The following is a 72,089-nucleotide window of genomic DNA, read 5'->3' as shown; positions in this document are numbered from 1 at the left end:
AAATGATTATTGCATTTTATTGTTTTATAGTAATTGTGTAGCACTCACTACCGCGGTCTGCGTGGGACTCTGAAGTGCTTGCCTGCACGGTAGCATGCTTTACCATGTGGGTGTGGCTCAAAGTGTATTGCTTTAAGCCCACGTAAAAATACATTTTCATAATGTGCGCAAAGACCAGCGAGTCGTGGCTATCATGCTATTTAATGCAGCCCCATGATGATTTGATATCTGAATAGGTGCAATTAACAATTATCCTAATAGAATATGTACGGCCAATGATTTAGAAATAAGCAAGGCCAATGGTGCAAGGCACGCAAGACTCTGTGAAGTGGATAATGGTATGGGAATGCTTCAGTCACCGTTAAGGGAATGGACGCATTTCTATTTTTATGTAGGGCTTCAGAGCTGAAAGCAGTAAGTGAAAGAATGTTGTGGTTGATGCATGCATGATGACCCCCAGTAAGCTGAAATGAGAAAACTATATATACAGCGCGTCATGCAGATGGAGAGAGGTAAAGAAAGGTAGAAGACCTCAGTGTCTGAAGTGAGACTCCATTACCTCCCCCGCCTGCCAGAAAAATGAGCAGACACTCCCAAAGTATACAGGGTGTTCTCTTGTACAGTGTCAGTGTTGTCCTTTCTCCATTCGCAACATCACTGTAGAAAGGTAGGATCCTTCTGCATGGTTACCCACACTTTTTGCCTGGTGCTAAGCTGTTTTTGACTAGTCTGACTGGGATCCTGCTAATCAGGACACCAGTCTATCTGCTTTCGCCCTTAATTGTTATGTTCAGTACTTAGGTACATCCCGGTTTGGATACAGGGGTACCATTTTCAGTCCTTAGTATATGGTATTAAGGTACCCAGGGCATAGGTACCCCAGAGGTCCCCCATGGGCTGAAGCGTGCATTATGCCACACATGGGACACCATTCGAAATGGAACTACCGGCCTGCCATTGCAGCCTGTGTAAGCTGGTGCTAGCCCTACTTAATAAAGATATAGGTTTCCAATATCTACGGTCACTGCACTTAAAACCTATAAGTCACCCCTAATGCAGGTCTATCAATCCTCAAGGCAGGGTGCTTGGTTCTAAGTGTGGGGGTGCCCCTGTATGAGCAGGACACCCCTACAGCCTTCGGAGTCCATCCTCCCAGGTTGTAAGTGAAGCATCCATATACCATTTAGAGAGGCGCCTCATAATTACGCAATGACCATCTCGAAACTGGCTGCAACAAATCCTATCATGTTCTTTATCAAACATGTTGGAATAATACCCCCACACAATAAACAGTGTGGGAGTTATGATTCCAAGCACTGGAAGAGCCCTCCAGCAGTCTCTCAGTGTTCCAAGTACCAGCCTTCTCGACCAGGACAGCACAAAATGGTTGCTGCGCACCAGAGACATGATTCTGCCCTCCTGCTGCTGAGCCAAGCTCGAGCAGGGGAAGGCAGAACAATAGGCATCCTGTCACAGAGAGGTGTGACCACCTCCCAGACAGGATTTAGTGTATTGGGGCAATGTGGGTGCACTTGCCAGCGCCACTCAGTCTGCATGAGGGGCACATTCCGCGTCCCCATGCATAGTCCACTTCAAACCAGCTCTGGAAACCGTTGGCTCCCGCTCTGGCAAGAAACTGAACAAAGGACATGGAAGTAACCTCCCCACTGTCCAGACCCTCCCCTGGGACGGTCCCCTGAATCAGCACAACCCTTTCCTTCAGGTTCTTAAGGGCTTACCTGTGGGTGGATCACTAGATTCATCGTGGGACAAGATTCAGATCAGACACCACTTCCTCTTCCACTGTCTGGGAACTCTGGACTTTGCTGGACTTCATTTGGGCCTGACTTTGTCTCCCTTTCAGTATGCTGCATCGTCTGTGCCTGTGGACCATACAAGAACCTTCCAAGGCCTGGGGGCATCAAAGACAACTGAAGGAATCTCCCTTACTGTGAAAGAGTCGCTTCCCTGCATTCGCAAGCATCTCAACTAAGTCGACTGGTCTGCTGATCCTGAGCTCCTACAGACTCCGAATCATCACATCTCTCGAGGTCTGCCCTGCTCGCTTACCAAGTTTGAGGCCAGTATCCCTCGTGGGTGCTGCAATAACCAAACCCCTGTTCACCTTGAAAACTTACAGTTGCAAAGGTTTGTTGGCTTCCTTCCAAGAAGATCTTCAGGCTCCAAGTAGTCCCAACCTCGCGCATCTCTAGTGACCAGAATCTTTGACCACACCACATTGCTTGCACCGCAAGTTGCATCTTTTGGTAAGCTGCTCGGCATCCTCTTGCGACTCCAGTGCCTACCGCCTGTGGGTCCATTCAAGAGTCACCTTTGTTTCTTTGGGCTCCCCTGTTTGCTCTGGGCCTGCCGTAACTTCCCTGCTTGAGGTGAGTTCCCTGGACCTTGCAGGTCCTGACATTGCACCTTCTTTGATTGCTGCATTGGTTGCATTAGCCAAGGCTTGTTGGTGCTCCTGCCAGGCACCGACCTCTCAGCACTCGACATCCAACATGGGACAGCTCATGCAGGGCTCTTGGTTTTCCACAGCATCTCCTGATCCTCAGAGCTGCAGAGTCAAGGTCCTTGTCAACTCTCCAGCAACTCTCCACGTTGGTGGGCATTCGTCTTCCATATCTCTGGTTCACTTCTGAGTGACATAGACTCTGTTCCCTCTGCTTGCAGGTACCTCTCAACTAGAATCCACCTTCAGATTCCACAGGACACTTTCCCCTTCTTCAGCAGCAGCCCTTTCCTGAAGTCCTCTATTGTGATTGATGGCGATTTCCGACACCACTTTACGTGGCTTTGAATGGCTTCACAAATATGGAGTAATGCAAAGCAACCCAAATCACTGCGTTGCCTTACTCTGCACAAGGGAGGCATTCCATGAGAGTTGAGGTGGATGTTCCCACACAAGTACCCTGGTTTCTGATGCATTCCTAGATTTACCAGGACTCGTAAACCTGGTAATGCGTCAAACCTTACGCCTCCTGAGATGAGGCTTAACAAGGAGAACATTTTTTATTTTCCCTCCTTATTTAGCTCTTTCTATGTGTGCTGCATTCTATGGATTGTTTGTGTGCCCCTTCCTGCACAAAAAGCATCCTGCCTACAACACAGGCACCCATGGATGGTGGTTGCATTGGTGCTAGGCTGATGAAATGGCACCAGCACAGTGAGAAAGGACAGGAATGTGTCATATTAAATAAATATTGTGAATTCCTGCCCTTTCCGTGTGACTCAGGGCAGAACAGCAAGGTAACTTGCTGCGCTTCCCTGTGCCACCATTCCAGTAAATATACCCCTAAGTTAGTATCCTCATATTGATTAACGGAAACAGTGCTGTGTAGGAGAGTAGGATCTGCTTCTTATAGTTACCCCCCCTTTTTGCTGATGTATCACTGTTTTTGAGATAGATTGACTGGGATCCTGCTATCCAGGACCCCAGTCTAGCTGCTTTCAACTCTAAATTGATTGCATGTACTTTATGTACACTCCAGATTGGATTCTGGGGTACCCTTATCAGTCCCTAGTATATGGTATACTATGTACCCAGAGCATAGGTACCCCAGAGGCCTCCCAGGGGCTGCAGCATGTATTATGCCACCCCTGAGAGACCATTCAACCTGACACCACAGATCTGTGTAAGGTGGTGCATGCACCCTTACTTAGATATAGTTTCACTATATCTATTCTAAATCACTGCACATATAAATCTATTAGTCACCCCTATGGCAGGCCTTATCAATCCTGTAGGAAGGGTGCTGGGTTTTATGTGGGAGGGTGCACCTGCATGAGCAGAGCCCCTCTGCAGCCTTCGGAACCTATTTTCCGGGGTTGTTTGTGATGCAGCCAACCATATATATTTAAGTTCATTATAACCTTGTGGTAAATGCTAACTTTAAAATGGCTGCTGGTGTGGGAGGTATGATACCACCCTTCTAGAGGGACTTATGTGACACGCCGGTACACCCGGTACCAGCTTTCTCGACCTGGGCATCACAAAATGGATGCTGCTAGCCACAGACGCGAGTCTGTCCTCCTGCTGCTGAGCCTAGCTCGAGCAGGGGAAGGCTTGACAATAGGTATCCTGTCACAGGGAGGTGTGGCCACCTCCCAGACAGGATTTAGTGTATTGGGGCTGGGTGGGTGCACTCTGAGAGTGTTTGAAGTCTGCACTGGGGGCACATTTGGTGTCCCTGCGCATAGTCCAATTCAAACCGGTTGCAGGAGCCATTTGCTCCTGCTCTGGCGAGAAACTGGACAAAGGACATGGGTGTATCTACCCCTCTGTCCTGGCCCTCCCATAGGTGGGTCCCCAGAGTTTGTCCCACCCCTTCCTTGGGTATAACGTAGGAACCCCTGACTACAGGACTTTAGATTTTACCTGGACTAAACTCTGCTACAGAAACCAAGTACTGTGACGATCTACACTACGCTGGATGACAGAAGAATCTCCTTTGGAGTATAGAAGTTACTCCCCTGCAAGGCAGGCACCTTTAACGCATCTGATCGGTTTGCATCTCCCAAGCTCCTGTGGACTACGAAGATTTCTGCAACACAGGAGGTGGGTTCTTGAGAGTCCCTGATGTCGATCAGTTCTCTCAGCAATCCTGAGACCCGTATCCCTCGCGGGGACCGTGCAATCTGAACCCCTTTGCACCATGTACTTTCGCAGCAGCATATGCTTTTTGGCGGTCCCTGAGGCTGTGCTTTGGGCTACTTGTAGTCCTGACCCTGAGCAGTAATTCCACTGAAGATTTCCGGCCTACAATCCATGAGTGTACCGTGCGCTGGTATTTTGTGATTCAGCTCAAGGTCCCTTTGTGATCCCTGGTTCTTTGGCCTGTGGGTCCCTCTGAAGGTAACTTTGACTTTCAGTGGGCTTTCCTGGTTGCTCCAGACGTGCCCTGACTCTCCATTGCTTGGAGAGTCCCCAGGACCCTACTGGTCCTCACCGAAGCCTATTTACTCTGCCCCCGTGGGTTGCAGTTGCCAAGGCTTGTTGGTGTTCCATCCGGACACTGACCCCCCAGCACTCGACAACCTTTGTGGGACAGCTCACCTCTGGACTTTGGTCATCGTCGATGTCTCCTGGTCCCTCTGGCTGCAGAGTCAAGCATCGCATCATCTCACCTGAAACACCCAACATCGGTGGGCATTCGTCTATCTTGCCCCTGGTCACTCTGAGGTGACCCGGACTCTGTCCCCTCTGCTTTCAGGTTCTTCTCACCTCAGAGCCAGGCTTGGATCCCACCAGACACTTTTCATCTTCCCGGCAGCTGCACTTTTCCTCATCACACTTGACCCCTATGCACCCGGCTCCTCTGGGATAGGCAACACAGGTATCTCGGTACTCGGCCTTAGAACCTTCAATGTTTGAAAAGGTTTCCTTAAAGTCCTCTCCGAAATGTCCTTAATCTTTAAAATTCCAACCGAGACTTTCCCATAGGATTGTACGGAGCTTGCGCCTCTGTTCACACACTGCACCCGTCCTCCGTGGATCCCCTGTGTCACAACTTTGGGTGGTTCCTTGGGTCCCAGCAATTCTACGCGCTCTAGGCACTGTGTCTAGTGAAGTCTTGGTTGTTATACCACTTTCCTAGTATAAGATTCGGTCTCCCCCTGGAGCCCGCTGTGTATTGTGCTATTAACTGTTGTTCTAGTGATTCAATATTGTGTGCTTTGTGCTCTAATCTCATAAAGAGGTTAGTAGAGAGTGTTTAGTAATAAATACATATATTTTATATATCTCTTGTGTGGTTCTCCTTTCATTTGATCACTCCGGAGGTTCTGATCTGGTAAAACAAGCTGCTTTACATTCCTTTGAGACTTAGCCTGAAGGCTGCTCTCCATAGCTACCACTAGGAAAGCTTTCAATAAAGGTTGTCTTTAACCTAATCATCAATAAGGGTTGTTTGGACTGGTACAAGGTGCCCATTTTAATTAGTGGTCAGCATATACCAGGCCAACTTCTTACATGCAAACAGGATATAGTATGGATGATGAGTGGCCTTAAATGAACTTAGAAATGAAAGAACCTTTAGATCACAATTACACATTTTTTTATTCATGTGCAAATTAATAACATATTTAATCATTTAAAAAAATGCTGATTAATTCTTGTTTCTGTTTATTATGTGTTTTGTTTACGTTTCAAATGATTGAAAATGCTGTAGCTGTGCTATATGGCTTCCAGTAATCATTCCGTGGGGGCCCTCAGATTCCAATAATTATTCAGTGAGTGTGCCTGGGTTCCAGTAAAGATTAAGTGGAAGTGAAAAAGTTAGGAATCGCTGTCTTGTGGTATTGAAAACACCCTGATTCAGGAAGTTTTTGAGACAGATCAATGACTGAAATCTCCACTGTTGGGACCCTGGCAGATAAGCAGAGGCTTCTAGAGTTAAATGACATCTAGCAGACATAGATGGAAGTCCTCTGATGTCCGAACTACAAAGATTCCAGGGTCGGCTAAATGTTTCATTCCCCCTGCGGAATTATTAGAATTTGGCAACTCGGCATTACTCTTGTAACACAGAGTTCTGGACGAATTCCGCCAATCGCTGCATGGAGGAATTTCTTTCCCATGTGGCTCCAGAAGTGTGAATCTGTGAGCGAGATTTGGCAGCCCCTAGTGCAATTTTCTAATTCAGGCTATCAGAGGGATGCCTTTTGAGGAGATTTGCTGCCACTCAAGTAGATGTACTACTTGAACATCAGCAAAATCAACTTGAATGCTCTGATGCACCGCATGGTTTCCGTTCAAGCTGATTAAATTGCAGCACAAGTAGTGCAAAATGCATTTTTTCTACCTGTTGCTGGAACTCAGTGAGCTCTTGCAGAGATTTTTATGTAACTCAGCAAAATCCTGTGGAGTAAAACTCTGCGAGTTCCCCCAACCCCTTCAAAGAATAGTTGATACAACAGCATGGAGATGGTGATAGGGTAGGTTGATTACTGGATTGGCTGGTGAGAATAGAAACCCCTCAAAAAACAATCTGTGCAGTGAGGATGGATGGTGGATACTCACTACGACACACAAGTACATACATTTGGTGTTTCTTGGTTACTATTGGGCCCTGTATGTTGCTGCAGAGGTTTCTTACTCCACAGGCACTGCACTTTTCTGTGTGCCATCATCGCACTGAGACTTACATCTGCCCTCAATGGAGACAGAGATATCCAGGAGATTAAGGCTGCTGTTGAGAAATATCCTTGGGGGAAGACTCCGGGAGTTAATGGGTTACTTTCTGAGTTCTATACCACCAAGATATCAGCCTGGTGCTTGTCTCCACACTATGTACACTGTGTCTTATCGGCTGAGGGTGTTGCTGGAATCAAACAGGGAAACCATTATTGTGGCATTACCTAAGCAGGGAAAGTACCAACAGGATATCTGGTCTTACAGGCCGCTGTGGCTACTCACCACATAGAATAATTTCAGCAAAGTCACCAGCAACTGAATGTTATCTTACAAACCCGGCTTGATGCGTTCAGAACAATGAGGGTTGTTCTCAGGGTGGAATAAACACTAATGTGTGCCGGTTATTTCTTATTATGAATTACACTATTTTCATACCTGGCTCCCTGCATGTGATCTCTCTTGATATTGAGAAGCTTCTGATACACTGATATGGCCTTATTCCTTCAAGGTGTTATGCATCCCGGGGATTAATGGTAACATTTTTAAATGAATCCAATTGCTATATGTGGGCCTGTTCGCCAGCATGTGGCCAGGCAAATTAATTTCTTGTGACATTTTTATGTAACTCAGCAGAACTCCGTGGAGTCAAACTTTGCAATTTTAACCCCTTTGATGCACATGACGGAATGGCTCCGTCATGAGCATCGGTGCCCCTGTGCTCATGATGGAGCCATTCCTTCATGAGGCCAGGGGCACAAAATCCCTCTGCTGCAGACAGCAGAGGGATTTCTATTTCACCCCTGTGACCTTGGGAGCTGGGGAAGAGCTTCCCCAGCTCCCGAGGCCCCCTCCCTGGTTTCTGTGCCATGAAGATCAGCGTGCACGTTGCGCTGTCTTCATTGCACATAAACCAAAACTGAAATGAGCCTTTAGGCTCATATCAGTTTCACTTTCTATGTGCTCAGGGTGCTATCTCAGCCCCCCAGGCCCGTAGAAAGATGGGAGAGGTATCATTGGAAAGGGGAGAATATCCCCTTTCCAATGTACCCCTCCCCAGTGGATCCCTGCTTGGGGATCACCCCAGGAGGGCAATCCCCAAGCAGGGGGGGATCGGCCCCTTGGGCAAGGGCCTTCGCTCCCCCCATAAACAAATGGGCTAAATTCAGTCTTTCTGCCCCCCTTGGGGTGCAGATGGGGCAATAGCCCCCAATCTGCCCCCCCGGGAGGCAGAAAGCCCACTAAATGCTAGGGATTTTTTTGGGTGCATTTTTTTTAGGGTGGGGCTGCTCGGAATGGGCATGCCAATGCCCCCACCCCCCACCACCATTACAGCCTTTCTGCCCCTCCCTAGGGGCAGACGAGGGCAGTAGCCCCCAATATGCCCCCCAGGGAGGCAGAAAGCCCACTAAACACCAGGGATTTTTTGCACCATTTTTTTAGGGTGGGTGCTGCCCAAAATGGGCACGCCAATGCCCCCAACCCCCACCACCATTACAGCCTTTCTGCCCCCCTGGGGGGCAGAAAGCTCACTTGACGTCAGGGATTATTTTTGCGCAATTTTTTTTAGGGTGGGGCTGCCCGAAACTGGCATGCCAATTCCCCCACCACCATTACAGCCTTTCTGCCCCCCTGGGGGGTAGAAGTGGGCAGTAGCCCCCAACCTGCCCACCCGGGGGGCAAAAAGCCCACTAGACACCAGGGATATTTTGGGGCAAATCTGAATTAGAGTGGGGGCATTGGCATGCCCATTTAGGGCAGCCCCCACCCTAATTGAAATTGCCAAAAAACTCCCTGGCGTCTTGTGGAATTTCAGCCCCCGCTGGCATTAGCCCCCAATATGCCCCGCGGGGGGGCAAAAAGCCCATTAGAAGCCAGGGTTTTTTTGGGGGTAAATTTGAGTTAGGGTGGGGCTGCCCAAAACGGGCATGCCCATTCCCCCACCCCCCCGCAAAAATTACTGCCTTCCTGTCCCCTCTGGGGGCAGATGGTGCAGCAGCCCCCAATCTGCCCCGGGGGGGCAAAAAGCCCACTAGACGCCAGGGATTTTTTGGGCACATTTTTATTAGGATGGGAGCATTGGCATGCCCGTTTTTGGCAACCCCCTCCCCAATTAAAATTGCTCAAAAAAATCCCTGGCGTCTAATAGGCTTTTTGCCCCCCTAGCTAAAATTGAGGTTTGCAGGGGATTCTGGGTAAGGAAACGTTGGGGAATCCACGCAAGTCATACCTCCCTGGAATCCCCCGCGTGTCTAGTTTTTAGAAATGTGTGAGTTTGGTAGGTTTCCCTAGATGGCCGCCGAGCACGGGGCCAAAAACCCAGGTGACCCCCCTTGCAAAACCCGGTTGTTTTGTGATAGGCAACTTTGATGTCGCCTCACTATGTTTTGGGCCCTTGTCTGTCGCGGGTGCTTGGGCTTCCCACACAAGACCCGGGGGAATGTTGGGTGGTAGGAAATTTGTGTCAGCCCGGTGATGTCACAACTTTCCCACACAAAAATGTGCGAAAAAAGTGATTTTTTTCAGCTAAATTTGAGGTTTGCAGGGGATTCTGGGTATGGAAACCTTAGGGCATCCACGCAATCCATACCTCCCTGGAATCCCCCGTGTGTCTAGTTTTCAGAAATGTGTGGGTTTGGTATGTTTCCCTAGGTTCCGGCAGAGATAGGGTTCAAAAACTACATCTAGGCACTTTTCCAAAAAAAGGTCATTTTTCACTGTGAAATTGTGTTGGGTCCATGTTGTGTTTTGCGCCATTTCCTGTCACGGGCACTATGCCTACCCACACAAGTGAAGTACCATTTTTCTTGGAAGACTTTGGGGAATGCGGAGCTGGTGGAAATTTGTGGATCCATGCAAATTCCAAATTCCAATTGAAACCCATGTTAGATGTGAAGGACATCTAACATGGGCTTCAATTGGAATTCCATAGAGCATATTATCAAGCCCATTATCGCCGTTTTAGCTGCAGTTTCTGCCGCTAAAGCGGCGATAATTTTAACGCCTGTCTTGATAATATGCCCCATGTTTTGTAAATACTAATATTGCATTATACACAACATACTGTATCTAGGGGAAGCTTTCCTATGTGTGTTACTAACAAGTAACCCAAGTGTCTTAAAATGGCCGCCAAAAACGCTGGAACTTCATTGTGCATGTATCTACTGCATCTACATAGTATGACGCCTTCTATGCTTGAGGGGAAACTTTGCAGCTGCGCAGTAGCTTTATAATGGCCGCTTGAAACTCACATGGTATTGCACATGCTATTGCTTAAATTAAACCCTATAAGTTCTACTAAAAACTAATGCGAAAGATTAAAATAAGTAAATGGTGATAGAGTAGAGATAAGTGGTATACTGTGAAATCATTTATTTCCGCATTCTAGCATGTCTTTTTCTGACTTTATTATTAGTTCATATTTGGGCCTCGGAGGGTGACTGAAATCGCTACCCACCTGTCCAGCGCGCAGGCGCATAGAAACTTGCCGGAAACCATGATGGCATAATTTGAAACACAGCCAAGGCCACACTGGACAGAGACACCTGAGAACTCAACCTATTGACCCGGACAAAAAAAGAAAACTAAAAAAATCTTTAAAAATGTATTTATCATAACGTGAAATGCAGGTGGGAATAAAGCTTTGGGAAAGTAAATTAAGGGGCGGAAACATAGAACAATGGTCCAAAGAGAAAATATTACTTTTAGTATGGTGCGATGAGCTCACCTCCTTGCCCTGTCCAATCAGAATAGGGGAAAACACGAATATTAAAATGTTTGGGGGTGGTACACGAACACAGAATAGTATAATTGAAGTAAAGTTAGTTAGTTAACGGGCGCTCTCTCTTTTGAGTCAGACCTGTCTTTCCGACTCGTCACCGACCCGACACGTATGCTGCCTCAGTCTCTGTCCGCGACGCTGTCTCAGACCCTGCAGATGCAAGAGACCCTGCTCGAGAGACCAAGATACTGATCGATAATCTAATCATCTAGAAGGGGAATTTTGGAAGAGGAGATTGAGGAGAGTAGTACCAGAGAGGGGTGTGACGCTGGCGTTGCACTTTGAAGAGGTCACCTTCCCAGATCTGAACCTGTCCTGATCCTCAGTCTACCACCTGTCCCGGTGGACTTCATTCTGGCCCATCTTCAAGGAGTTGGGTTAATGTATCACCCTAGGTAAATATAATTGTGTGAAACCTGTCTTTGTATCTGCTCTCTTTTCCTCCCTTTTACAGGTACTGACATCATTGATCTTTTATTGTGAATAGTTTTTATTGAATTTTAATTTCTTCTTGAAGGAAGAAGGTGTTGACTGTTATTGATTATGACTCACAAAATTATTGATTATATAAATATTTTAAAACATTTGAGTTTGTGGTCATTTCGAACGAAGGTAAATGTCATTTCTATCTTAAACTAACTCAGCAACCTGATTCATTGAGTAAAGGAAATTTATTGACAGGAAAATCGAGTTGGTAAGACTTGGTAAAAGTGGATATAAAATTACAGGTACATTTCTTAAAATTGATGACAGCGGGATTTTACTAGCTTATCTGTATGAATGTTATGGGCCCAGGTGAGTATTTGGTATGTGTGTGTAACACGAGCTGGTAACCCGCTCCATCACAATAACAAATGTGAGATGAGGTGGTCAAGGGAAAGTGGGTATGAAAACTGGTGTTGGATTAATGGATCTAGCTTGCCTTCAGGAATTTAAGACTTGCAGACCATAAAGTTATACAGACGGTGATGTGGGAAAATATTCTTAGCAGGAAAGATAAAGAAATTATGATCTTGTTATGGTTATACAGTTGTTACAAACAAGAAAAATGCTTGTCTCATGGTATTCAATGCTATGGTAAATCTACAAAACCTGAATATGCTGAACATATTATTGATACAAAGTTACAACAACACACCCATGTTTAAACAAAAATCCAATATAGTGATATATAAAAAACATTGAAATATAGACGTTTGTTCAGCGTTGATGCAAAGAATACTCCATCACAAAAGTGGCAGATGTACTGTGCGCTGTATTACATGTGCACGTTAGCCTATGGCACATGTAAGATGATGGACAGTATATACTCCACAATTTGACAGAGTATACCACCATTCAAACTCTAAATAAGGTCAATATTTTCCCCAAAATGTTTTCCGAAAGCATTCAATACGTTGAAGTGCTGGAGCGGGTACTACAACATTTTGTATACCCCCCCCTTTCTGCATGTTTATATTAATCTGAATAATTAACTAATAGTAATCCTATTAATTGGTTTGCAGTGAAATACTTATCAATCATATTAACAAAAGAATTACACGTGGGAGTTGCATTTGCATGGCTATATTAATTGTAAATTAACTTGTGTACGCATACTAAGAGTAGAAAATTAGAATATTACATGATATATTTTGCTTTGGTGATGTATTTGTGATTTGTGCTTTATTAAGTGAGTATAAACCGCTTTGAGTGTTGCTTTCTGCTAGATAATTACACACACATATGGGTATTAGCGAAGGGATAACATTTTATTAGCCATTTCTATGTTTTAATTACGGTTTTGTGTTTCTTTTGCTTAAGTTGCCCATTTCAGCCTAGACAAGATGGCTGAACGAGACGTTGAACGTGACTGCCCCTGACAACACGAGGTTCTGGGTGAAGTGCGCAGGCGTCACTGCCAGCAGCAGTGGCCTGGACCTGACCCCGGGAGAACATGTACCCTTCAAGGTCTTTCCGGGAACGTCGCCAGCAGCAAAGACAATGGACAATTTAAAAACCGGAACTAGCAAGTGCGATGAGTTCATCACACGGACACCCTGAGAACTTTACCCCGCGACCCTAAGTCGACCAATCAGGACTTTCTAAACCCCGATCTTGATACTTTTTGACATTATTTTCATTATAAAAGTAGGTAGGGAATTGAACTAAAAAACCCGCTCTTCTCTGAAGAACTCGATTTCCTGACGTTATGCTGACGGAGAGGACGGTGACACTGCTGGACAGCTGTTATCCTGAATCTTTGAGAGACTGAATTGCGGCCTAACTTTGCTGAATAAAGAAATTTTCCCCGACCTGACTGACTTAGAGGACGACTTTTAGCCAGATTAGGTAAATATGATGCTCTGAAATGCTGATGATGATTTCTAACGATTTTTGCAATATTTCTTAGATAAAGAATATTCGATTAATTGACAAATGTGTTGTGTCGATTATTTGTAGAAGAGAATTAGGATAAAGAAGTAGTGTGTAGATAGATGAGTTTAATCACTAAAATCATAGATAACAACTAAATGATTCATCTCCTTATGAGAGGAATATCTTAGGGTTGAGGTCAATGTATTTAGAGTACGGTAAAGGTATTCCTTTCATATCAGCGTTTGGAAGCTTATTGCTCTAGGGAAGCAGATCAACGGAGTGTGAGTATTGGTGTTATGGGCCCCACCAATGAATGTACATGAGTGAATTTGCTGTTGAGGTATTTGGTCTGTGACAAAAGAGGAATTTGATGTTCCACGCTGCAACAGTTTTTCTGGTAGCAGAGTTATGGTTTTTATTGTTTTGGTTTGGTGAATATTGCTTGTAAATAGCTTATTGATTATTGGTTATTGATATTGGTTTATGTACTAACATTTTATGTGAGTCGTGTTGAGTTTTATGTTGTTTGCACGGCTTCTGGTATGTAGGAAGTCAGAAGTTTGTACCGGTTCCATAGTAGAGCAGAGGTAAGCGCTGTTCTCGGGAAAGACGGAATTGTTGTTATCCTGTAGGTACACAGGAGAAGCGTGTGACGATTGAAGTTGCACGACGCATTGTCTGGGTTCGATTCGTTGACATCACCGTGTGTTGCCATTAGAGACATTTTCTGTGTGAGAGAAGTGTGTATGATAGCGAAGGTTATCTGTGAAATTCAGGTCTTAGGTACCAGGTATCCAAATGGCATTCCGATAACGCTTATCACTGGAAAGGTAATAGGTATTCTCCGAGCTTGTTAGAAGGACAAGGGAGAGGGAAGCGCTGCTTTGTTAATGTATGTTATAATTCTGTAGTAGGACAGACTGCTCGCTCTTCTCGGGAAAGACAGGATTCTGTGTGAATGTACTACTTATTCTTGTGTGAAAGTGCGTGAATGAAAAGGCATTCGGGTTAATTGTGAAACTCTAGTTTTATTTCTCAGGAGCTTTGGGTCTCCAACTGTGTGTCTTAATTCTGGAGAAACAGTTAGCTAATGCTTGTCAGAAGGGTAAGGTAGAGGGATGTGCTACTTTATCAACGGAATTAACGATTCCGTAGTATGGCAGAGGTAAGCGCTGCTCTCGGCAAAGATGGAATTCTCATGAGAAAGGTCTATTGCTATTCCTTGGTTAGCGAAGCAGACAATGGTGGCATTTTTATGTTGTTACTAACAGAATTGTAGAAATTGAAACAAAAACTTACTGAGCGGATTTGTGAAGGAGGGGTAGACAGGAACAGGAGCTGCCGCAGCGGCTGCTGACGTCAGAACAACCGCGTTGGGATTGGACAGTCGGTCAGAACCGTAAAACGCTCCGGATTGGTGCGTTAGTGTGCGCCGCGCTAGGAGTGGAGAAATACAGGGTGATGTAAACGCTCCCTATTGGTGCGTTAGGGAGAGTCGCGCTGGGATTGGAGAATTGTAAAAGTGACCTAAACGCTCCGGATTGGTGCGTTAGTGTGAGTCGCGCTACGATTGGACAGAAAAGCGGTACAGTTGTAAAGGGATTAGTGAGACACGAAAGAAGGGAAAATGTATTACGATCCACCAGAAAAGGAGAACAAGTCATGGTTTGGTAGAATTAAGAAGTGGTTTAAGAAGGACAAACCGATCGCAACTAGGGAAGGACAGTTACTTCCTCCACCGAAAACCCCTGAATCCTTTATGGTTGCAAAATATGGATATCACACTTGTATTTGGTTAGATAATTGGGTCAAGTATACCGAGAAGGTCTGAGTGTTGGCTTTTCCAGAAAATGGTTCATTTAATTTGGCTGTTCTGAGAAATTTGAGAGAGAAAATGATGAATTTAGAACCGAGACCTAGACCAATACAATTTGAGGCTTTGACGGAATGGCAAGACGAGATTCATGACTGAGAAAGATAGAGAAACGGTAGAGGATATAGGTACCTGTTTTGCAGATCATACGGACATGAGACGCATGATGATCGAATGAGAAGGTGGCAGAATGCGAGTATGACTGAGGGTTTGTTTCCCGTAAGAACTGCAGGAGAGAATGAAGGAAGAAAGTGTGTAGAAAAAAGGCATAATGTGGAATCGAGAGGGTATGGAGTGAATGAATCAGAGCATGATGTTCTTGATGATATGTTCTATAAGAATCCACCTCCATATCGGCCAGAACCAGAAATATTAACCCCAAGTGCCCCAATGAAAGAAACATTACGAATCATAAAATCGGAACCAGAGTTCCAAGATTTGGGAAGAAACAATTCCATTAGAGAGGTAGAAAAGAAGTCTGGAGGAAAATTGGATGGAGGTAACCGTTCCAGTAATGATAGGTCCAGTAATGCTTATTTTTGATAAGCAGAAAGATAGCGATAGTTTGACAGTCCCTTATAAAAGTAGTAAACCGGTTGAACAACCAAGAATGAGTCAGAGTGAGAATCCATGGAGACAGACTATGAGTATGATTGAACCGAATTTTTCAAATAACCCGTTTTTAGGTCAAAACTGTGCAGAAAAGTGCATGACGATAATAGAGACAATGTCAGAGACTCAAAAAGATTGTGGACAAGGAAACATAGAAAAGCCAGTAGGACCATCTACAGAGGAATGAGTGAATGGTTGAGAAGCTTACAGAAGAAAGACAAGAAATCACAGTCAATAGATGTGGCCAAATTACGAATGGTACTGGAAGAATTAATAGTAGGAACTATCCCGACAGAAAAGTTAAAAACTTGTCAAGATGAGGAGTTGTTATTTCTGTGCAAAAGCGTAACATGGAGAGCAAAACGTCTTCATGAATGATTAGAAGAAGTGGCAAATGAAATGGGTATTGATATTGAAAAGGTAAAAGCACTACATAAACCCTATCGAGTAGATTTCACCGAAAAAGATACTGAAAACATGAATACCACAGGACAAATAGGTCAGATTAAAGAAATAATTATTTTGTTGAGAAAATGGGGAGATGTGGACAAATGGAAAAGCAGATGGTATCGTAAACGAGATGAAGTTTCAGACAAAACGTTTTCAGCCTACCCTGTGAGAGAAAAAGAGAAGGTTGTGACAGAATGCCCTATGAAAGAGATTCCAGGAGGAGGATATGTACATGTCCCATGGACTAGACAGGATATTTTGTCATTTATGAATGACTTCCCTCTACTGCGTGAAAAACCCGTCGAGTGGTATAGACAGGTGGACAGATTTGTGAAATTATCCAAAGTATTGTGGATCTATCTGAATAGCTTGTTTGACATAATAGTACCAGCAGATCTATGGACAGAATGTAAAATAGTAATAGATTGGCCGACACAGGAAAACCCAAGGGATCCGAAAACAGGAGCTCCAGACCCCGAGGTAATGAAGAAATATGAACAGGTTATGGCATTTTTGAAGAACAAGGTACCCCCTACAGAGACAGATTGGGTAACAATTGACAGAACACATCAGGAAAGCAAAGAATCAGTACATGCCTATTATGAGAGGTTATTTTTAGCCTTTAAACAATTCAGTGGAGATGAAAATTTGAGTGACAAGGATTTGAGTCATTTCGTATACAGATTTGTATATGGTCTTCGTCCAGAAATTAGTGAAATGATAAAACAGCATACGGTAGATTGGCAAAATAAGAAAATAGACGAAGTATTGAGACATGCTAAATATTTCAGTGATGAAATTGAAGCAAAACAGCGAAAACTGAAAGAGAAGGCTATGTGGGCACAGGTAAAAGTAGCAGAAAGACAGAAATCACAATTAGCAGAACTAGCTGGATCGAAACAAAAATTTAATCCTGGGAAAAATAAAGGGAATATTGAGGAAGCTAAAAAGAAATTTCCATGTCATAATTGCGGTAGGATAGGGCATTGGAAATCTGAGTGTAAATTTCCTCCAAGCACTAACGATGAAAATCCATCATTGAATCCACATGTGTAGAATGAGGTGAGTGGTCAACAGCAACGACAACAGCAGGGTGTAACACAACAGAATTAGGTGCCAAAACCACTTTTTCCACAGAACAAAAATTGCCAGAAGTATAGTAAAGAGAATGGATTCTACAATGAAGAACAGGTAAATAAGCCGCAACGCGCTAGCGCTGGTTCGCAGTATTGGCTGCAACGCGATGAAAGCGATTTGGAAGAGGGTTATTGACGGTGCCGAAGGGAGGAAGAAGAGTTCGTGCTTGGCGCACTCTAGAAGTAGAGCAGACAGGCCCTTTTGTAGAAGGAAAAGTTAATAATGAAAATATTACTTTCCTAGTTGATACTGGTGCTACTCGATCAACTGTTAGATCAGCTGATGTCAAGAATCTTCGTCTCTCGGATGAAACGATCCAAGTAGTTGGTGTATCCAACAGACAGATTAAAACTTACCTTACAGAACCAGTGAAAGTTAGTATAGGGAAATCTTCTAAAATGCACCGATTCGTAGTGTGCGATACTAGTCCTGTGAACTTGTTAGGTAGAGATTTATTGTGCAAGATGAATTGCACCATATTTTGTACTCCAGTCGGAATAGCCTTTGAAACACCAGATGATGATGTGTTGTATAAAATGACAATGGCAAACAGAGAGAAAGAGGTTACAGGAACCTATGCTGTATTTAACCCTGACGAACTACCAAAAGAATTAAAACAATCTGTTAAAGCAGAAGTGTGGGATTTCACAGGAGAAGATGTAGGATTGATGAGAAATGTAGATCCAGTAAAAATAACTGTAAAAGAAGGAGTATGTTACCCAAATGTCCCACAATATAAACTGACACCTGAAATAATCGAAGGAGTTACTCCTGTGATTGAGAACATGATAAAACAAGGAATTTTGAGAGAAATAATGAGTAGCCCATGTAATTCACCAATAATGGGACTGAAAAAGCCTAGTGGGAAGTTCAGGATAGTACAAGATCTGAGAAAGATAAACAAAATTGTTGTACCATGTTGTCCCATTGTACCGAATCCATCTGTGATTTTATATCAGATCCCTCATGATGCAGAATGGTATACAGTGATTGATCTGTGCCATGCTTTCTTTTCCATCCCATTGCACCATGATAGTCAGCAAATTTTTGCATTTCGGCTTGGAGAGCGTATTTTAGCGTGGTGCCGAATTCCGCAGGGGTATACAGAAAGCCCCTCAATATTTAATCAGCTATTGAAAAAGTCTTTGGAAAGTCTATAAATGCCTGAAAATTCAGTACTAGTCCAATATATCGATGACCTGCTTGTGGCATTGAAAACTTGTGAAGCTTGTGAGGTAGACACAGTAGCCTTGCTGAATCATTTGGCAGATGGAGGACTGAAAGTGTCACCATCGAAATTACAATTTTGTAAGAAAGAAGTCCAATATTTGGGACACAGCATTGAGAAAGGACACAGGAAAATAACCATAGACAGAATCAGGACCATAAAAAGAATGAGTCCACCAATGACCCAAAGGGAAGTGAGAATGTTTCTGGGAATGGTTGGATATTGTCGTCAGTGGATAGGCAATTTTTCATTGATTGCAAAACCTTTGGTATGATTGACAAGAAGTGATGTGAGAGATCCAATTGATTTGAACAAAGAGGAGTTGGCAGCATTCAAGAAATTGAGAGAAGGATTGTGTGAAGCACCTGCATTAGGGATGCCTGAGTATGACAAGGAGTTTTAGTTGTATTGCAGTGAGAGAAATGGATGTGCACTCTCTGTTCTAGTAAAGAAGCATGCAAAACTGAGGAAACCGATTGCGTATTTTTCATCCATGTTGGACCCAGTAGCTGTAGCCCTTCCTGGGTGTCTGAAAGCAGTAGCTGCTACATGTCAAAGTTTGGAACAGAGTGAGGGAATTGTGATGGGATATCCTGTGAAAGTGTTTGTACCTCATGATGTGGCAATTCTTTTAACAAGGAGTCGTACTCAGTATATGACGCACAGCCGACTGACTAAGTATGAAAAGGTCATTTTGGGAGCAACAAATGTGAGTCTTGTGAGATGTGTGAATGTGAATCCTTCAACGCTGTTGCCAGACGTAGAGCATGTGGAGGTAAGAGATGAAGCAGATCATGATTGTTTGGATGTACTTGATTTCTGTACAAAACCAAGACCTGACATAAAAGATGAACCCTTGCCAGAAAGTGATTATGTCATGTTTGTTGATGGATCTTGTTTGAGAACAGATGATGGAGTGCTGAGTGCAGCATATGCGGTATGTACAGTTGCAGCAGTGATGGAAGCATCCTATTTGAAAGGGGTAAGGTCGGCCCAAGTAGCTGAACTTGTTGCCCTGACCAGAGCTTGTAAGATTGGGAAAAGTGTGAGAGTGACTGTGATAACTGATAGCCAGTATGGCTATGGGGTGGTCCATGATTTTGGCCAAATTTGGCTGCAAAGAGGTTTCCTAACCTCAAGTGGAACTCCCATTAAGAATGCTGAAGTGGTTGGAAAGTTGCTTGATGCAATACAGCTGCCTAGGCAATTGCCTGTGGTAAAATGTGCTGCCCATAGTCGCAGTGGTGATTACATCGCCACTGGAAACAAATTCGCCAATGATATGGCGCAATATTGTGCACGAAATCAGAATTCAATCAGTCGGACAAAGGAAAGGGAATTGATTTATTGTTTCCCAATGTTTACAAACACAGTGGGAACATGGGAAGAGGTAAGACAATTGCAGGAAGAAGCAGGAGAGGAAGAAGTAAAACAGTGGGTAAAAGCAGGATGTGCACCAAGAGAAAAAGATCATGTGTGGGTCTATCGAGATGGAAGTCCAGTTATGCCTGATAGCATGATATCTGCAATGTTACGGATGTATCATGGACAGGGGCACATAGGGCGAGACGCCATGATTAGGTCTTTTAAGCAAACTTGGTATAATGCCAAGTTCAGGCTTGTAGCAGAAAGTATTTGTCAAAGATGTCTAATTTGTCAGCAATACAATCCAGGAAGAAAGACAGTAGTGAGTCTAGGAACAATAGGTCGAGAGGGAGGACCTTTTACCAGAATGCAAGTGGATTTCATTGAGATGCCTCCTTGTAACAGGTTGAGGTATGTTTTGGTGATGGTATGCCTATTCTCCAGGTGGGTAGAGGCGTTCCCAACAAGAAGAAATGATGGAATGACAGTGGCAACATTACTATTGAGGGAATTTATACCTAAATTTGGGTTCCCAGTAACAATTGAATCAGACAGACGAGGACATTACCATAATGAAATTATAAAACTGATTTGTGAAGCTTTGAATGTACAACAAAAACTGCATTGTGCCTACCAACCAGAGGCTTCTGGTGTAGTAGAACAAATGAATGGTACTATCAAAAACAGAATATGGAAAATGTGTTTAGCCACAGGTATGAAATGGCCCGATGTCTTGCCTCTAGTACTCATGACTATTAGATCAATTCCAGACAGAACTACGGGTTTGAGTCCGCATGAGATCATCATGGGACGTGCCATGCGACATGTGTTTCAGTCAACAAGCTGATGACTATAACTGATGACATGGTGTTGGAATACTGTAAAAGCCTGGCTGACGCAGTTCATTCTGTGTTTCATCAGGTTGGACCGGATGCCACCACTCTTGAAAAGAAGCCAGCCCATGATCTAAGCCCAGGGGACTGGGTAAGGATAAAGGTATGCGTGTAACAAGAGGGAGAGAGAGGACTAGAAAGCTAGTCCATGTCCCCGAGGGATTATATGTGATTAAACAAAGAAGACTAGCTTAAGTTGACCAAAGTGATGCAGTACTCAAAGTAGTTCTGTCACAGACACATTGTAGGTGTATTCATGAAGCCCTCACCCACCAACCTAGTTGGTGGCATGCTTCATCATCGGTCCCACCCAGTGACACCTAGTATGTCCCGGGTGTGCTACGACGCCTGATTACAGCGGAGCTGGTATATTGCTGAGAGTGCAGTGAGGTTGGGTGAATTGTGATTTAAAACGGCTTGGTGGTGGTCCCAGTACCCAAGGGTACATTAAATTTTAATAACTGGGCCGACACCAGCGGTTAAAAGTAAGGCTACAGGACGTGGAAGGGTGGAGAGTTACTGCCCGCTGCGTCCTTCAGATGGTCGACATGTTTCAGCCAGTGCCTTAGAGTATTCTGGCTTTCCTCAGGACCGTTTTTAAAAGGGTGTGGTGAAAATAAAACAGACTTAGTGTTGTGGTACAGACTATGTGATACACTCACTAAGGCGTTTTTCTATGTGTGAGAGGGGGATTCCCTTCTCATGCATACCTGTACAAACAAACATTAAAAACAAGGACAAAACATTTGTAGAGAGAGTCAGTAGTCAATTTAGACATCCGGTCAACAATGCTTAGGTGGCCGGCACTATAGTGCATGGTGAGAGGACTATAGTCGGCTAGGTGTGATGGTACTGGTGGTGCCATCAGAGTGAAAGTACGCAACTAATTAAGAGCGTGGTGTGGCTAAAACACGGAAATCACACTGAAGGCAGGTGACTTAGTGTAGCAGGGCGCAAGGAAAATGTTCTTACGCTTTGGGTTATTAGCCAAGGCTTCCTGGAGGGAAGCGGTAAGGGGATGACCCTATGAGAGAAAAAGAGATAGGCTGTGGGAGTTAGGGACCTGTGAGGGAAAAAGCGCTTACCCAGTTTGTTGTTTGGAGGCTTGTCAGGATTGTCATACTCACAGTCTTTCCGGTCAGTGCCTGCCTTGTACCTGTTGTCCCGCCGTCGTCCTCCGGTAGAAAGAGCCTCTGGGCGTGTGGGCTTTTTATACTGAGGTTAACGAGGTAGCACCGCCCCTAGATGTAGTTGCTGCTCATGCTCGTAGTTTGCACACTAGTCTCTCGTGCATGCTCAGTGTATCAGCGGGTTATTGCTCATGCTCATGAATTGCACACTAGTTCCTCGCACATGCTCAGTGTGAGTGCTTGATTTACAATGTAAGAGATTTGCACACTAGTCTCTCATGCATGCTCAGTGTATCAGCGGGTTGTTGCTCATGCTCATGAATTGCACACTAGTTTCTCGCACATGCTCAGTGTGAGTGCATGATTTGCAATGTAGGAGATTTGTACTCCTGCCTTTGGCATACGCTCAGTTTGATAGCGCGATTGCGTGAAGGTATATGTAAAAACTAGATTATGAAAAAACTACAATATGCCGCCAATGATACGGGGTAGGGGGCAACACCAGTGTTAGGTGTGGCGTGGTCTTATATGCACAGGCGCTAAGGGTTCAGTGTTGGTTATGTCTGCGTTAATGCTGGGAAAACATGCCTGCTATCAAACTGAGCGTATGCCAAAGGCAGGAGTACAAATCTCCTACATTGTAAATCATGCACTCACACTGAGCATGTGCGAGAAACTAGTGTGCAATTCATGAGCATGAGCAACAACCCGCTGATACACTGAGCATGCATGAGAGACTAGTGTGCAAATCTCCTACATTGTAAATCAAGCACTCACACTGAGCATGTGCGAGGAACTAGTGTGCAATTCATGAGCATGAGCAATAACCCGCTGATACACTGAGCATGCACGAGAGACTAGTGTGCAAACTACGAGCATGAGCAGCAACTACATCTAGGGGCGGTGCTACCTCGTTAACCTCAGTATAAAAAGCCCACACACCGAGAGGCTCTTTCTACCGGAGGACGACGGCGGGACAACAGGTACAAGGCAGGCACTGACCAGAAAGACTGTGAGTATGACAATCCTGACAAGCCTCCAAACAACAAACTGGGTAAGCGCTTTTTCCCTCACAGGTCCCTAACTCCCACAGCCTATCTCTTTTTCTCTCATAGGGTCATCCCCTTACCGCTTCCCTCCAGGAAGCCTTGGCTAATAACCCAAAGCGTAAGAACATTTTCCTTGCGCCCTGCTACACTAAGTCACCTGCCTTCAGTGTGATTACCGTGTTTTAGCCACACCACGCTCTAAATTAGTTGCGTACTTTCACTCTGATGGCACCACCAGTACCATCACACCTAGCCGACTATAGTCCTCTCACCATGCACTATAGTGCCGGCCACCTAAGCATTGTTGACCGGATGTCTAAATTGACTACTGACTCTCTCTACAAATGTTTTGTCCTTGTTTTTAATGTTTGTTTGTACAGGTATGCATGAGAAGGGAATCCCCCTCTCACACATAGAAAAACGCCTTAGTGAGTGTATCACATAGTCTGTACCATAACACTAAGTCTGTTTTATTTTCACCACACCCTTTTGAAAACGGTCCTGAGGAAAGCCAGAATACTCTAAGGCACTGGCTGAAACATGTCGACCATCTGAAGGACGCAGGGGGCAGTAACTCTCCACCCTTACACGTCCTCTAGCCTTACTTTTAACCGCTGGTGTCGGCCCAGTTATTAAAATTTAATTTACCCTTGGGTACTGGGACCACCACCAAGCCGTTTTAAATCACAATTCACCCAACCTCACTGCACTCTCAGCAATATACCAGCTCCGCTGTAATCAGGCGTCGTAGCACACCCGGGACATACTAGGTGTCACTGGGTGGGCCCGATGATGAAGCATGCCACCAACTAGGTTGGTGGGTGAGGGCTTCATGAATACACCTACAAGGTGTCTGTGACAGAACTACTTTGAGTACTGCATCACTTTGGTCAACTTAAGCTAGTCTTCTTTGTTTAATCACATAAGGATAAAGGTACACAGAAGAAGAAACTGTTTGGTTCCCGGGTGGGGAAAACCAAGGCAAGTCATCTTGACCACAACAACAGCTGTGAAGTTTGCTGGATTGAAGAACTGGATCCATGCAAGTCATACTTTGAGAATTCCAAATCCAGTGGACTGTAAAGAAAAGGAGTATTTTGATGAATCAGAATCCAGTACTGAGTCGGATGACGGAGAGCCAAAAGACAAAGAAAAAGAAAACCCTGAAAGGGGGGAAACAGAGCAGAGTTTAACTTTGGTCCCCAGAAGTAATTCCCTGAGGAGAAGGTTACAGATTTCTGATACCAGTTCAGACTCAGAGACAGAACAAAGAGCACACTCTTCCAAGAAAGAACAAGGGAAGAACAAAGAAAAGGACAGTGGAGAGACAATAAAAGAAATCCATGAGAAGGAAGTGCCAGATGAAAGATTGAGAGAAATTCCACCTGAAACAACACCTTTAGATGGACAGGTGCCAGATACAGAGAGAGAGGGAAAGATTATAGCGGAAGACCCCCGAGAAGGTGTAGGGAACTCCAACATCCAGTTAGAAGCAGGGACAAGTAGTCAGCAGGAAGATTGCGTGTCGGAGATTCAAGGAGGGACAGAAGTAGGGAAAGCAAAAGAAGTGGTGGAAAAGGAAACTGTTGAGAGTAAAAAGCAAGTTGAAACAGAGTCTGAGGAAAGCGAAGATGAAATACCAGAGGGACGAGTTTTGAGAAAGAGAGCTTGGAGAACTGAAAAGAATGATAAAGGGAGTAAATTGAAAAGAGCGGCAAAGGACGAGGTGTGGCCAAACAAAATAAAGAGACTGAGATATCGACTGACACGTGTAAATTCGCCAAGAGCTGAACAGGTGAATGAAGTGATGAGTCAGGAGAAATTGAAAGGAGAAGAACAGACAATAGTTAAAGAAAGCAAAATGACAAGGAAACCTAACCAGAAGTATAAATCACCGGAATGGACATATGTGGCCCTGCCTGAAGTGAAAGAAGAGGCGGATAGCCAAGGAGATCCAGAGGTGGTTGTACCGAAAGTGGTTGAGGAAGACGAAGAATCAGAAATCCTGAGAGTTATCTTGTCCGATATTGGAGAAGAAGCGGATGTTCAGGACAACCTGTATGTTGAAAACGAAGGGAAAGTGAAAGATGATGAAATGCCAAACTGAATGAGACAAGGAAATTACTGATGGAAAAGACAATAAAATACTGAAAAAGACAAAAACTGGTAGAACAACGTAGGTGCTTAGAAGCCTTGCGTTAGAAACTAGTTGTGAAGTAGAAGAGGCTAAGTCAAAAGACACGGCTCATTTTAGAAAAGATGGCAAACATAGAAATTAGCAAAAGTAGATGTACCTTCCTTAGAAGATGATGCAAAAGGTGTTGTTGTTGTTGTACAGAATTATTAATGCTTCTTTGGAGTGTTCTTGCTCTATTAATTTCATTTAAAGTTACTGTAGATACATTAGAAGGACATAGTGATAACATAACTAATATAGGGAAAGTTCAAATGGTAGTTCCAGCTAGAATAGATAAAAACTATTTACATAAAGATAGGTCAATAACAGATTTTTCTAACAATGTGCTTTCAAAATTGTTGTATGAATATGTAAAAACAATGGACGTAAGGGATTGCTACCTTTGTATGCAATTACCTGCATCTGTATCTGAAGGAGTGACTTATCATCACCTTCCAGTAACATATGGAATAACATGTAGTGTACTAGCTAGTTTATTTTATCAAACAGGTAAATTAGAGTATTATTTTTCAGATGTAGATATTATATTTTCACAAGTTCCAGCAATTAACAAACTAAACAAGGTAAAACCTGCAAAGGTATTAGGTGGTTTTTTCTTAGAGACTAAAGAACTAACATTAGAATATATATTTAGAAATAACTTGACTTGCAGTTTAAAGAAAGACAAGAAGACATTTTTACATATGGTTGAAGAAAGGAGATTGAAAATGCAAAGAAAGGTTTCAGAAGGGAAAGTGGAGAAAACAGTCTGGGATGTAGAAATGGAGAAACACTTGAAAGGAGAAACGAGTCCAACTATGGCTTTAGATTGGCCTCAGAAAGGGAAATTGTGTATAAGAAGCAATCAAACGGCGTATGACAATTATTTTTTAGGGAATAGTGAGTGCCATGATACATACCGAATCATGGGAGGATGGGGATTTAAAGGTGGAAGAGATCCAGTCTTTCTAGGACTGTATTTCATTTGTGGGAACAGGGCATATTATCGTTTGCCAGACCATTGGTATGGCACATGTTATGTTGGCCTGGTTTTTCCAAAGAATTTTCATATGGATAGAGGAGAAGATGGTGTAGATAGCTTAGGTAGTTATTTAGCACGTAGTAAGAGAGAATGTTGGACTGAAATTGTGGGCGACATTTTTGGAGCATTGATACCCGCAGTGGGAATATCTCTGAATGCAAACAAAATTAGAAAACTTTCAACAGTAGTGGATCGCTTCTCAACAAGCACTGCTGGAGGATTCTGATTGGTAAATACTGAAATGGTTGCCATGCGTGCTATGGTAATGCAAAATCGACTTGCCCTTGATATTTTATTGGCAAAAGAGGGTGGAGTCTGTGGAATGCTGAAAGTTCAACATTTTTGTACTTACATTCCTGACGAAAGTAGAGATTTGAAAATTTATATTAAGAATATTACAGAATTGCATGATGAAATTGTACCACTGGAGGTTGAAGGTATCTGGGAGAAGATCGGTAAGAAAATTCCAGCTATTAAAGATTTTGTAGCAAAATTAGGTAGTACATTTATAGGTAAGATATTATTTCCATTAACATGTGTGATTTCCTTAGTATTAATAATTAGACTAGGTTGTATTTGTTGTAGAAAGAATAAAAACCAGAAAAGAATAAAAAGAGAAAACTTAAGGAGAAGGGATAAGAAACAAGAAAGAGAATTTGAAGAACTAGAACTAGAAGAGATAAAGGAAACATGTATAAAACAGCAAAAAGAGAAGAAACAGATGAAAGTGAAATATGAATGAAACAAGAAATCAATTTAAAATTCCGTAAAAGGGATACAACATTTTTGGTTGGTGTAGTGATATAATCACCAAAGGGGGAATTGCTGGAGCGGGTAGTAAAAAATTTTGTATACCCCCCCCCCATTTTGCATGTTTATATTAATCTGAATAAATAACTAATAGTAATCCTATTAATTGGTTTGCAGTGAAATACTTATCAATCATATTAACAAAAGAATTACACGTGGGAATTGCATTTGCATGGCTATATTAATTGTAATTGAACTTGTGTACGCATACTAAGAGTAGAAAATTAGAATATTGCATGATATATGTTGATTTGGTGATGTATTTGTGATTTGTGCTTTATTAAGTGAGTATAAACTGCTTTGAGTGTTGCTTTCTGCTAGATAATTACACTCACATATGGGTATTAGCGAAGGGATAACATTTTATTAGCCATTTCTATGTTTTAATTACGTTTTTGTGTTTCTTTTGCTTAAGTTGCCCATTTCGGCCTAGACAAGATGGCTGAATGAGACGTTGAACGTGACTGCCCCTGACAACACGAGGTTCTGGGTGAAGTGCGCAGGCCTCACCGCCAGCAGCAGTGGCCTGGACCTGACCCCGGGAGAACATGTACCCTTCAAGGTCTATCCGGGAACGTCGCCAGCAGCAAAGACAATGGACAATTTAAAAACCGGAACCAGCAAGTGCGATGAGTTCATCACACGGACACCCTGAGAACTTTACCCCGCGACCCCAAGTCGACCAATCAGGACTTTCTAAACCCCGATCTTGATACTTTTTGACATTATTTTCATTATAAAAGTAGGTAGGGAATCGAACTAAAAAACTTGCTCTTCTTTGACGAACTCGATTTCCTGACGTTATGCTGACGGAGAGGACGGTGACACTGCTGGACAGCTGTTATCCTGAATCTTTGAGAGACTGAATTGCGGCCTAACTTTGCTGAATAAAGAAATTTTCCCCGACCTGACTGACTTAGAGGACGACTTTTAGCCAGATTAGGTAAATATGATGCTCTGAAATGCTAATGATGATTTCTAACGATTTTTGCAATATTTCTTAGATAAAGAGTATTTGATTAATTGACAAATGTGTTGTGTCGATTATTTGGAGAAGAGAATAGGATAAAGAACTAGTGTGTAGATAGATGAGTTTAATCACTAAAATCATAGATAACAACTAAATGATTCATCTCCTTATGAGAGGAATATCTTAGGGTTGAAGTCAATGTATTTAGGGTAAGGTAAAGGTATTCCTTTCATGTCAGTGTTTGGAAGCTTATTCCTCTAGGTAAGCAGAACAACGGAGTGTGAGTATTGGAGTTATGGGCCCCACCAATGAATGTACATGAGTGAATTTGCTGTTGAGGTATTTGGTCTGTGACAAAAGGGGAATTTGATGTTCCACGCTGCAACAGTAGCAGTCAGATAACGTCTTTGTTCATTAGAAACAAAATGACTGTTTCAAAAGAAGTGCAATGAACAAAGGAAATCCAATAGAGCTGATGGAAAGTTCAATACCTGTCTCATGAGGACTGGCATGGGAAAGATATGAGAATATTTCAAAGAACATAAAAAAAAGAGAACTACCAAAGGAGGCATTATCCTAGCTCTATCTGACATTGTGAGTAGATTTGAGATGTTTTTCAACTATTCACTAAAATACCCAGCCTTGTGCGTTGACATTTTTTTTCCTTTTGTTAACCTTGTTGAGTTTAGCACATTTGAGATTAACACCTCGAATTTGCACCTTGTGGTCTTGAGGTTCCGTGTGAGACGGAACGACACTTTTTGAGTGGTGACGAATATGGATGAGTTTGGTGTCTACGAACCGCAAATGACGAGTATAGTGGGTGTACGCAGTTTCGCTACGCAACCACGTATGGTTCGTCTCATTTTTGGGTTTGTTCATCCGAACCCTCGGGTTCCATTTTAGATACGACATCCATTTTGTTTCTTGCTCTCAAGTAGCCAGCGAACGGACGTTGCCCGCTTCGTGACCCTGGGACTCCCAAGCTTACATGAGGAACACGTGTTTCTTTGAGGGTGACTTTTACGATAAGGGAAATGACACGGCGAAGGCAGATGGCCCCGCTCGGGACTCATCTTTCCGTGCTAGCCTATTGTTTCAGTCATGCATGCATTGGACACGAGGTCTTTGATCCTGTCATCAAGTTTCCTTTATTACTCCCGACACTCTTCTTTAACCTGTTGTGCATCCTTGTCCTTTCTTTGCATCTGTTCTTGTCCTCTCTCCTAATGTGTTTACGGTCAGAATGGAATGTGTTTTATTACGGGGTAATGTTTTTACAGTTGGGAACCGGCAATGCTGCTGTAATTATGTTCCGGCCTCCTGAAACATGAACACTATTTTGGTGAAGTTTATTGTGGGAACTGAGTTGTAACCTTTGTTCGCCATACTGTGCAATGGCAAAAACGTGTATAAAAGGAGCTATCCACTTTTGCAATTTGAAGCAGTCTCCGAGAACCTACACGTTGTGTACTTCTTGTGATCTCTGTATCCCTGCAGTAAATAAACGCTGATCTCTGACGTCGCTGGAAGTGTCCCGTGTCTCTGTGTTTTGTACGCCAGAACAGGTAACCCACGAAGGTTTCAGGTGTTGTCCCCTGGCACCGCTGGGTCTTAGAATAACCCAGTCCTTCAGTTGGTGCCCAACGTGGGGCGACATCAGCGGTACCGGTCCAAAGCCCGACGATCGTGAGGAACTTCGTGTGAAATCTCCGAGGGAAGGTGCACCCCGCTTCATCGATCCAGTTGTCGAAATAAGTGGCCCGACGTCTTTTCCCGCGAAGATCCCCGCCTCCTGACGGCTGCGACGGACTGATGCCCTGCCTGTCGACCTGTTTTGGTGCCTGGCGTAGTCCTTTGTACGGCGAGACGATAGACGGGCTTTCCTGGTGACGCCATTGCTCTTTCAGTTAAGTATTTTTGGGTCGCTCCCAGTGTTCCTTTGTTGTTTGCATGGTTCCATAGCATTTGTGGTTCTTAGTTGTTGGGTTTTATTTGACGATTGCAATTGCCAAAACCGAGGGTCTCGCGTTTTTGTGCGAGGACATCATAATTCGATAGCCCTTGAAGTTTGTAAACTCGGTTAGTGTGCACGATGCCTGGCCGTAGTACTTTGTTTGGGTTTCTTAAATGTTGCAGAATGGATTCCCGGCTGGAGGATTCATGTCCGATACCTCCGGTTGGAACTCCAATTTATGAGCTCTATAGTCGCCATGGCGTGGGTCCTATCGTATATAACGAATATTGGGTCCGTTATACTGAAAATGATGGTGTTCTTAGTTGGCCATCACATGGTAGTTTCGAAACTGCCGTTTTAGATAATTTGGAAGCTAAACTGTTTAAAAAGAAGGCTAGGCCAGCCATGTTTGATTCCTTCCGGTTATGGCGTAAAGAGGCCAAGCAGAAAGAAATCAAACAGAGTAAGAAAAATAAGAGAGAAGGTGTCATTACGGTGATGCGAAATGCTGAACAGTATCAGCGAGACAAAGATGAGAAAGAGCAGGAAGTTAGTGCTCGACTTCATCATATGGCGGTGGATAAGTGTTACCCGGTGTTACCGTCTACTGCCGATAAGACGGGAGAAGAAGTGATAGAAGATTCTCTCCTATCTTATTTGTTGAAATCACCACCCCCCTATGCTCCAGATACTGTGGGTCCTATGATTCTTCCTATTCCTCAACCTGCTGTTTTGGCGGCTGCTGGTCAGCTTCCTCCCGCTCTCCCGAATCCTCTTGTGCCGCAAATTGTCCATCCTCCTTTACCGGCTTCTCTTCCTACGGCGCTTTTCCCAGCCCCTCCTCAGCCTGTCGTTCCCGTTACTCCTGGTGCCGCGTCCACCTCTACTGTTTCCACTCCTACTGTTGTTGCTCCTGTGCCTTCTTCTTCTTCTCCTTCTGTTCGTAGCCGTCTCCTGAATGCTGTTGCTACTCTTTATTCTCCGCTTTTTGGGCCAATACTTGGATCGACTCTTTCTGATGTTACTCAGAGGCGCAGCCAGCTTCCTGATGGTAGGGAACGTGAATCCTTGGTAAAAATGGCACGTAAATGGATTCGTAATCCTGTTAAGTACACTTCGCGTATAGTGTTTGAAACATTTTCCCAGTTTAATGCGCTCACGCAACGATTCGTGTTTGAGGAAATGTGTAAATCGTTGAGGGAAGAATGGGATCATGATGTGGTCGACAATGTGGTCGACAATGTACCGTCTGAGGTTTCTGAGCTTCAGCATCAATTTACAACTGGTGTGATTGTAGGTGATAAGGTTCGAGCTGCTCTAGAACGTCTGTTATCCTTTCGATGTACAGTGCAACCTAGAGCGTTGTTCAAAGACGAGACCGAAGAGTGGATGGCAAAACCTGGTCAATATCCTATGCGAGAAGTTCCCCCAGTGTGGATGCCAGGTGATCCTAATGCTAATCCTGCTGTCCCAGGACGGTTTCAGAGAGTGTGGATACACCTCCCTTGGAAGCGATCGGAAGTTTTGCAGGTGAAATAAACTTTGCCCGATCCTCGTAAAAATCCTGCAGGTTATTATAAGGAGCTGTCCCAACTAGTGGATGCTACTGTTATGAATCTTGCTGATATCGACATGTTGATTGGCAATGTAGTGCCTCAGCCGATTTGGGCGAAAATCCGTCACGAGAATCACGCGGCTGAGTTAGGCGGTGACTGGGCTGCGCTTACGGCGGCAGACGCCCAGCAAGTTGGTGGGGCTAAACCTGAACAGCTTATTGTGGATTTGCCCCAGAGGATAATTACTCTTATGAAAACGCTTATGCCAGCGATGCGCGTCAATTGGGACAAATTGTCCGCGTGTAAGCAAAAGAGGGATGAGAGTGTCTCCGATTTCTTTACGAGATTTGAGGAAGCATTTGTTGATCATAGTGGTCAGGACATGAGTTCGGAGGGTGGTCAGCGGTTGTTTGTTGATAAATTTGTATCGAACTTGTTGCCCGAACTCAGCAACAAGCTGAAGAATTCTGAGAGTTCGTGGGCTGTTTCTACCACTGCTCAAAAATTGGCTACGGCCCAATATTATGAAAACAGAGAAAAGGAAGAAAGTGAACGTGCAGATAAGAAAACGAAGGATCTTAAAACTAAGGTCTTATTGCAGCAAGCGTATCCTCCGCGCTCAAATTTTAATGACTCGCAACAGCCAAATCGCTCACAATCGCAGTTTCCCAGATCACAGGTGCGCAATGACTCTCCCGCACCTCGCTTTGTGTTGGGGTATAATCAATGTGCATATTGTCGAGGGGAGGGCCATTTGAAGTTTAATTGCCCAGTTCTACGTGATAGGAACAATGGTGTGTCGGCTCGAGGAGGTCGTAGTGGTCCTCAACAAGCTTCACGTGGTAGAGGTCGCGGTGTTACTCAGACTCAGGCTGAGCGTCTTGCAACTTTGTCAGACTCGCAGAATTGTTTCGATCGACGCGATCTCTCGTCTGGTAGATCTGCACAGTATCATGTGGACGACTATTATGTCGAGCGTGATGTTGATACGGACGGTATCTACTAGGACGGCCATAGACAAAGGAAGGGAGAAGTATCAGTTCCGGTGGATCAGAGAGGGCCTTATGTCGCAGTTGCCACATTGGGCGTCGTTGAGCCTTTTCTGTTGGACACTGGTGCAGCAAAAAGTTCCATCATGCATTCGAAACTCCCTGGCGCGCCTTTGTCTGGCTTAACGAATGTTTCCGTTGGATTCTCTGGCGCCCCCGTTGGCAATCCGGTTTCTAGACCCTTGCCCCTTACGATTGGGTCTCATGAGTTCGAAGCTCCTTTGATTTTGACTACTGGTTGTGGTGAAAATCTTTTGGGCTTGGATTTGTTGAAAAGATTACATGCGACTTTGTACTGCTCTCCTACGGGAGTAGAGCTTACATTGGGTCAGAGAGTGATTTCCCCTCTGTATTTATCGATCGACAAGCTCCCACCGGAATTGAGTTCTCTTCCGGCTTCTTTGTGGGCGACAGGTCCCAATGATGTGGGCCTGCTGGAAATACCACCTTATGTTGTTCAATTGAAAGTTGATGCGCGATTACCGCGCATACCCCAGTATCGTATCTCCCTTGATGGTGAACGGGCACTATTAGCGATCATCTATGATTTGATCGATAAAGATGTTATTGAGGAGACACGAGGTAACGTGTGTAATAGTCCTGTGTTGCCTATTCTGAAGCAAACTGATCCCTCCAAGCCCCCTGTGTACGTCTAGTTATTGACTTACGGGAGGTAAATAAAATTGTTGTCCCGCAGTTTCCTGTGGTGCCCGACATTACAGCTTTACTGACTCTGATTCCAGCCTCTGCATCATGGTTCTCGGTAATTGATCTGAAGAATGCGTTCTTTAGCATTCCAATTGCTGAGGAAAGTCGAGATTTGTTTGGTTTTTCATTAGGTGGTCGTAGTTTCCGGTTCAAACGCGCACCTCAAGGCTACTGTGAGAGCCCATCGATCTACAGCCAAGCTCTCAAGAGCCAACTTGATGCATTCGTGCTGCCAGCTGGTGCGGCCTTGATTCAGTACGTTGACGATCTGTTGGTAGCTGCAGACACTGAACAAATTTGCAAGACTGCTACTGTGGCACTGTTGCAGCATCTATGCGACTTACACCACAAGGTGTCACCTTCTAAATTGCAATATTGTTGTCAAGAAGTTACCTATCTAGGTCACTTATTGTCAAAGGCGGGAAGGAAGTTGACCCCTGAAAGAATCGCAGCAATTACCCGAATGACTGTGCCGACGACTCAGAGAGACGTGCGTGCCTTTTTAGGTATCACGTCATACTGTAGACAGTGGATCCCAAATTTTTCACTGTTAGCGAAGCCATTGATAGCTCTTACGTGCAAGGATGTTTCGACTCCTTTGCCATGGACGGAGGAATGTCAGAAAAGTTTTTCTGAACTTCGTGAGGCATTGTGTTCGGCTCCTGCGTTAGGTACTCCTGATTACAGCAAGCCATTTACACTATACGTCCACGAGAGGGAAGGTTGTGCGTTGAGTGTTTTAACGCAACAATTTGGTGACAAGCAGCGCCCATGTGCATATTTTTCCTCGACTTTAGACCCGGTAGCTAGAGCGTTGCCGAGTTGCTTGAGGGCGACGGCGGCAGCTGCGGCGTCTATTCGACAATCCGCAGGTCTTGTCATGGATAATATGCTCATAGTGATGGTTCCGTATGCAGTTGATACTCTTCTGAATCGTACAAAAACTCAACATCTGACAAGTGCAAGGTTGTCTGGGTATGAGCTGACCCTTTTGGCAAGTCATATACAGATCAAGCGTTGTAATGTACTGAATCCGGCGACATTATTGCCGAGTAATACGGAATCAGATGATGTACCACCACATGATTGTTATTTACGAACTGAGGAAGAAACAAAGGGTCGTGTGGACCTGAAAAACACTCCTTTGGCAGATCCTGATGGTACTTTGTATGTTGATGGTTCTTGCTTTAAATTGCCGAATGGCGATGTGACGACTGCGTATGCTGTAGTGACGTTGAGCACGGTTGTGGAAAGTGCGAGATTGAATCAGAATTCAGCACAAGCGGCAGAGTTGATTGCATTGACAAGGGCATGTGTCTTGTCTAAAGGAAAGCGAGTGAATGTGTTTACCGACAGTCAGTACGCATTCGGTGTTGCGCACAGTTTTGGAAGACTTTGGAGAGAAAGAGGATTTATGACATCACATGGGACGAAGATCCAACACGGGCAGCTCGTGAATGATCTTTTGGATGCACTTACCTTGCCTAAACAAGTGGCGATTGTTAAATGTAGTGCACACCGGAAAGTGACGGATGATGTTGGTCGTCGTAATGCATTTGCGGATGAGATTGCTAAGGAAACGGCTAAGAATCTTACAACTCGAATGTACGTGACAAGTTCAGTGAGATGGCCGACGGAAACTGGTATGTGTGAAGACACTGTTGAGAGTGTGAAAGCAATTCAGAACGAGGCAACTGAAGCTGAAAAGATCAAGTGGAAAGAAAGTACGGGAAGGTTGGATATGCATGGCTGTTGGGTTGACTTGACGGAACGTCAGAGGTGGATGTTACCAGATGCGTACGTATTAGCTGTCGTGACGATGGCTCATGGGTTGTCACATATTAGTGCAAAAGGGATATGTAAGTTCTTGTCCCCTGTATGGAAGAATGAGGGTATTACTAAGTGTGCTGAGAGAGTGGTTAAGAATTGCATGGTGTGTTTGATGTACAATCCTGGCAAGGGCACCCCCACTCCACCTGGTCATTTTGCTCCCCCTATTTGTCCCTTTGAGGTGATCTAACTGGACTTTATCCATATGGAGAGATGCAATAACCTGAAGTATGTTTTGGTTGTGGTTTGCGCGTTCTCTAGATGGATTGAGGCCTATCCTCTTAAGGATAATACTGCCCTGTCCACAGCGAAAATCCTGCTGAAGGAATACTTTCCTAGGTATGGAATGCCACGGATCGTGTGGTCGGATAATGGAAGTGAGTTTGTAGGAAGTGTGATGCAGAGTGTGTGTAAGGGCCTTGGAATCCGTCAAAAATTCCATAGCGCTAATCATCCTCAGGCAGCGGCTTTGGTTGAAGGGTACAATGGTACCCTGAAGCTGAAACTTGCAAAAATACAAACTTCCACTGGTCTATCATGGCCTGATGCCTTGCCTCTGGCTCTCCTATCAACCAGGGCGACTGTACACTCTCCAGTAGGGCTTAGCCCATATGAGATTTTGTTCGGCCGCCCTGCGAACATTTGGGGAGTCCCGAGACCTAAGGCCTTTGATAGTCTTGAGTATCCAATGCTAATTGATTACCTTCATGATTTGACCACTAAACTACGGTTGATTCATCAACAGGTCTTTGAAGCTCTACCGGCGCAGACAGTGGGTCCTGGACATCAGCTCCGGCCAGGCGATTAGGTCGTTACCCGAAATTTTGGTCGGAAACGTAACTTGGAGCCGAGATTTGTAGGACCCTTTCAAGTCTTGTTGACAACGAGGACTGCGGTTCGATTGGAGGGCCGGAAGAACTGGGTCCACGCCGGCCACACGAAAAAGGTACCGATCCCCTCACCAACAGACGGTTGGGTGAGAACTGGGATTGCGGCAACGGAAACTGAGACTCCTTTAAACTTTGTGCCGTTTAGTGACGCTCAACCTGTAGGAGATGATTTGTCGCTGCCAAACCCACATGTGGAGTCATCAGTAGCAGAGAACCCAAGGTCTGACTCGTTGTCCACTTTATCGAACACTGTTGCGCCAGCTGAACAATTGTTTACAGAGCAAACTCGACCTGGAAGAAGTCAATACTTTCTTCGTTCAAGGACTAATAAAAATTAAGTCGTATATTTGTTTTTTTCCTCCTTTTTCGGTGCTATGAGCATTATGGACAATTACATCCTTTCTTTTTGAGTTTTTTTTATGTGTTTTTCACTGCTTAAGAGATTTGTATTAAAACTGAACGTTTTGAGGAAAACCTACCATCCGGGTTACCGTAGGGCCGTGCGGGTACTCCTTTCTGTTTAGCAGGTTTCTGACGCTAGGTCGGTTACTTTTGTTGATTCCTGGGAACTCCTGGGGATTGATAATCGCTACTCAGAACGAAGTGCGTCAAGTACGTCACGGACGGTTTGTAGAGGATGGCATTCTCTAAGCTGTTGGAAGTAGAAAGGATGTCGGCGCAGAGATCAGAGTTATATAGGGTTGTACGAACAAAATGTTTTCGGTTTCAGGTATTCCTACTGTTTCTGACTGTATCTATGCTATTGGTGGGCGGAGTGTATTTTGGAACACAGTTGTTATTGCCTTCTGTTTCACCTACCTTTTCTCCTAACCTAAGCTCCATCACCACTGTTTCCCCACATTCTTTCTTCCTTTGCCTCAACACGAACAGGTTAGACGTGCGGAATTTATGAATAACTCCTTCGTTCAACTCCTACATCAGCATCAGTTGGTGATGAATACTACCAACTGTTGGGTGTGTGGGTTAATGCCACATACCATGGATAGGGGTATTCCGTATTTGGTCCTTCCTTACAGCTCTCAGGGTTCCGCTCGAGCATTCCAAACTATGTTTCGTAGTGCACTAGATTCCTACCCCAGTCGAGAGCCACGCTCTGTTAATTTTGGTCCTGGTCCGTACCACAAGCCTTTGGCGATAGCGATAGCGGATTTAGATAGAGATGTTTTTGATGCATCGCTTATCCCAGATGAAGAGGTGCAAGCCTATAAGGATCTGAGTGAGGCTGAGTATAGTGTTTCAGTGGGTGATAGACAGCTTAAGAGCTCGTCCCCAATATGGATTGTACCACACCTCGGTAATTTCTGCTTGAAAGGTTTGGGTCGAAATCCGAGAGCACAACTTGGGAACAGTGCTTGTACTGACACGTATGTCCTACCGATGCTCTCTTCCCCTGTTTTCCTGACTGCTAAGGGCACTTATTTCATATGTTATGAACGCGCATATTAATGGCTACCCCGTGATTTTTCGGGTACCTGTTATATTGCGAATCTTTTACCACCGACTTTTACAGTGGCCTCAGACTATCATAAGACTAGAGTTGTGAGAGGCGTTATTAGCAAAGAGGATACTGCCGGTCAAGAAGCAGGAGATTTCTTTAAGGGTTTCCTGCCGTTTTGGGGACCTATGGTTAATAGTAGGAACCTAAGACAGTTGACCCGTGTAGTCGAGTCGACTGCTAATATTACCGCGAGTGCCCTTGGTAACTTAACAGCTGAACTTCAGGTGGATAGACTCATGACGTTGCAGAACCGGATGGTTCTAGATGTCGTTCTCGCAGATAGAGGTGGTGTGTGTAAAGTTATCCATTCAAGCTGTTGCATTTTCATTCCTGACAATGCTCCAACTGTCTACCAAGCCATCTCAAAGTTGCACAAGATTTCCGAGTCCATACATGTGGACGAAGGTAATTGGACACTTCTAGGATGGTTTTGGGGTTTGATATCCACTTGGGGTTGGAAAATACTGATGATCGTAGGGGTTGTTGTAACGTTTCTATTCACGTGTTGTCTTTGTGTACAGTGTGGTCCTGTCTTATGTGGCTTTTGTGCTACAACGTGTATAAGACGGCCATCTGTTACCAAGGAGACATCGATGAGTAGAATGATGTTTCAGCAGCAGGCGAACGATCTGATGGATATTGAAATCGACTCCGATCTTGACTAGTGCTTGCCTACCTGAGGGCAAAAGGAGCGTCTGAGGTTCCGTGTGAGACGGAACGACACTTTTTGAGTGGTGACGAATATGGATGAGTTTGGTGTCTACGAACCGCAAATGACGAGTATAGTGGGTGTACACAGTTTCGCTACGCAACCACGTATGGTTCGTCTCATTTTTGGGTTTGTTCATCCGAACCCTCGGGTTCCATTTTAGATACGACATCCATTTTGTTTCTTGCCCTCAAGTAGCCAGCGAACGGACGTTGCCCGCTTCGTGACCCTGGGACTCCCAAGCTTACATGAGGGACACGTGTTTCTTTGAGGGTGACTTTTACGATAAGGGAAATGACACGGCGAAGGCAGATGGCCCTGCTCGGGACTCATCTTGCCGTGCTAGCCTATTGTTTCAGTCATGCATGCATTGGACACGAGGTCTTTGATCCTGTCATCAAGTTTCCTTTATTACTCCCGACACTCTTCTTTAACCTGTTGTGCATCCTTGTCCTTTCTTTGCATCTGTTCTTGTCCTCTCTCCTAATGTGTTTACGGTCAGAATGGAATGTGTTTTATTACGGGGTAGATATGTTTTTACAGTTGGGAACCGGCAATGCTGCTGTAATTATGTTCCGGCCTCCTGAAACATGAACACGACTCTTTTGAAGTTTATTGTGGGAACTGAGTTGTAACCTTTGTTCGCCATACTGTGCAATGGCAAAAACGTGTATAAAAGGAGCTATCCACTTTTGCAATTTGAAGCAGTCTCCGAGAACCTACACGTTGTGTACTTCTTGTGATCTCTGTATCCCTGCAGTAAATAAACGCTGATCTCTGACGTCGCTGGAAGTGTCCCGTGTCTCTGTGTTTTGTACGCCAGAGCAGGTAACCCACAAAGGTTTCAGGTGTTGTCCCCTGGCACCGCTGGGTCTTAGAATAACCCAGTCCTTCAGTCTGATTCAGATTAGGGCTGTAACTATAAATCTGTTGAGTCTCAGTAAGTGGAGGATTCCTTTGCAGAGTTCCACGACATGGATATTATTATGCAGAAAGAACCTCAGCTGATGGATCATTTACCAGTGGTGTAACCTCCAGTGGATATCTTACCATTTCGTCCACAAAGTAGCAGATTTGCAGGTACCATCCAACTGTAAATCAATCCTTTCTTGTGTTTTGTGTACTGACCTATGCATCAAACTGTGCTCTCACCTAGTTGTTAAATGTGTGTCCTAAGGAAGGGTACTAACCCTGGACAAGAGGGCCCAAAAGCACTTAGATACCAAGGCTGGTATCCCCAATCAACTGTGTTGAATGCTGTAGAGAAGTCAACAGAGCGCATGAGCAAGCTGGCCGCACCTCTGTGAGGCTCCTGCAGCTCATGTGACAAAACCGACTTTTTATTTTACCAGGAGTATATATTGAGAGTTCCACAATAACGATGGAGTGGGTATGAGCCTGCCTGTCCCATGGAATTAGCCATCTTGATCAGAAATAAAGACCCTAGCCGGTGTACTACTCTTCTGGAACTGGCCGCGGTTGTGAGCGCTACGCGACTACAGCGGCACTCACGTGGTATCTAGGCCAGCAAGGTAGGCTGTCGCTGAACGTGGCCTGGACCCTTTGCTGTTTCCTCTCCTCACCGCTGTGAACAACTACACTGCGGCCAGGTGGACAGCATGCTGGAGTGATTCCGGAGTGGGGCCTACCGCTGCCGCTAAAACACACTCGAGGACATCTGGGGAGGTCGGGAAGGAGTAAGCGCCCTTTGATGAGCAGTTGTGCGCGATGTTGGAGAGACCAGAGCAACACTCCCAGCACCGAGTCGGCACTTAGAGATTATTCCAGCCCTTGAAAGGACCGGCTGTATCGTGTGGAAGAGGCGAGAGTAGGCCCCGACTATAAGGCATCGCACAGGCAAATGCAGGGACAGTGCCTTTTAATGCACCACCAATTGGGGTGCATACTACCCTTGACCTGAGTGGCGTTTCTTAAATGCACTAGCCCCGCCATTAAAGACACTGCAGATGATGGGCAAATAACTGTGTGCTGTTGGAGGAGGACATTTCTTTAACAAGGAGTGACAGAACAGAGATACACTGACGACCGGCGATACTCAGGAGGTACAAGCGCTCAGTACTGTGGGTCAGGCATGTCCCCTTCATGGTCATACTGAGCGCTTGTGGTAAAGCGTCCTGTGTCCACCACAAACCGTAGGGAGCTCTTACTTCACAAGTAATTTGTGTATCGACAAAGAAGTAGGTAGCCATTCTCGCCAACATGGGGTGACTGATACAAAGCAAACAAGACTGCCTTTTGAGACTAAAAAAAGAACTCGCTCATAACAAGACGAGCCTGAACATGCAGGTGGAGAGCAAGCACACAACCCAATACAAGTGCAAGGGGATGATGTAAAAGAACTGCTACTGGTTATGCAGCAAAGCCTCACATCTATTGAGAATAAAATGGAATCTATCAATACCCGAATGGATGCCATTGTACATAAACTAGATAAGCATGATGAGCGATTAAAAGAGACTGGGCGCCGCATCTCTGACCCTGAAGACAATCAAAAATGCAGAAACAAATGGCACAGTTGGACAAATTGCTTAAGGTCATATCCACAAAGAATGAGGACCTGGAGGCGCACAGCAGGCGCAGCAATATATGCGTCATTGGTATACCAGAGAGCACCAACACAGGCCAGATAAAGGAGTTTGTTGAACTTCTGCTGCGTGGAGCAATCAGAGCTGATTCCTTCTCCTCACAACTGATAGTAGAGAGGACGCATCATTCCCGGGGTCCCAGACCACCACCGGGGAGTCCACCCCGCTCGGTCATCGCGAGACTGCTCAATTACCGTGATCGAGATGTGGCCCTCAGAATGGCAAGGGAGAAGAGACACCTCACGTTCGAAGGAAACAAATTTACAATCTACCCTGACTTTGCGGCCGACATCCAGGTAGCGCAACGCAAGTTCCTTCCAGCTAAGCAAAAACTTTGCCAGACACATATAGACTACGCATTAATGTGTCCAGCACACCTACGAGTCACGCATCAAGGCAAACTGTATTTCTTCACCAATACACAGCAAGTGGGTGACTTCTTGAAACGCGTCAAACGTCCCAGCGCATCCTACGCAACACAGGAGCATTCGCCGAGACCGGCATCCCCAGCATTGGAATAGATGAGAACACTGGCTGGAAACACATGAGCCTCTGATGAAAAGCGCCTCCTCCTCCCCCTCCCCTCACGTGCTGGGGGTTCAGCTTCTGGAATTGAACCATGACCACAGGGAGTTGAAGAGAAAGCGCAATGATAGGACTTCGCAGAGGTGCTAGCCTGCTAGGCACAGATAAGTGTTTAACTGGGACTGATTAACAAATTGTACCGACCACCCCTTCCCCCCTTGTTTTTTTTTACATACTCCATAACCTGGAGGTAAGGGAGGAATTGTGTGAGGCCCTAGTGCACCCCCCTAAGGGTGATCCCCCTTATTGTGGGTTAAAATGCATTGTAATTTTGTTGTTTGGGGCATTTTGGGTGGGGGTGGTAATGACTAATCCGGCATGTTTGGGATGCTGCAGTGGGAGGGGGTGGGGTGGGAACTGTTACTAAAGAGTGAGACAGGATGTGCTAGGACATTTACGGACTCTTTATTGTATGCACTGTACAGGATTAGCAGATGTAGATCTTGGAAACTCTTTGAAACTTGGTTACAACTGCTTTCATGGCTCACACTAATGGCGAACAGAAATTGCAAATATGAACGTGGAATGTCAGAGGGTTAGGAGACCCACGCAAATGTAGACAGGTTTTGGCATACCTGAATCGTCACCAGGTCCAAATTGCAATGCTTCAGGAAACTCATCTTGTCCCCCACCGTACTCCCTCATTTGCTTGTAAATGGGCAGAGCATTCTCCTCATACTCCTCATATTCCAGAGGGACAACAATACTGATAAAGAAACATACTCCATTTACCCCATGAGGCATGACACAAGATCAACTAGGACAATACTGCATTATGTCGGGCAGATTAGGTTCTGCCTCTACCGCGTTGGTGTGCTGCTACAGACCCAATGTGGATGACCACACATGTTTGCCACGCTCTGGAGCAAAATCCTGGAGAAAGGGTCTACTCATATAATATGGGGAGGATACTTTAACACCATCTTGAACCCAGCATATGATAGGTCTAATCCTCTCCCGCACCATTACACCAAATCACATAAGCTACTGCAAAGTATTGTTGCAGGGATTCTGCTTATACACAGAACTATGCGTAGAACCCCAGGACCTCAGTGAATTGTGGTGTACCAGAAAGTCACCTCAGAACCCAGAACCCAGTATCCGGCTAGCATAAGTGTCCCATTCGTTATCCGAGACTTGGCTCAGAGATCCCAATGAAAAGACAACCCAGAACAAGCTACTCAGTGTGGAGAAGTGTGGCTCACTGGTTAGAGTAGGCAGACCTGGAAGCAGAGGTCAGCCCGGGACCAGGGTTCAATTCCCGGCTCGGCTGGGTCTTGAGTCCATAAATTGTCCATGGACTCGATAATTTTCGCTCCAGTGCATACTCAATTCATGGGTTCACACTCTGCGACTCTGGGCAATAGCTTGCTTAATCTCCACAATGGCCCCTCGCGGCGGGATGCCTGGCTTTCACCTTGTGGATGCCCTGCTAGGTTATCTCACAGGGGAATACCAGGACGGGTTCCCTAAGCAAGCGCTTAGAGACCGGTTGGTGATTTGCGCTATATAAATATCTGTACATTTACATTTACATTTACTCTCAGGAATGGTGGGAATCGGAAATACCTGTTCGTATATTATTCTCACATCAGTCCACAACAAGAATCAACAGAGACACGGTGAAAATAAAAAGAGTTTATTTTTATAGACCACGTGTCCTAAGATGCAGTACTTTGGCTAATACAAGCAGACAAATGATTAGAATCAAAACCATCAGCATCGTTACAATACCATAGAATATAAAAGGGGTGATCATGTTATAATGACAGTGGATACTACCACCTTCCCTTTACTAAGAAGCTAATATTATTATTATGCTAATAGAAGGTCTCTTAGGCTTGAATAGGGGACCCCATACCTCAAAGATCAGCTTAGTCAAATCACATCACAGGAGCATCAGGAGTCTTCTCGCAGGAAGGCTCGTCTTCGGTCTGAATATTAAACATGATGTCTGCAATATTAAAAGCACCAACTTTCAGGTATTTGCAGCTGCCTGTGTGTTATGGCTAAATAGTGGGTCGATCAACCTAGAGTGGAAAACATGCATTGTCTAACAACCCAGACTGTTTGTCACATCATGTACAGACCAAGGTCGCTGCGCAGAGCTCTGGATGGTAACAACAGATTGCTCTCGTGTGAGGCAAAGCTCGAGTCAGCAGTTTGTTTAAGCAATAACATGTAAATGCAGTGTTGTGCGCAAAAGCAGCAAGATGGCTTTCTAACATCTAACGTGGTTATGCTAACTTAACAATGTATGTACGTATTAAGGGAGTCCTTACTACATGCCCCCTTGATCGAAGCACTATCCAGTAGGCAAGAAAATAGAGAACGCAGAGTTCAGTTTCGACAGAGCAGAACAAGGCGTATTCAATTAAAAAAGTTTCAGTTCGGACAAAGTCTGAAAAAATGAAAAATGAAAAGGGGAGAAAAATCAAAAAACCTCAAACGTATACCGGGAAGAGAAAAAAAATTAAAAAGAAATGCTGCGCCGGGTAGCAGACCAAAGGCACAGGTAATGTTCAAGACATGGGAGCAAAAACATAGTGGACGACAGTTCACTTAATCCATGAACGTATATGCAGCATACGTGGCAACTGCTTCCAACAAGAAATCGTTTGCAGAGCCACTCAAAGTTTCAGCCATCCAATTAAGTAAAGAAAAGGAACATACATGTTCTTCAATAACCGGAGCCTCTAGCACGATCAGAGGGCAACCGAACTGTTCCTCCAGATAGCTCATATCCAAGAAGTCGTAGGCAGCCCTTGCGATGTCCCAATTACCCAGGATACCATGCGCCGCACCACAGGCCATAATCCGAACACCAGAACAGGCAAACTTGTGAGACACTAAGGGTCTCATCAGTCGATCATAATCCGGCACCGGAGACACCGTGTTGGTTAAGCACAAATCCAGAGGCCATTCAAAGGGACAATCTAGGCAGTGAAAGACAGGTTGCATGCAGGTGAAGTAGGAATACCGGAAGGATAATCCATATGCCAGGCTCAAAGTCGCCAATGGCAGCGTACCATAATAGTCAAGCATCCTGTCACGAAGAAGATGCAGACGGGACAGGCTGTCGTGTGGCACAGAAAGAGCAGCCATTCCGTAGTATGAAAAGTAAAAGCAGCACACCTGCCACCAGCGCCAGAATCAGCGGAACACCTCCAAAGATGCTCGAGAAAATAGAATGAAAAAATGCCGGAATCACACCAAAAATAGTTTGGAAAGAGGTCACGAGGCCTGAGCCCACAAGTTTAAAAAAATGAACCAGGCCGGTTGTGGACGAGGCATTGAAAATCGTTTGGATCAAAGCTCCAAAATGCAGGGGGAGGTCAGTATGCAAAAGCGCCTGCACCTCAGTGCGCGTATTTGCAACGTGAAGGACAAATGTTTCATGGGAGCAAGTCAATGGCACCTCCTTTTGGGACAATAGAGCTCTTATTCTGCTCATCTTGTTGAACTCTGCTTTCAAGGTCGGAATCGAAGGCCAGATGGAAACATCCAGCCGCCCATGCGGGGGAGGAAATAGAACATTATTGCAGCAGACCACTCTCTGCGATACAGTTACTATATATGGGATTCCCACTAACATCCCGCAGCAAGCTTCATTATTCAAAATTAAATAACTACCGTTTGCAAGCAGCGTGAAAGATGGTGTAATCACTGGCACTGGGATACCTTTGAGAACGCAGGCCAAATTCGGGGCGTGTACATTGCATGCACCGTGTAACTGAATGTGCCTACATACTACAGAATGATCAGGTGTCGTGGTACATTCCTCACCTTTCAGATAAACCTCAGTACCGTCTCTTGTACATCTATACGTAAAAGGGAGGGACCAAACCTCATGTATGAAAGCGGTACCCAGCTGTTCATATCTACCCAGAGCATAGTGTTTCATACAGGACGTAAACTTAAAAAGCGTGAACGGGAGAGTGATCAACCCATGTAATAACCAACCACACTGCTGAATCCAATTCCGCCACAGAGAAAGGTAACGGCTCCAATTTTTCAATATGTAACAAGGAATATGTAGCATCTTTCATGGACATGAACTGCTGTTTGTCAGTAAGGTTAAAGGGAAGAAATAATGATGTTGTATTCAGATAGTCCCAGGGGACCTTCCCTGCCTTTAACGTTTGTAATGTCCATGCAAACTGCATAACAGAACGCAACTGGTTTTGACCATGATACAATACCGACATATCATCATGTACAATATCAACAATTGAAGAAACAATATTGTCTAATGTATAAATTCGAGAAGACAGAGTGCTAATGCTGTTGTCAATAACTGCTAATACCTTTTCCATATTAGCTTGATCAATAGCTCTCAATCTGGAAGCCGCCTCAATTTGCGACAATTTCCATACTTCGTTGTAAATAGCATACACCCACCTTTAGGTTCTGCCACCCACAGGACCTTTAACAAAATCATTCAAATCTATTTTGTCATGTAATTTTGATAAATGAACTTTGACAGATGCCAAGGTGGAATGTCGCAGCCAGGACTGCCATAATTTCCCTACAGAGTATGTAGTTACTGTATGTGACGACTCAAACCGAGGGTCTACGCGTTCCTGAGTATACCCTGGTTTCAGCCCTAGAAAACGACGTTGACAGGTATCAGAACTGCTTTGCCAAATTAACCATCCCTCAGTACTAAATTTCGAAATATTGAAAGATGTATTAGAAACCAATGACTGCAAAGCAGGAAGGGACAGATCTGTGTGGTTAACCCAATTGGGGTAAGCGCCCAGATCCGGCACAGAAGGTGAATTCAGTTTTTTAGAAGTGGCCAATCCGAAACAGGTGGTTTGGAAGATGGTTGAATTTAAAAACAACATATGATTTGGTACGAGACAGGCACGGTGTAAAGCTTCAGTTCCCTGAACCTGCCACGGTTTGGAACCCCAAACCGACTTAAGATCAATAGTAGCCTTCCATAGATCATAACCTTTGATTGACAACTCATCCATAAAGGATTTAGAATAAAGTAATTTGGTGTGTGTCAGTCTAACCTTCGAGGGAGACTCAGGCATAACCTTAAAATAAAAGGATGCCGGGTCGGAAACACTGAAATCAGTAAAATAAGTATACTTATCAACTAATGTAGGTGAACTGCCGAAAGAGGGGGTGGGACAGTGTTCCCATTTGGTAAAGTTTACAAAATTACGAAAAGTGTTTGCAGTATGCAGAAAGTGATTGCCATAATGCTGAAAACAATACTGTTCTGCATAATTAGCCGCATTCTCATACAAATCTTCAGCATCAAAAGCGGCATAATATTTCAAATCTGAAAACAGTGCTTCAATGGCGTGAACATCCCAATCATCAGAACGTATGTTCTGCTTAACCACATCACCCATAGAAACACGAAATACATTAGGTACATTAATGACCTCTGTAGGCCCATGAATTTGAAATTTAACAGCATCCCACGCGATTCCATCCAAGACGGGCCAGGCAGTAATATTCACAAAAGTCTTGTCCCTTTTCATGATGTGGGACGAGGAGTGGGGGGCCAAAGTTCCATTGATAAGTCTAATTGTTGATCTCTCTTTGAGATAGTGGCCATCCACCAGACGGAAAAACACTATTACGAATCCAATGGACATCAACAAAAAAATACTGAAAAGCAACAGCCAGATGTATGTCCAAGGGGTAACCAAAAAATGTCTTTTAAACCAACTAGCAAAAATAGCATTGTTCGAAGGGGGAGTGGAGGGCAATGAGTGAGTGTCAAAGGAGAAACGGGACTGGTCAAGCGCCGTAGATTGTAAAACAGGCGAGTGACCATTTTTAGGATAAGCATACTCAGTCTCGTCGGGCAGACCACCAGCCGGTGGTATTAACAGGGGATTAGTAACTGACTGCATCTCGATGGCAACATCAGACAAGGTGGTAGAAGCAGGAACCAACATTGAATTTCTTTGCATCGTCTGGCATGAAACTGCTGGAGTCAGACTAAGAAGTATCGGCCACTCGCTGAAGTTTGACATTGTCAATAGAGATGTACCTGTTTTCTTTTCGACCAGGAAGTGGAGGTAAAATGACTGTTCTTGTACCCTGCACTCCAAGCACTGGAACCGGTGCACGGTAAGAGGGGCCGAACTCCTTCTTGTTGTCCACCTTCTCACGGACCAGGTCTCCAACTCGGGGTAGCCAGCCGACTACCGGAATCTGAACCTCAGCTTCAGACGTGGAGGGCAAGTGTTCCTTCGAAAGAGTGTCTCTGGCTTCTTGTAGAGTCTGCAAAACAGCACAGTGTTCATCTACGTCAAAGGGTGCGGTCGACGCCGCCATGTCTAGACCATCAAGGTCTGGAACAAACATTCTGATTCCAAAGAGCATCATGTATGGGGTCCGCCCACCCAGAGACCTTCTAGGGAGATTATTAAGTGCACGTTGGACGTTATACAAATGGGCTAGCCAGTTCCGGCCTGTGCCTAAAACACGTGCTGTCAATGATTGCTTTAAGTCACGGTTCATTCGCTCCACCACACTATTACCCTCAGGTCGGTAGGGGGACGAAAATTTGACTAGGACCCCCAAATTTCTCATAGCCTCCTTGTAAGCCTTAGAGGCGAACGCAGGGCCCTGATCAAAATGGAAGGTACCACACGCAAAAGTTCCCACAAAGACACGCAAATCCCTGATGACAGTCCGCGAGTCAGCACTCCTTTGTGGCCATACCCAAAGAAAACATGTGCACGAATCCACTGCAACCAAGATATACTTGTACGCAGTATCAGAAGAAAAAGGGCCGCAGTGATCTAAATAAACACAACCAAATGGCTTATTTGATATGTACAACTGTCTTTGTGGTGGGCGCGCAACAGTAGAAGGTTTAATCTGTTGGCAAATGTCACAATCAAGAACATAAGCGCGCGCTTGTTTATATAAACCAAACCACCAGTAACGTTGTTGTAACAGAGATATAGTAGCGGACACGCCGGCGTGGGCTGACGCCAACCCCTCGTGCGCTGCTAGTATCAGAGCTGGTCTGCAGTCCGCGTTGGGAATAATTCTGTCACCAACGTCGTTAATCCTCACTAACGGGACGTTATCAGGACTTAAATGATAAAAATAACGAGAAGGAAAACCCTTCGGGTAATCACTTCCCTTCTCTGTAGCAGCAATAGCTGCCAAGATGTCATCATCAATCTTACTTTTGGATCTTGTAACTGCTGCCACTAAGTATGTAGCCACTGCGGTTTTAGCTGCCTCGTCAGCCAAGCTGTTACCGACAGCATGGACACCAAGTCGTTGGTGACCAAGAGTGTGAATAACATTCACGAGAGGGAGACGGTCTTTAAAGTCTGCCACTCGAACCCAAAGCAGTTTATGCTTAATTGTGCTACCTTTGGTATCTCGATAATCATTTTGAGACCAGAAGTGTAAGTTGTCATTGTAGGACTGGACACAATAAAAGGAGTCACTTACTATAAGAGTCGTGACTCGGGGATCAGCAAACTCCAGTGCAAGCACCAGAGCCCGAAGCTCCGCCAATTGCGCGGTACAATCACCCAATGACTGCGTATGCACTGCATCAGATTGGAACTCACCATTTACGAATGTACCTACGACAATTGCGCAAGCCGCAGAATAAGCGTGCTTTGATCCAATCGCGGGCTGCGCCGAGCCGTCAGTGTATATGACACAATGGTATTCTTCGAGCGGGCGCAAAGACAGAGGAGCCGGATGAACGAATTCATACTGCAAGTACTCTTGAGTCTGTAATGAAGCGTCAAAGATATAAGTGACATCTGGCGACGTCAGAGTTGTGGCCCATTGTATCCACCGTGGATGCAAAGCTTTAGAATTTGGTAGTCTTGCTTTAGTCACTGCCTCCAGGGCAGGATACGGTGTTACAACCAGAATCTGTTTCCCATGCGACAGTGCGCGTTCCTTAAGGATCGCCATCTGTACAGCAGTCAGAACTTTTTCGACCGTGGAAAAACGTAATTCAGCAGAGGTGTACAAGTGTGATTTATACGCAATGGGGACTGTATCGCCCTCATTAAACGTCAAATACGTGAAACCCACGGCGCCTGGTACTATTCTTATTACCAGGTTAGTGCGGTTATCACGCGTCAGCAAGTACTGTGAAGCAAGAAGATCAGCCTGTAAAGACTGTAAGATAGCAGAGTGTTCTAGCTGCCAGCTAGACTTCGAAAAAGAAGGTTGCACCAAGGCGTAAAGCGGCTTGATACGCTGGGCATAATCAGGAATATACGTACGTCCGAAATTCAGAAAGCCCAGCAGAGATTGTAATTTCTTCAGCGTTGTAGGAGCACGCAAGCATGCGCACTTTTCCAGAAAGTGGGGAGCCAGTCCCTTACCTTCATTGTTGAGCTCGTATCCCAAAAACAACACTGTATATTCCGCGATGTGAGACTTCGCAAAATTGAATTTGTAGCCATAGTCAGCAAAACTCACTATAATATTGTCGACTCGAGACAGATGTGGCATCAGCTCATCATCCGTGAGGTAGATATCGTCAACATAGGAGAATGCGTCGGGGACTATTCTTTCTAAGAGAGAAACCACGCGAGCGGAGAAGACGCCAGGGCTATTTTTGTAGCCCATGGCCAATCTCGTAAACTGTTTTTGTTTGTCGCCCGAAGTAAACTCCGTCCACTGTCCACTCAGTGTGGATAGGTTGTGGCTAAAAAAGCCATTGGAAATGTCAAGTGTCGTTTTAAATCTTTTACGCACGAGACTGTCGACAAGAGCCGAGCTGTGTGTATTTTGTACCGCGCAGGTCCGGCAATGGGAATTTAGGTGCCGGTAATCCAAAACTAAACGGTACGAGCCGTCAGGCTTCGTTACAGTGAATAAAGGATTATTCATAGGGGACACACAAGTTTCAATAACACCCTGATATTCCAATTGTTCAAGGATCGCCGTGACGTGTGGCCTAGCTTCACGACGCATGGGATATTGGGGTTGAGGCTGGGGCATAGACCGCAATGGAATCTCATGGCAGGGGGACAACCGGTCCCATCCCACCTGAGCACGATACACCGCCGGCGCGAGCGCCAGCGCCCACTCCCCAGCGTACACTTCAGCCTGGTCCTTAGGCACTGTGTGCGCAAAGGACGGGAGGATTACCTCCTCCCCTCTAGGAGCTTCTAAAATGAAAGCTGGGGGCCAATCTGCCTCCGCTAGGAGGATATCATAGGTGGTAGTCAGATTATCCCAAAAAATCCCCTTTATTGTACGTTGTATGTCACCCTCTATTAATAAGACTATTTCATAAAGTCTGTCAGGGGGAGCCACTCTGGTGTCAGCTGTTTCAACAGTAACCAATATATCAGTTGCTGTCACCGCCAGAAATGGACGCAGAGCTTGACGGACTATGGTAATTTCCGCTGCGCTGTCCAGGAGCGTCAGCGCCCATGTCCGGTTCCAAAGCTGTGTCCGCACTATCTGAGGCATACCTTGCCGTCAGAGCCGCCACATTCTTCTTCTGAAACGGGGGTCTTTGTCGTGCAAATTCGTCCTGCTTGCCTTTACCCTCAGTCTGTCGGGGCTGGTCACGTGGTTGTGGAGCACCCGACCTTTGCCACCGCCTCCGCCACCGGACTGTGAAGCCGATGTTTCCTGTGAAGAACGAGGAGAACGTTGTTCAGAAACCTGAAACCTATCAGGAGACTTAATAGTAGCACGATCTCGCAGATCATAAGTGCGTTCACTACCTGACTGAACGGGAGAGGCAGGCCGAGAGCCCTGTTTCTGCTGCTGCTTTCCCTGTTGTTTTGACCGCCAATTTTGTTTTGGAAAGCTTGGACGGTCATCCTTACCAGGGGCTTCCGCCTTACCCTGCTGCTTAATATCGGGAGTTTTGACCACAGGTTTAACTCCTAAAGAGCTACGACCCAAATCTCTGTACGCAGACGAGATTATTTTCGCAAATTCCCGCGGCTTATCCTCATCAGCAACTTTCTTCAGTTCATTACGAACTTGGAACTGCATAGCATCACCCTTAAGGTTACACATCATCATGGAAGCCACCAGGTCAAACTGTCCGAGGAGCCGCATTCCTAATTCTACCGCAGACTCCGCAACGTGGTTATCTTGAACACGCTTAATAACGGAGGGTAGTACCGACATAGACGGAGTGCCAAAGCACTGCGAGTACGTCGCTGCAAAGACCTTGCCCCAGTTTACATAATCATCAATGTCGGGGACTAAGTCTTTAGGCAAACTAATGGTAAGGATCCTGTGTTTCTCCACAGGAGATGTATTCGGGTATACCGCTTCTATTTGGTCAAATTTTTCAGCAAGCCAAAAGGGGAAATCATCCCTAGTTTGGGGGCGCTTGCCCATAACAGAATTAACCATAACAGGACTAATGACCACCGCGTGGTGATCAGTAGGTTGTCCCGCAACAGCAGGTGCCCCCGCATGCATATTGCGCGACACGTACTGCACTAACGCCCTATATACCGTAATAAGGGCAGTGTGTAGTACACGCAACTCAGCCACCGTCACCGTGAGGTAACGGGGATGAGGCGTAAATCCGGCTAGTACCGGCCAAGTGGCCCCTGCAATTGATAAAGGGCCCATTCTCGGCGGTATAACCACATGGGGAAGGGCGCCATTAAACCAAATATGATGCTGCCAAGCAGATATAGGTATTTCCTGTGTCCTATATGGCGTATAATTCGCTGGCACGGCAGTTTGCAGTGTAAGTATGAAAGGTATTATCGTCCTCACTCACTGCCGGAATCGTCACCCAAGAGTAGAATAACTCATAAGGATGAGCCGCATCGGCTCCCACCACAAAGATGACGTTCATACCAGTGTCCCCATACTGCGTCAAATGACGTTTCAGAGCTGCACGGCTATGCGCCGCAATATCTACCGCCATAAGGCACTAGCTACACTTGAAGTAATCAGTAGCACAAGGGTTCAATAACCTTTTTAATGATCAAGCTTGAAGAAACCTATATCAACAGAAATAGGTAGGTTTAAATCCGTCAGACTTGTTATCCGGAAACAAGAATGAGGGTGTTGTGGACTAATATAAGCACTACTAAGGCGTTTCAACTCATAGACCAAACGTTAGGTGCGCCATGTTGCAGGGATTCTGCTTATACACAGAACTATGCGTAGAACCCCAGGACCTCAGTGAATTGTGGTGTACCAGAAACTCACCTCAGAACCCAGAACCCAGTATCCGGCTAGCATAAGTGTCCCATTCGTTATCCGAGACTTGGCTCAGAGATCCCAATGAAAAGACAACCCAGAACAAGCTACTCAGTGTACTCTCAGGAATGGTGGGAATCGGAAATACCTGTTCGTATATTATTCTCACATCAGTCCACAACAAGAATCAACAGAGACACGGTGAAAATAAAAAGAGTTTATTTTTATAGACCACGTGTCCTAAGATGCAGGACTTTGGCTAATACAAGCAGACAAATGATTAGAATCAAAACCATCAGCATCGTTACAATACCATAGAATATAAAAGGGGTGATCATGTTATAATGACAGTGGATACTACCACCTTCCCTTTACTAAGAAGCTAATATTATTATTATGCTAATAGAAGGTCTCTTAGGCTTGAATAGGGGACCCCATACCTCAAAGATCAGCTTAGTGAAATCACATCACAGGAGCATCAGGAGTCTTCTCGCAGGAAGGCTCGTCTTCGGTCTGAATATTAAACATGATGTCTGCAATAGTAAAAGCACCAACTTTCAGGTATTTGCAGCTGCCTGTGTGTTATGGCTAAATAGTGGGTCGATCAACCTAGAGTGGAAAACATGCATTGTCTAACAACCCAGACTGTTTGTCACATCATGTACAGACCAAGGTCGCTGCGCAGAGCTCTGGATGGTAACAACAGATTGCTCTCGTGTGAGGCAAAGCTCGAGTCAGCAGTTTTTTTAAGCAATAACATGTAAACGCAGTGTCGTGCGCAAAAGCAGCAAGATGGCTTTCTAACATCTAACGTGGTTATGCTAACTTAACAATGTATGTACGTATTAAGGGAGTCCTTACTACAGTATAGTATTGGATAATGGACTATTAGACACATGGCGGCACGTACACCTGGGGACGAAAGAAGGCACACACTACACAGATTTGCATGCAACATGGGCTAGGCTAGATTATTGTTTGGTATCTAGAGGTATAGGCGAATGGATAGACACAGTGGAACATCTAGCGAGAACATGTTCTGACCACTCGCCGGTCCGATTGACATTAGCCTCTCCAGTGCTCAGTGTAACCCATAGTAGCTGGAGACTTCTGCCTCTCTCCTTGCTGGACACAGTTTTCAATGTCGAGTTGGGGCAAGAGATCACAGATTTCTTTCAACAAAATTTCAGGATCAGTGGCTTGTGTTGCGACAGTTTGGGAGGCCCTTAAGATCACGATCGTGGTTTTTGCATCGCCAAGAGTTATGGGGTCCTTCGAGACCTTTGCAGTACCATGCAGAAATTGGAAGGGGAACTAAAGAGATTAGAAGGAGAGATGGTTGGTGGCATGAATGGGACACTTCAAAAAGTTTTTAGGGAGAAACTCTTGGAAAATAAGGGAAATGCAGTAAGTTAGGTTCGATTCAGGGGTAAATATTATTTAGCCCATAGGTATGGAGTGGGGGAGTAACCTGGTAGAGCTCTCGGCGGAGGAAATTCACAAACCTCGCTTCTCCAGTTATGTGCTAGAAATCTCAGACAGAGAAGGCAATAAACACAGGGATAACACAGATATACTTAATGCATTTACTACTCATTATGCTGCACTATACGCTACTAGTCGGCAGTGTCCACTTGATTGGCTGGTTATCTGGCCGATGTGCCCTTGGGCTGGTTGGGGAACTCACAGAGAGAATGTTTGGTGACCCACTTTGAAGAGGACAAAATTTGTGCCGCAATAATGCAAATGAAATCCGGTAAGGCACCGGGCATATATGGGCTCCCTATAGACTTCTATAAGGCATATATTGACCAACCTATTCCCACATTGAAAACCGTCTATGAGAAAGCCCAGGCAAATGGCGTCCTTCCGCCTTCAATGAGGGAGGTGCTTATTACTACCCTACTTAAACCAGGGAAACCTGCAAGCCAATGTGACTCGTATAGGCCACTGTCCCTCATTAACAACAATGCAAAAATCCTTGCTAAAATATTGTCCAACAGGCTCAACTTGCTGATTCATCCTGCGAAGAGCAACATCCCATAACCTTCTAACCTTCTTTGCAATATTACAAAATGTAGACCCCGATTTGATGCTTGTGGCAGTCTTTTTAGATGCCACGAAAGCTTTTGATTCAGTGGAGTGGGACTATTTGCTGGGAATACTGCAACGTATGGGAATGCCAATGGGCTTTTTATCATGGATAAGCCTTATGTATAGTTCCCCAACAGCTAAATTATTGGTTAATGGGCAGATATCGTCAGCCTTTCCAATTACAAAAGGCACAAGACAAGGCTGTCCGCTATCCCTTTACTTTTTGAGCTAGCTTTCAAGCCCCTTGTGTCCAAACTGCGGCAACACCATCAGGAAAAAGCATTGAGATGTCGCAAGCGTCAGATACTCATCTCTCTATATGCAGATGATATCACCCTGCATGTCAAAGATCCACAGCAGAACTTAAATCCTATTCTACGTGAATTTATTGTCTTTGGGCGACTCTCAGGGATTCACATTAACTGGGGGAAATCTCAAATATTTCCGCTCAAATCCACTGCAACGCAGTTTCCACTTGAATTCCAGAGATGAGGGTGTGATTCAGAAGTAAAATACTTAGGGACACTTATTACGGGGGACCATGCAGCGCTAATTCGCCTTAACTATGGTAGAGCTTTGGACAATATCACAAGTTGTGTCACACGTTGGATTTCACTGCCCTTATCTCTGGCGGGAAGAACTTCTCTTATTAAAATGGTGATTCTCCCCCAGCAGTTATATTTATTCATGAACATACCATATCACCCTGGCAAGCACTTCTTCACAGTATTATGCTCTGAACTGATCAGGTTGACCTGGGGAGGTAAACAACCGAGGCTGCAGTGCAACATCATTACTAGACCTTACTCTCAAGGAGGATTTGATGTTCTCGATTTGGAACTATATTATTTCTGTGCCCAGGCTCATTATGCGTAATACTGGTTCCACCTGCCCAGATATATGCCACAAATAGCAGTGGAGCAATGGCTTGCAGACCCAATTCCTCTTACAGGCATGATATGTAGTGCTCCCAAACCCTGCGAGAGAGACATCACAACGGTCACCTGTACTGTGATTGCTTGGCGACGTATAGCTGAATTGCTACACGCTCCAATCGTATACTACCCATTACTCTCGCTGACATACCACCCTTGCATACAAGTGATACAAGAAGCTGCTTTTAGGAAAGTCATGGCGAGGGCAAATATAACTGCTGGGGTGTCCTATATCAAGATGGGAAGTTCTATACACTAGAACAGATATTCAGCGCTATCACGCCCACACCCCTTGACATTTGTTTGTATGTGAGACTGAGGCGGGGCATTAAAGACAATATTCCATCCTATTCATCAGAACCCCCGACTCTGCCTCCACTTCATATGATATTACAATCCAAGACACCTGGCCACGTTGTCTCTACCCTATATCACGCGGTACACACTCAACAGGCTACAGCCCAATGCACCACTAGAACACACTGGGACAAGGAATTAGGGTGTGGAATAATGAACAGTCAATGGGGATACTGTTGCTCACAAATGGAACAAGTGTCGGCAAGCAGCCGCCTACATATTATCCATTTCAAATTCTTGCACCGTATTTATTATACAGCCGTCAAGATGTATAAATATAAGCTAAGGGATAACGATCGGTGTGATAGGTGTGGGGTGGATGGAGCAGACTTCTTCCATTTAGCTTGGAGCGGCTATAAAATTAATGAATATTAGCGACAGGTCTTTGACGCGCTAGAACAGATGACATCACTGACATTGGAGGCATCTCCGTTGCTGGCCTTATTGGGGTACACTGAGCAAATTGATAAAAGCCATTGCAGGTATGTTTCACTTGGGCTTTTGGTGGCTAAGTGCAGAATTGCGTGCAGATAGGGATGGGGTCTAGCCCCTAAGTTCAAGGAATGGATCAGAGATTTAATATTTTGCCAAGAGCAAATGCTCGCTTACGCTGATCTACTCCCACTAACATCGTGTTCTAAAGACATATGGGAGCCTCATAAAACATTTTTAATATCCCACCCAGTGGAAATAGTTGCTGAAAATACGATTTGATAATGAGAAAAATGCTGTATAGAGCCTCACACCTTATTGGGAGGACATATACTTCATGTAATCATATAGGCCCCCATACAATAGATGGGTGTGAAGGTTGGAGTTGGGATTTATCCTGCAACATAAAGCGACCTTACTTGTTTGATATATGTGAGAGCTAACAACGATTGATACCTGTTTACAGTATTGTTAAAGAGTAAATTAGAAGTAATGTACAATCTCCAGTATAATGCTATTATATGTACAACAGTAATGGAAAGATGTGCAAATTGTCGAACGCTGTTCATGTGGGTCTAATACATGCAATTGTTGTTTCTATGTATATGCCTCTGTAGCAACTGTCTCTAATATGATTATTGTTCATTATAAATCAATACAAATAAATAAAAAAAACACAGTGCAGCAAGTGCACTTTGTGCACTGTGTTATGTTGTTTGAAAGGGAGGGGGCAGAAATGTTCCATATTTAGAAACGTGTGGAGCATTTTGGCTCTCTCCTTGCACTGGCACACTGTGTGCTGCCTAACTTGACCACAGGTACCCTTGTGCCACAGCACTACAGTGCAAGGGTGGCTGCATAATGGGCAGGACTGTTTACTAGCTGCAGAATATAGCATGTATAGAAAGAGTACGTAATGAGGTGAAATAAAGATGCTTCTCCTGGTTACACCATTTTGGCACAAATATAGGTGTGCAAGTCTTAGTAAATCTGAGTTTCCATCAAAATGCACGGGAATGCCCATTTCCCACCCATGTAATGCCTACTAAATGCAAAGTGATGCAAAGCAGTGTTATGTGCTGAATTCATTTGTTTTTACCCAACTTTACACAGCCCCACGAAGAAAGTTGGGTAAATTAAATGCTATGAATATAGTTAAATATATCAAACTCACGTATGCACTTGAATGAATATGCCAGTATTTGGGTTTGCAAGATGTAAAAAGTAAATTACATTTTTTGAACAATGGATAAGGTGCATCAATTGGGCGCCTCTGTTTCCAACCAAATTTTTAACTTACCCCTGTATACTTCACAATCATTGAAATAATTGTTCTAAGATACAGGATATAATTTTAGATATATACCACATGGATCTCACCAGTACTTTCCCTCGGGAGGAGGCGATACTCACCTAGGCAAGCGTGTACCTAGGTGCAAAACCCAATGAGGACCCCACCCAATAACACACCATAGTGGTGACAACTTACACCACCAGTGGCTTAGATTTGTTGAGGGTTTCAGGTCAATATTGGATAAATCCAGACCCCACAGAACCTTGAGGTCTCACTCTCATTTGATTATGGAAATATCTTCATAGCCCCTCCACCCTGATGGAAATACTTTGGCTCCCCTTGTAGGCCCTATTTATTTATGTAAATAGGAGCTGGAAAAACATGTTTGTATCCTTCAGGAAGACCCTAATCTTGCTTCATTTATTAAGACAAAACTCTTTAAAGAACAAAACATTACAATGAACTAGCAGTCAACCTCAATGTCAGAAGCCAGCTTTGCGACATATGTTTATATTCAGATGACTTTAGTTAAAGAATGTCTAACTACTCATTTAAAAAAGAAAGCCAAATAAACAGAAGGATATATTTTTTTAAAGAACTATAAATGACTTTGTTTAGAAATCACACCAACCTATATTAACACATAAAACATTTAAACTGTTCAACAGGCTACTTAAGCTTGTTAATTATTAATAAACGTTGTATTTGAAATTGTTCTATTTTTGTATCACCCATTTTTTAAATACAAATAGCTCTCAAATTAAAATGATCTTTTAAATTGCCAGGAATCCAGGTGCTTTACTTTTGCATTAATTAATTTACCCAGAACCTTCCATAACAAATGCCATCTGTGCATTAAATAAATATTCTATTTTTGTCTGGGAACACTGTGATAAAGCGATAAACAAATGAGGTATGATGAATACTCATTTGTCGGGGCAAAATTTGATTTAATTGTTAAATGGTATAAATTACTCTTTTCTATGTGAGAAACTTTATGCCTTATTTACCGTCTAGCCTGAGGCCATGTAGCAAAAGCAGTCAACCCATTGAGCATGAACTATTAATAAATGATACATTTCCTAGCTCATCAGGATAGTATTGTTATTAATATTGTTATTAATATTGTTATTATTATTATTATCATCATCATCATCTTCCTCATCATTATTATTATTATTATGATTATTATTATGATTATTATTATTTTTATTATTATTATTATTATTATTATTATTAGATAAAGTCCATAGCTACCTATGCAGTGTTTCCCAGAACGTTGTGGTATTCCATCCAGGTCTGGCAGCAAGAACAGTTCAGAAGAGCCAGGACTTTCAGAACTTATGGAGATTATCGTAATTAATATTAGGGCATATTTACAAGGGCATTGTGCCACAGGAACATCACTTTTAGTGATGTTCCTGTGGCGCAATGCCCTGCTCCATATTTGCAAAGAGGCATAAAGCCACTTTTTGTGGCATAACACCACTCTGCAAATATGATAGTCTTTCATGTAGGTATCTGCTTGAAATGGGCGTGCAATGGGTGTTGCTGTGGGTATTCCACCGCAAAACCCATTGCTTTGATGCTGTCTCAAGAGCAGGCATTAGACTGGTGAAACAAGGAGAAATACTTTTATTCCTCCTTGCTTTTTCTTTTTCTATGAGTGCTGCATTCTACAGCACACATAGAAAGAGCAAAACACCATGAATGATTGTTTATGTGCAGGAAGGTGTCTCTTCCTGCACTTAAACAATAATTCCCTGCAAAGCAGGCAACCTTGCACTATGGTGCAAGGGTACCTGCATTGGTGCTAGGAAGTTAATTTTAGCGCCAGACCTAGGGAAAACACAGAGGTGTGCATCCAACATTTCATTGTACATATGCCTCACTGTTTCTTCGATTCTCTGTCACTATAAGTAGTCATGATTCTCATGGAAAAGATAGCGATTAGTTTTGTATCATTTTTATCATCACTCTAGGAGGTACATTGATCTTCTGAAGTTTTTTAACTTTGAATTTTTTGTATATCTATCTTCTTCTTTTCATCTACTGATTAGTCAGTTGTAATGCTTTTTCAGATCAGAAGTCATATTCAGGTATGTTGAGTTTCAGGAAAAATTAGGCAAGGCAGCACATATATCATCTCACTGTGAGGCTGTTTAATAATGTCTGGAGACAGACTGCGATTACTGGACCATATTGTTCGTGTTTGTTATCAATTAGTTCTGGAGTCTCATGGTCTTAGATAATCCTACTATGCAATTGATTGAGGTAGGTTAACTTTTCAAACTTTACAATGCAAGGGTATAGATGTGAGCAGTGAGGATTTACTGTGTGATATTGCAAGGGATTGGAAATTAGCCACTACATGATAATAGTAATCAAATATGGAGGTGGGGTTTAGCAGAAAATGAAAGAAGGCTGTTATCCTGTCTCGTCTATACTGACTTTTAAACACAACATAAGTGGAGTAGCATCCTCGCCAGCCCACACACAGACTTCTGCGATATACATCTTTATTCTTTGACATAAAACCACATACTACAAGCGTTGTGTCATTACTTTTATAACCACACCTTAACACCTCCCACCAGATTATGTAATTCCTGTTTAGAGTCCTCCCAGAACCACAAGGGTCCTAGTGCATATAATCTCAAGACACTACATCTCCCCCTTTGTTAAATAAAAAGCACAGACTGCATTAGCATCATAGTTCCTCAATGAGCTGCAGAGGTGCTCCCACTGATCAGCCAGAATGGGTGGTGTAAGGTAGTTGAGGGGTACCTTAATCAGGCACCAACGGCATCGGCTCAAATGCCTGATCTGGACAGGTAGGCGGAGCTGCCTCACTTGTGACATCAGCAGCTGACAAACATCGAGGTAGCTGTTTAATGTGTGACGAGTCCTGTGTGATTGAGTTTCCGGGACGATCCGCTGTCACTATGTATCATTTGCACGTTACAACCCTCAAAGGTTCCACATCAAATGGAGTGTTGATTGTCTGCTTCCTTTTCTGTTTGACCAGTACCTAGTTCCCTTTTCCAAAGAATGTTTCTGGGGTGAGCCGGTGAAGATCAGCATATGTTAACATCTTGCACTTTCGATAAGCGTCTATGACACGAACCTCATCAGCATTCATTGTTTGGTTCAATGTCCATTGTGGTAGTTTGGTGCCGAGGGATCTCCTAAATAGCAAGGTGGCAGGACTCTCAGCAGATGTGGAGTGTGAGGTTGATTGATAGATAAGAAGGGCTTGACACAAGGCTTGTTTGAGATCGATTCTGTCTGTCGGTGCTCACCAAATTACCTTCTTGAGGGTGCCCATGAATTGTTTAACAACACCATTGGCTTGGGGCCAGAGAGGTGTACTCTTTTGTCTTTGAAGTCTTTGCTATTGCAAAGTGGGCAATTGTCAGATTTGAGAACAGTGGAGAATCCCCATGCTGCATAATGTTATCAAGCTGCTCAATGACTTTGTCATGGGTTTTCAATGACAAGTTTTCCACCAACAAATATGTGAATATTCATCAATGACTACCATGAGTTGATGTCCATTTCCTAAAGGCCCAAATAAATCAACGGCAACTCTCTTCAAGGTATGCGCTGGAAGGTCAGAAATTGTCAATGAATGCTGCCTCACCTTGGGAGACAAATAGTTACAAAGGTGGCACGCTTTCAGCTGTTTCTCAACTCATTCATCTAGGAGAGGGAACAACACTCGATCTCTTAGGGCTCTTCTGGTGGCTACAATGCCATAATGTCCTTCATGGGCCAGTTCAATGGTTTGCTGTCTCAGGCTCACAAGCATGATGATTCTCAAGCCTCTCAGTATGACGGGTTGCTAATCTTATACATTTTTGAATTTTTTTAGTTAAACACCATCAGTAAAGCATCCAACTCTTTTCTTCCAAGATTGCGTTGTAATGATGTCTTTGATGATGAGCATGTTCTTATCTGCTTTCGTAGGGGCAAATATTTGGTCAATGGATAGTGCTGCTGGTGTGCTGGATCCCACAATGAATATGAGCTACTCTTCAGCCTCTTTGGATGTTGAACTGTGGCAATATAGTGCACTCATGAAAAGTATTTGGCGGACTTTTGATGTTTACCCGGCTTCTGTACAATCACATAGGGTCCAATTCACATAACTAATCTGAGACAAAATCCTAAACGTACTACTTTTGGTATTCACAGAAGGCAGTTACAATTTTTGGTATTCACTTACGACTCCTAATTTTAACACCGCACTCGGGCTGGAATTTTGGCACCCGAACCGTACTCTCCGCACTCGGAGCGTACTCTCCGCACCCGAACCGTACTCTTCGGCTAGGACCGTACTCTCTGGCTTGCACTGTAATCTCCGGCTGGGGCCGGATGAAGTGTAATCAATGAGCCAGATTGCAATTTTTACAAAAAGGAACATTAGGAATGTGTGATAAATGGTAGAGAGGTGTCATGAAAAACAGTTTGGGCAGGGAAAAGGGTAGGACCAGACACTACATCATAACACACGTACCCTTTGCATCATGGTACATGCAGTGCACAATTTGTGCTCCCCTCTGTGTTGACTGCACCGCATGAGTGTATGGGTACTGCCTGAGTGAATGGATGAGTGCATGAGTAGTGCCTGAGTGACTTTATTAGTTCATGGCTAATGCCTGGTTGCTTAGATGAGTACATGGGTAGTGCATGAGTAAAAGGATGACTGCAACAGAAATGCCTGGGTCATTGGAGGAGTGCATGGGTAGTGTATCACTGAATGAATGAGTGCAGAAATAGTATTAGAGGTGAATGAGTTCAAAATTAGTGCCTGAGTGATTGCATGAGTATATGGGTAGAGCATTGGTGATTGCATAAGTGCAGGGGTAGTGTCTTGCTGATTGCATGAGTGCATGGGTTTTGCCACTGTGAAATGAAAAATGCAAGGATAATGCCTGTGTTATCCTATTACTGTCAAAGTTATGCTACAGAGATTAGATGACAGCATGGATAGGGTTTGTGTGAAAGGATCACTACCTGGCTGATGACATCAGCAACATAATGAAAGTTTTTAAATAGTGTAAAGGAGTAACATTATTTTTAATAGAAATGAATAACATAACAGTGTTGACTGCACAGTCAACACTGAGGGGAGCACAAATTGTGCACTGCATGTACCATGATGCAAAGGAGAAAACTTTTCTCGGTTATGATGTAGTGTCTGGCTGTACCCTTTTGCCTGCCCAACCTGTTTTTCATGACCTTCTCCACCATTTATCACATGTTCCTAATGTTCCTTTTTGTAAAAATTGCTATCTGGCCTATTGATTACACTTGATCCGGCCCCAGCCGGAGATTACGGCTCAAGCTGGACAGTACGACCCTGGTCAGAGAGTAAGGTCCGATGTTGACTTGTGCTCATCTGTTATCTGTTCATGATTACTTTTCTTGATCAACACTGATTCATTGCCTGCTGTTTGTGCTTCCATATCAGCGTGTTGATCACCTCATTGTCCTGGCCTCGCAGCCTTTAGCATTTCTCTGAAAAGAGGGCCTTATTTATGAGGCCTTGCATCACTTTTATGCCGCCTGTTAGTCAGTTTTTGTGACGCACCGCCGGCATAAAAAATGCGCCATGTTGCACCCTATTTACAATGTGACGCATCTAGGCAGATGTGTCACTTTGTAAACCCCTGAGCCACATTATGTCTGTAACAGGTATAATGTATGCAGGGTGGGCGTTCCCTTGCAAAAAGCCTTGTAGAAGTGGCGCATTCAAATCTATGAGATTTCAGTGCGCCACTTCTAAGACGCCATTGAGTCAATATCTTACGCCTGCCTCACAGCAGGCGTAAGACTGACGTAGGCCCTTTAACATGGGGCTTGCCCCATGTGAAAGTACACATTGCTGGAGTTGCATCTGTTTTCAGACACACCACAGCAATGCTTCACTTTTGCGCCTAAAGATGTGTCAGGAATACTGACGTATCTGTAACTCCTTGCGACATGATGCGTCATACAGTGAATATGACGCATCCATCATGTCGCAAGTATGGTGCACTGAGAAGTGACGCATCTCTGTTTTCATGCAGTGAAGCATCACTTCTAATAAACAAGGTCCTGAGTGTCTCTCTCAATATGTGCTTTCCGAAAGAATCTGAGAAACAACCATCAATGTCTCTGAGGCACATGGCTTCCTCATCATTGAAATCACAGAAATTACAGTGTTTGATAGGTGCGTCAAGTCTCTCAAAAAACTCATCCATTGTTTCCCCAGTCTGTTGTCGTGCTTGGTTGAAGACCTACCTTTCATAATCGTCATTTGGTGTCGAATTGAACTTGGCTTCCAATGCTTCTTTTATCTTTCGGTACAACATTGCATCAGTTTGTGAGACTTTCTTTGGCACTTCTTTCACTCCATCACCAGCAAGGTTTTTCAGATATTTGATGATTTATTTATTGTCTTTTTCTGCTAGTTCGTCTATGAAGTCATTGAGGGGCTCATTTACAAGCCCTGCATGCCACCGGAATGTCACTTGTTGAGACTTTCCGATGGGGCACAGGGCTTAGTCATATCTACAAGCCTGTGTAAAGCCACACTTTGTGGCTTTTCATGGCCCTGTAGATATTGAGGGCCTTATTTATGAGAAGTGTTGCGTCATTGCGACAAAGTAGTGATGCAACACTTCTCAGTGCGCCCTCCATGTCGCAAGGAATGACAGATACATCAGTATTACTGACGTCACATGGGAAGTCCCATGTGAAAGGGCCTGCATCAGTCTTACGCCTGCCATGAGGCAAGCGTAAGGTTTTCATGCAATGGTGTCCTAGAAGTGGTGCACTGAAATCTTATAGATGTCAATGCGCCACTTCTACGAGGCTTTGATGTGGGGGAATGCCCATCTTGCAGACATTATACCTGATGCAGATATAATGTAGCGCAGGGGTTTACAAAGTGACACATCTGCCTAGATGTGTCACTTTGTAAATAGTGCGCAACATGGTGCATTTTTTACGCTGCCGGTGCGTCACAAAAAGTGACGCACAGGTGGCACAAAAGAGTCACAAGGGATCATAAATAAGCCCCTGAGTGTGGTAACGTGATGCAAGTCGCTACATTGCCTCACACTATGATGGGGAGGCATACTGTGGGAGTTATGGTGGGTGTTCCCGCGTAACATCCATGGCATTGACACATTCCTATATTTACAACAAGTTGTAATCCTGGAAATGATTCAAAACCCTACACCTACATTGGGGAGGTGCAACAAGGAGAAATAACATTATTTCTCCTAATTTTTCCCTCTTTCTATGCATTCTGCATTTAGCAACACACATGGAAAGAGGAAATTGCATCCATTGATTGTTTTTGATAAGCAAGGTGGGCCTCCCTGCACTAAAACAGTAATCTCTACAACACAGACACCCTTGCACCATTGTGCAATGGTGCCTGCCTTGGCGCATCGCAGCCAATTGAGCACCAGTGTAGGGTAAGATGACAGGAATGCATCATATCTGATAGATATGGCACATTCCTGCCCTTTTATTTGGCGTAGGGCAGCGCAGCAGGAAGGCTTGAGGCACTGCCCTACAACTAAATATTGTACATGAGGCCCTGAATGTTTTCATTGATGCAGCCCATCTGGCAAAATATTCTGTTTCTATGCAGTGTCAAATAAAAGTGGTGATTTCAGGAATGTAGTTGTGTTGTACCTTGCGCTCCCCTCTGTGGCAATCAAATGCATGTGCTGTTCAGGCAGCCATCTTCACGCACAGATGGTCCTGTAACCTCTCCACGCAGCACCCCTGTTGTTTGGGTCTGGTCGTCTCATCCGGTTTTGAGGTTGTATAGCACTTCACTTGCTCGTGCTGGTAAGTAAGTTTCTAATTTTGTACCTGGTTGTCACTGCTTTCAGCATTTGCTCTGTATGGATGATGGTTCTTTTAATGGTGTGGAACAGTCTCTCTTCTTTCAGCCTTACCAGTGTATTCTGGTGGGCTTTTTCAAATGTACACCTCTATAGGGCCTTCAACTTCTTTGGTGGCCATGTATGGGCTGGAGCGGGGCATTGACTTCACATATCCCACTCACAGACTGCTTGGCATCGATTCAAGGTACACATGGTGCACATGAGCAGTATTCTGCTCTATTACAGACTCTCATGGAAAGCAGCTTTGTTTCTTCGGGGCATGTATCCCCTACTCATTGTCAGTTGTAGTGTCCTCTCCAGCCCGGCAGCACACAGATTAAATACACCGCACACAGAGCTCTACAATATATTTCTTTATTCTTCAACCTACAACAACGCACTGCACTCAGAGCCTCATAACTTTTATAACCAGACCTTAACTCTTCTTAGCAGATTATGTAATTGCTGTTTAGAGATTATCAAGAACTGCAAGGGTTGTAGCGTGTATAATCTCAGGACACTACAAGTGGAGCATTCACAGCCATGTTTTACATGCATTTTCCTCTTTCTGCTTATCAGTGATACATTGATTTCCATTGGTTTTAGCTTCTTTAAGCAGTCACTTACCCCAATTGCAAAACATTGACTGAGGACCATTACAAGCTATATGTTTTTGATCCCCGATGTCTAAGTTTATCCTGACTCATGATACTCCGATTCAACCATACTTTTGGCTTTCTCTCATTTTGACACATGGCTTTTTTCCACCACGATCATTGTTATGCTATTGGTTGTCTGGTGCGCCAGGGAAATGTTTGGCTGGTGTTGTCTACCTTCTTCCTTTGGTGCAAACATATGCTAGAACCTAGAGGAGGCGATAGCCAGTGGGCGGGTTCTGGTTAAATGAATCCTCAAGAGTGACATCAAGGGGCCTTTTGCAACTGAACAGAGTATTAATAAAGCCTCTGTGACAATTCTTTTATGATAATCTTCAAAGTCGCAGTAGCTCTATTCCCGTAAAATCATTAAATATATTTTTCAACATACCTCAAAGTAAGTTCTCATAGCTCTTTCTCTTGTATAATGCTCTTTGTAAACTTGATGTAATCAATTCCACAGCATCACAATAAATATCTAAGTACAAGAAATTGATCCGAAATATATCTTATCCCAACAAGAAGACAACTATTAATCCTAAACTTCTGTTGGTAAGTACTGAAGTACATGATGGCCTTATACCTAATCAATCTTCAAACCTTAACCTCCTATTTTAGCCACATGTAAATTTTTGATCCAAACCCTTTGCTAAAAAGTACTATTAAGAACCCTTTTCAACGTACCTCAAAGTGAACTTCTATGTAAAATGTCCTTGTCACATCGATGTCTTCATCACCAAAATTTGAAAATATTTATCTAAACGCAAGAAATTCATCTAAATTATATTTCTCCAATCAATAAATTATCTCACCCCTTACAAACACATAATATTAAATGTTAGGTTCCGTCAATCAGCCTTGTTCCTATATTTCCTTATTGTTATCCCTTCACTTGGAACTCTCCTTCACTGCCATTCCAAAAGCCATTTCAAAAGCCCCCCCTTATAAAAACTCATAGTATTAAATGTTGGGTTCAGTCAATTCCTCATACTCCATTTTCCTGCTATTCCTGATCGCATAATCTACCCACCCAATCGGCCTTGGTCGTATATTTCCTTATTGTCATCCATTCCCTTAAAACTCCCCTTCACCGCTATTTCTAAGCCCCCTTGTATATACCGTGTCCACCGACGAACAATCATACTATTTTCCTGGACTGGGTTCTTAATGAAAGCAAAAAATGAAACCAAAAACTATGTGCGTATTATATGAAGTACAACAGTGCTCCTTTCCAAGAGTTGTGATGAATTTTGAGGACTGACTGCTAGAGGCGGTGGGACTCAGGAGAGTTTGAGCGCTATCTGACAGAGGATAGTGATTTGGAGTAATTATCTGAACAATTCACCAGTGCACATGGTTAAGCCCTCATCGCCAATCATAAAGAAACGTAATAATTAAATCCATTAACCGTCTACAATTCAGCTTCCTATCCTATTACTCACTAGCGTTATGCTTGCTGTTGACTATGTACAGCACTGTGTTGCTGTTGCGCTATGTTCACACCACAGAAATACCATTCACATACATAACCCTATAGTGCCACTCCTTGTATGCTGACCTTGAAGAATGATTCTAGCCTGCTGCTCATGAGTTAATCTTACCAGCAGGGGCATAGCTTGGCCAAAAAGATTGGTGGGGGGGAAGCTTCAGATTTTCTGACAATCAGGCTGGCATGTAATGTTTAAATACATTATAGGGCAATCTGGGTGCACGAAAGAGGTCTAAGGGGCAGTGGAAAGGGAGAGGGATGCGGATTGGTAGGAGTTCTATAAGAAAACACAATATTTTGTACAATGTCCAATATTCTGAGGACTTTCAAAACAGAGAGGGAGTGAGAGTATGTGCATTTTTGTATGTGTGTATGTACAAATCCCTGGTGAAATCCGACTGACATCTCACAATACCTGACTGAAAGCACCTGTACCCAACAATTTATCAGAAAAAACATTTGAAAAGTGTGGGGTAACACCCCAAACACCACCCTGAAGCTATGCACCTACTTACCACACTATCTTCTAAAAGTGACCCTCAAACCCACCAACTTTCTAATGTCCTCGCCAATGCACAGACCTGATTTTCTTTATGAAAACGTAGCTTGGTGATGTTTACAGAAGAAGAAGATACACATGTTAGTTATAAAATATTTGCGAGATACCTCCCCAGTAAGAAAATTGGATAAAGAGTTACAGCTAAGCTCAATACCTCCACTATCTGTTCTAAATTGCACTGCTCTACAATGTACATCACTGGTATTCTAATGCTTTCCCCCATCCTGTCAAGATCTTTCTAGATTTAGTATATCTGATTGGTGTGCACACCAATCAGATATAATAAGTTTCGGAGTATGTATGCAGTACCTGCTTAAACAGCTCCCAGTTTCTCTCTTTTGGAGAAATGATCTTTGTAGACTCAGGTACTGGGTAGTGAGGTCAGTGCCACCTTTTACCCTATAGGTTAGTCGACCTCCAGTATAGAGACTCCAGAATAGTAAAAGGAACCTAGGGCCAGGGGCAAAATAGTGTAGTTGAGTAAGAGAAAAGGCGTGTCCCAGTAGGCAGGATGGTAAAAGACCTATCCCTGACTTTCAGGACTACAGGAGGCATTGCAACACATATATTAGACCATATTATCATATGCCCTGCTTAGTCTCACTGTATTTAGACTCCAGCCAAACTGGGAAACTTGCCCATGAGATGAAGATGGATGACCTCCACAGGACCAGGTTTGCTGAGCTATAAACAATTCCCAAATCAGGACTGCAGTAGTGTAGACAATGTACAAAAAATACTGGTGATAACAGTGCACAAAATACAAATGTATAGTCACTGAAGACAATGTAACAGGTGGAACAAAATGAACCAAGGATGGAAAATCAATAAACTTGTGGGAATGAAATCGGGTGTGAATGTTTGCAAAAGTGAGAGTCATACCAGCGGTTGATGCAGACACCTGCTCTCAGTTCAAACTGGGTCTTCGTAGGGTTCTACCTATTCCACCATAGAGTGCTTTTGATCTCTATGGTTGCTAGAGCTTCTGGGGCAGCTCACATTTGATAATGACCTGGTAGTGCCTGTCCTGTATGACTGTACTTTTCATTGCCACCTCCTCCATCTCCTCAATGCGTGAAGTGTCCTGGGTCTTTTCTGCACTGTTTAAACCAAGCACCATGCCCTAAAAGCAGCATGCCCTAAAACCCAAGCCAACCTCCTGAGCATGGGTTTGCCAGCTAAATTCTTAGGGGATGTTTCAAGCGATCTTGGAGCATTGTTCAGAGAATTACCAGATATGTTATATACATTCCACCTTATCATGAACTGCAGTTGACCACAATATACTGGGAATCAAAGATTTCTTTCAACTTATACTTTGTAGTTCCATACATAACAGTAAGAAGAGGTATAAGTGATGTAGAAGAGACAGCCTTTTTGACCCTAAAACATGTAACTCAGGGTGCATTCTCCAGTGACATGTTAGTTTTCTGCTCTAGTGCTGATGGTCCCTACAATCTAGAGGTGTGAAATGAGCCCAAACACCTGGGGAAAACTTTGGATGTGACCCTGGAATAGACAAATATTCTGTGGACTGCCACCCTTTGCACCCTGGACTAGGAATTCATTTAATTTCTGCACATTGTTTTTATATGTTGCCATAGCAGAGCATAAGTATACACAGACCTATTGCTAATTTTCTATTGAAGTGTTTTAGTAATCTTTCAACAGCAGGAACTGTTGAAGTGAACCAGTCCATGTAACTTGATAACATCTATTAGAAATACTGTAGCTAAGGTATGAGCTATAGTGTTCTGAGCTACAGTGCTAAATAGTGAGTAGTCTTAGGAAGCTAGTCTATAACCACCAGTAACACTCTTATTGACTCTTAAAGTGATAAATATGTTATGCAATTCATAGAGATTAAGCATGAGGAAAGATTGAAAAAAATCCCATTTGTTGTTGAGGTACCTTGGCTTGTGCACCAGGTACATACTGTTGTACATACTTTTCAATATCCCTTATCATGCCTGGCCATTAGCATTGCTGAGTAATTAGTTCCCTGGTTTCCTATATCCCTGGATGTCTTGCAACTGGAAAAGAATGCCCATATTTCAGGAACAGTTCATGTAATTCAACATCAGGGATGAAAATCTTATCCTGATACCAAAACAGTATTTTTCTATTTTCATTTTGATTGAATCCTACGTCACCCATTCATCTGCCCCTTCCTACTGAAAAAACACCAGCAATTTCTAAGTAGGATGTAGGAATCTCAGAAGGAGGAGATTCTGGTTATTCTTTGAAGGTCATTCTTCAATCCCCAGCATGAGAAACAGTGACATTGTGATGAAACAAAATCTATAGTCTGATCCCTCTAAGTGGTCGGTAGATAGTGCTTCTAAATCTATAAGGTTCCCAACTCCACATTAAATATGACTGACTGCATGTGATTGAACCAAATTGTTTCCAGATATCCATTATCTAAAGCCATCACTATCTCTGTGGCCTCTAAAGATACTTCCTTTGCCATCCATTCTGAATATAAGGTCTTGAAGTTGTTTAGCAGCTCTCAAAAGTTCATCAAAAGTATGAAAATCCTGTTCTATGAAAGAAGATACACTACATTCTATCAAAACTTCCAGTTGTAGGTAAAACCTGACTCAGTAGCTGAAAATTAGCTTTTCTAAAATCTTCAGTCATGGAGATGAAACTATTCGCTGGAAGAAAACTCAACCGTGGTTTATTCTTCAGTACTAAGTTCTAACATTTTATGACAGCTGTGGGCCGTCCTTTGAAAAAAGGTCCTGCTATTCTGTAGTACAGGCAGATACCTTTTTATGGCTCCTTTCCATTTCCTTCTCTGTTTTCCTTTTTGTAGGCTATAAGGAGAAGTGAGATTTTCTCAACTGCATTTGTTTCTTTGGCCTGACCAAGGAGTCTGTCATCTTCTCTGTTGAGGTTGGAAGGCCATTTTTCTCAGGATAAAACATTCACCCTGGGTGTCATTGTTTGTTCTGAACATTGATTTGAAGCATCAAGTCTATGAGACAAGCAGAAGTTTTGAGATGACTTAGTATGATAAATTTAAAAAACAAGTACTCCTATAAATCTTCCTAGAGGCCTTAATTAAAAGCTGCAGCTTCAGCTGATAAATGCTGAAATAGATTGATATAAATGATCAAGCCTCTGGAACCTTAAGAGAGAGTAATTAACCCTACATGAGCTGTTGTATTAAAGTAAAACATTGGAAAGCCATAGATCTGGTTTAGGATACTGAGTGTGGGTCATGCTCAGACACCGTTCATTTGATACATATAGATAAATGCAAAGTCAGAGTGATCATAGATAAATTGTTGGGGTGTTGTAAAAAAGTGTAAATTTAACTGGCCAAGAATGCTTGAAATTGATGACAGTGAGCCAAAAATATTTAGGCAGGTTCCATTACTGTGAAATTCAGTGGGTCCGAGGGAAATACTGGTAGGGAACTTATCATTCTCATATTCAAAACATTTTCAATACTACTCATCATCGCAGGGGTCATGGTATCACATTTAGATGTGCTTGGAACATTTACCCAAACCATTTGGTTAACATTTTTATCAAGTATGATTGTACGTGCCAAGCTACTTTTAGTTTGTCTTCTAAATTAATTATTGCCTGTGCCTTCATTTACAAAGAAATCTATTTAGGTGGCCGGGCAATGTGCCACACCCTTTGAAGGATACCTAGTAGAGAAGGCAATCTTTCATTTTCCCCAATAGATTAACAACCCTCCTGTATAGATGTGTCTGTATAGTAATGGGAACGTAGGGAAGGGGAAAAGAGGTTGGGGATGAAAAAGAGATGGAGAG

The sequence above is a fragment of the Triturus cristatus genome, chromosome 2_2 (genome assembly GCF_964204655.1).
Source record: "Triturus cristatus chromosome 2_2, aTriCri1.1, whole genome shotgun sequence".
Classification (NCBI taxonomy): Eukaryota; Metazoa; Chordata; class Amphibia; order Caudata; family Salamandridae; genus Triturus; species Triturus cristatus.
Note: the sequence above shows the minus strand (reverse complement) of the source record.